At 46.7% G+C, this 71624-nt stretch overlaps 2 long non-coding RNA genes across 2 annotated transcripts; one reads left to right on the top strand and one right to left on the bottom strand.

The window, feature by feature from the left end:
- Nucleotides 1-21712: 21712 nt before the first annotated feature.
- Nucleotides 21713-26566, bottom strand: LOC123377049. The gene is made up of 3 exons (XR_006582053.1): nucleotides 26436-26566; nucleotides 25249-25289; nucleotides 21713-21908 (listed from the first exon to the last, which is right to left on the bottom strand). It is a non-coding gene; the product is annotated as an uncharacterized LOC123377049 (long non-coding RNA).
- On the top strand, nucleotides 23507-51987 carry LOC123377050. The gene is made up of 3 exons (XR_006582054.1): nucleotides 23507-23635; nucleotides 48830-48952; nucleotides 51578-51987. It is a non-coding gene; the product is annotated as an uncharacterized LOC123377050 (long non-coding RNA).
- The last annotated feature ends 19637 nt before the right edge of the window (nucleotides 51988-71624 follow it).

The raw sequence follows: 71624 nt of genomic DNA, 5'->3' as shown, positions 1-71624 counted from the left end.
TTATCTGTTTATCTCTGATTTCAAAAGGGCAGTCTTTGGGAAATTAAGGGAATTAGCTAAAAAATTCAGCTGGACTGAAGAGTGCAAGGACATAAATATAGAGGAGACTTGAAATTTCTTTGGTCAACTACACAAAAGATATCAAATGTGCACCCCAAGTCAAAAAGCCTGTAGGGAATGAAAAAAGGAGGTGATCAGCAAAGAAAGCTACATTGTGATGGGTAGAAAATGTGGGAATAACTGAGAATTTCTAAAAGTCAAGATGAATTTGCTCTTGTCAAGGAAATTAAAATAAATCTGAAGAGGTGTTTTAGTTAGATAACTGAAAAGAGATAAGGAAGGATGAGGTTGGATCACTGTGCAGTGTGGCTGGGAAGGAGATGAAAAATAATCAAAATATAATCCAAAAACTAAATGAATATTTTGCTTTGGTATTCAATTAGGATAATAATATGGAACATGTGCATGAAGGCAGTATGGCTGATGGAAATACATGTTTAGAAATGGAAATTACCACATCTAAGGTAGAAGAAAAACTTAAGGAGCTTAACATGCTCAAAAATCGGGGGGACTAGCTAACTTCCATTCCAGAATACTGAGAGAACGGGCAGATAAAATTGCTAGTTTGGTAGCAATAATTTGTAATAAATCTATCTATTTGGAGGTTGTACCATATGACTAGAGAATAGCTAATGTCGTACCTACATTTAAGAAAGCGGGGGAAAGTGATCCGGACAATTACAGATCTGTTAAACTAACCTCAGAAGTATGCAGGGCTATAGAATACAATGGCAATGACAGAGAAGGAGAGACCTGGGTGTGTGGGTTGATCACAGGATGACTATGAGTCACCGATGTGATGCAGCTGTGAAAAAGACAAATGTGATCCTAGGATATATGAGGTGAGGCATTCCAGTAGAGACAGAAGTTTTAATGCCACTGTACAAGACACTGGTAAGACCTCACTTGGAATTCTGTGTGCAGGTCTGGTCACTCATGTCCAAGGAAGATGAATTTAAACTGGAACAGGTGAGGAGATGAGCTACTAGGATGATCAGGAGAATGGAGGGCATATCTTATGAGAGGAGACTGGTAGAGCTTGGATTGTTTAGTCTAGCAAAAAGAAGGCAGAGAGGGGAAAGATTCCTCTGTATAAATTCATTAGGAGAGTAAATACTAGGGAGGGTGAAGAGCTATTTAAGCTAAAGGACAATGCTGGCACAAAAACAAACGGATATAAAATGACTGTGAACAAATTCAGGCTGGAAATTAGAAGAAAGTTTCTAACCATCAGAGGGGTTAAGTTTTGGAACAGCCTCCCATTAGTTGTTGTGGGGCCAAACAATTTAATTAGTTCAGAGAGTGAGCTGGACAAATTTGAGAGCAGTTGTATAACAGTGTTGTATGTGATGGTAGCGGGCAGGGATCAGCAGTCCTGGGGCTCTCTTTGGTTTATATATTGGTTGTTCCTAAAGCTTATGCTTCAGGGTTTAATCCAGCATTGGCAAGGGTCAGGAATGGACCCCTAATGTATTCTGGGAGGAGTTTTTAAATCTCCTTCATCTGAAGCCTCAGGGATAGTCACAGCTGGAGATGGGACATTGGAGGGAGGTCCAGGGCTCTGAGGTGGCATCGAGCATTCTCTCGCTTAGGTGTTTGGCTGACTGGTTCATGGCCATGTTCTCTAACTGATCGCCATAGGTGTGGGGTCAGGAAGGAATTTTTCCCTGAGTCAGATTGACGGTGATCTTGAGGGTTTTTAGCTTTCTTCTGCAGCATGTGGATGCAGGTCACTTGCCAGGATTATCTGTATATATCTCATTTAATCATTTCCCTGTCATTGTGGGGATTGGTTGCACCCTCTTAAAGGGTGTAGCAATGACTATGGTCCCTCTGCACCATGAGAATTTAGAGTCACATCAGACCTCCCTGAGGGTTGTTATAGCACCTACTTGTCTGTTGCTTACACACGGTGCAGTCCACCCCCAGCTTATTATTCAACATCTAACTGAAGCCACAAGGGACCAAATAAGGCAACAGAGGTCGCAGGGCCAGCAATTTGCAAACACTCAGGTCTACAATTCCTTCATGTCAACTGCGAACAGCACCCTCTGCCAGTAATCTCAGTGGTTAGTTAGCCAAATAAGCACCTGGATGAAAACCAGCAGGCTAAAGCTGAACATGGGCATGCCTGAGGTGATGCTGGTAGAAAGAGGGAAGTGCAGGTCACTTGCAGTGATTACATTGATCCCCTCATTACCGTGCATGTTGCTGATTTTTACTGTATGTTCCTACAGGGTCCTGCTGGTATTGTACCAAAACGTTACCTTCTAGTGCAGGTCTCCTTGGCAGGATGAGTTACAGAATGATGAGCCGGTGCCTGAGTATGTATACATTCCTTCCAGTATCGAAACATATCTAAAAATAGTATTAGTTGGACACTGAAATGTGCATCAATCTCTTTTGTCAGATTTTATACAGCTCTTATATCAAAAGTACCCCAATGTGCTTCATTGAGTAGTGGCACTGGGGGCTTGACTCTCAGCCATTCCATTCCTGCACTCAAGGCAGGAAGTATAGAATATTGGAGAAGGAGGTTCTAAGCCCTTTTTGCACCCCCTGTATTCTGCAGCCGCCAGGACCTGTCTGACCCTTGTGCAGGGCCCGCTCCAGACCCCAGCACACCAAGCGTGCGCTTGGGGCGGCATGCCACGGGGGGTGCTCTGCCTGTTGCTGGGAGGGCGGCAGGCGGCTCCGGTGGACCTCCCGCAGGCGTGCCTGCGGAGGGTCCACCGGAGCCGCGGGACCAGTGGACCTCCTGCAGGTGTGCCTGCGGAGGGTCCACCGGAGCCACGGGACCAGCGGACCCTCCGCAGGCACATCTGTGGGAGGTCCACCGGAGCCGCGGGACCGGCGACTGCCAGAGCGCCCCCCGCAGCGTGCCGCCGTGCTTGGGGCTGCGAAATTACTAGAGCCGCTCCTGCCCTTGTGTAATCTAGATCAGCCTCAGGGCTGCTCCAACTTATGCTCTGCTTCCCATGGCCCACAAGGCCATAGCAAGCCAAAAATAGCAGCAGTGCGGGGCAGTTTGGCCATGGTCCTTTTCAGTCCCAATAGTAGTAGTGTTGATGTGGTGGCACAGTCTTCAGCATGTACTAGCAACCTGAATATATACCTCAGCTTGTACTCAGGCAGCTAACCTGTGCCCCCATTTCTTTACTACCATTGTTACCCATGTTCACTAGTTTAAAGCTAGCACTGATATTTGTAGATTCTATGGCCAGAAGGGACCATTGCAATCATCTAGTCCAGGGGTTGGCAACCTTTCAGAAGTGGTATGCTGAGTCTTCATTTAGTCACTCTAATTTAAGGTTTCAAATGCCAGTAATACATTTTAACGTTTTTAGGATGTCTTTTTCTATAAGTCTATAATATATAACTAAACTACTGTTGTATGTAAAGTAAATAAGGTTTTAAAAATGTTTAAGAAGCTTCATTTAAAATTAAATTAAAAATGCAGAGCCCCCTGGACCGGTGGCCAGGACCTGGGCAGTGTGAGTGGCACTGAAAACCAGCTTGCATGCTGCCTTTGGCACACATGCCATAGGTTGCCTACCCCTGATCTAGTCTGACCTTCTATATAACACAGGCCAGAGAACTGCCCCAAAATAATTCCTAGAGCAGAGCTTTGAGAAAAACATCATCCAATTTTGATTTAAAAATTGCCACTCATGGAGAATCCACCACAACCATTGGTTGGTACATTGTTCCAACAGTTAAATTACCTCCCAGTTAAACATTTATACTGTATTTCCAATCTGAATTTGTCTAGCTTCAACTTCCAGCCACTGGACTGTGTTAGACCTTTCTCTGCTAGATTGAAGAGCCCATTATCAAATTTTTTTTCCAAGTACCTCCTTATAGATATGATCAAGTCCCCCCACCACAACCTCCTCTATAAGCTAACTATATTGAGCTCCTTGAGCCTATCACTATGAGGCATGATTTCTAATGCTTATCTGTACTATAATAGCACTCTCATATTGCAGTGCACAGATACCCAGAGCCCTTACTCCAGCTTTTCATTGGCTGTGGAGATCCTCGGCATGAAGAGTATCCTCAGGGACTCATTTCCACCCCATTTAAGGCCCCCTTACGCTGCCAGAACAGCACAAATTAGCCTACGTGTGAGTGGGAATCAGGATCTACTGGTGCAGCCTCTGTAGGCATTACATTCTCTGAACTAGCTCAAGCCCAGCCTTGGCACTCCACTCTGTTTTACTGAGCAGTAACATTCACCAGACTTACCTGGGTATGAAGAACATAAGAATGGCCACACTGGGTCAGACCAATGATCCATCTAGCCCAGTATCCTGTCTTCTGACAGCGGCCAATGAACCACTGGAATTGTAGGTGAATAATTACCACCACTTGCTTTGGGACCCCAAAATATGGCTCTCTCGGGGTACGTTTTGACCCAAGGCCAGCCCCGAGTGCCTGAGAAAAGTGCTGGGTGGAGAGTACTTGAGAGAGAAGTCCTCAGTTTGTTCAGCGAGGGCCTTATTCACTAGTGCTCTGTGATCTGCAAACTGGCCGCAAAGCAGCTGAGTCCTCTCCCCGCTATCCATTCTGGTAAGGGACCTCCCTGCCAGGCACAGAGGCAGCTTTATTAACTCTCCACTGACACTGGTGGAGCTCCCAGAAGAATGAGTGAGAGGAGAATTGGCTGCAGCATCCCTATGCCTTGCCTAGTCCCAGCTTGTAGCCAGGCCTATGGCAGACAGGGCACATGATAAATGAAGGGGGAGGGAGGTAGCTCTATTTTAAGGACACCCAGCCAGCCAGTTAACTATAAAATCCCTTTTAGTAGCTGTTCTCTACTTGCTTTACCTGTAAAGGGTTAAAAGTCTCACTGCTATGCATAGGTAAAAGGAAGTGAGTGGGCCCCTGACCAAAAGAGCCAATGGGAAGGCTAGACTTCTTTTAAATTGAGAAAAGACTCTCCTTTTGTCTGTCTGTTGTTGTTCTCCCAGAAAGAGGGGACAGGGCAGAGCTATGCTGTAAGAAGCTTGGGCCAGGTGTGAAAAAATTAGGATTATACCTAGAAACTACTCATTTAAAACCCCAGATATGTAAGTAGATCAGGCGATCGGGGGAGGTCTTGGATGACTGGAAAAAGGCTAATATAGTGCCCATCTTTAAAAAAGGGAAGGAGGAGGATCCGAGGAACTACAGGCCAGTCAGCCTCACCTCAGTCTCTAGAAAAATCGTGGAGCAGGTCCTCAAGGAATCAACTCTGAAGCACTTAGAGGAGAGGAAAGTGATCAGGAATAGTCAGCATGGATTCACCAAGGGCAAGTCATGCCTGACTAACCTAAATGCCTTCTATGATGAGATAATTAGCTCTGTGGATGAGGGGAAAAGAAGTGGATGTGTTATTCCTTGACTTTAGCAAAGCTTTTGATACGGTCTCCCACAGTATTCTTGCCAGCAAGTTAAAGAAGTATGGGCTGGATGAATGGACTATAAGGTGGATAGAAAGCTGGCTAGATCGTCGGGCTCAATGGGTAGTGATCAATGGCTCCATGTCTAGTTGGCAGCTGGTTTCAAGCGGAGTGCCCCAAGAGTCAGTCCTGGAGACGGTTTTGTTCAATATCTTCATTAATGATCTGGAGGATGGCGTGGACTGCATTCTCAGCAAGTTTGGAGATGACACTAAACTGGGAGGAGTGGTAGATATGCTGGAGGGTAGGGATAGGATACAGAGGGACCTAGACAAATGAGAGAATTGGGCCAAAAGAAACCTGATGAGGTTCAACAAGGACAAGAGCAGAGTCCTGCACTTAGGACGGAAGAATCCCATTCACTGTTACAGACTAAGGACCGAATGGCTAGGAAGCAGTTCTGCAGAAAAGGACCTAAGAGTTACAGTGGACGAGAAGCTGGATATGAGTCAACAGTGTGCCCTTGTCACCAAGAAGACTAACGGCATTTTGGGCTGTATAAGTAGGGGCATTGCCAGCAGATTGAGGGATGTGATCATTCCCCTCTATTCGACGTTGGTGAGGCCTCATCTGGAGTATTGTGTCCAGTTTTGGGCCCCACGCTACAAGCAAGATGTGGAAAAATTGGAAAGAGTCCAGCAGAGGGCAACAAGAATGATTAGGGGGCTGGAGCACATGACTTATGAGGAGAGGCTGAGGGAACTGGGATTGTTTAGTCTGCAGAAGAGAAGAATGAGGGGGGATTTGATAGCTGCTTTCAACTACCTGAAAGGGGGTTCCAAAGACGATGGATCTAGACTGTTCTCAGTGATACCTGATGACAGAACAAGGAGTAATGGTCTCAAGTTGCAGTGTGAGAGGTTTAGGTTGGATATTAGGAAACACTATTTCACTAGGAGGGTGGTGAAGCACTGGAATGGGTTACCTAGGGAGGTAGTGGAATCTCCTTCCTTAGAAGTTTTTAAGGTCAGGCTTGACAAAGCCCTGGCTGGGATGATTTAGTTGGAGATTGGTCCTGCTTTGAGCAGGAGGTTGGACTAGGTGACCTCCTGAGGTCCCTTCCAACCCTGATATTCTATGAAATGTCTAGGAAGATGCGATTAGGTTTATCCCTTTTATTTCTTTATGGGTTGTGGATTCATCTGTGGTAACCCCGGGTGCTTTGTTTTGTTTGTAACCTTTAAGCTGAACCTCAAGAAAGCTCTTATTGATGCTCAACCCTTGTAATCTAGCAATAGCCTGAGTTTCCAGAGGCATTTTCTTTTCTTTTTTTTTAATTAATAAAATTTACCTTTTTAAAGAACAGAACTGGATTTTTGTGTCCCTACAAGGTTTGTGTACATGATCTTTAATTAGCTGGTGGCAACAGCAGATTTCCTTTGTTTTTCTTTCTGAGCTCTTCCCTCAAGGGGGTGTGAAAGGGCTTGAAGGTACCCCACAGAAAGGAATTCCCAAATGCGCCTTCCTGGGCTCTCAAAGGCGTTCTGCACTTGAGTGGTGGCAGCATCTACCCATCCAAGGTCAGAGAAAAGCTGTAACCTTGGGAGTTTAATACAAGCCTCAAGTGGCCAGTATTAATTATTAGAGTCCTTGCAGGCCCCCACCTTCTGCACTCGCAGTGCCAGAGTGGGGAATCAGCCTTGATACCCCCTGCCCCATTTCCTATGATGTGATCTAATTCCCCCAGAGATGTACAACCTTGACAGGGCACAAGTTAGTGTATCCCTCAGAGCTGCTCTAAGCTACCCTGAGAGTTGAATTGGCCCCTTGGACATAGGAAATATCCTACCCTTGGTCTCAGGCTCTGCACCAGCACAGGGATGAATGAGGCCTACAATAAGCACCCTTGAAGACCTCTGTGGTGCATACCCCCAGGGGTACATGTACCTCTCTTGAGAACCATTGCAGTAAAGAGCTCCTATCTGCATGGGAGAAGGCCCAGATTGCATCATTAGGGAAGGGGGAGGTCAAAGCAAATCCTGCCCCCTAGAAAACCCTCTGAGGATCTCTACACTATGCAGAAGGGCTTTCTTTGTAAATGTAAAGGATTTGAGTTTTTGCCCATCATCTGCAACAGGCAACTATAGCTACAGACCTTTTGAAGTATAGTTTGGGGAAATCTCTTACAGAAGGACGTGTCTACCCTGGAGAATTGCACTGATGCAACTTGCACCAATGAGACTGACCCAGCACAGGCCATCTGTAACGGGTCGGACTCACCCCTGCGGCGCCTCCTGCTGGCGACTCCGGAAATTAGCTCTGTCCAGCACTGGAGCGCCCTCTGCAGGCCGGTGATCCGCCTGTCTTCAGGCCCCCGTGTCCCTCCCTGGACCCGGTGCCCTCTTACATGGGGTGCTGCCTCTGGCAGTAACCCCTTTCTCTCTGGGTCTCCCCTCCTTGGGGAACCCCCACCCTCTGTCCTCACCTTGCCTCAGTATTGGCTACTGCCAGTCATTGTCTAGCCCCACACTCTGGGGCAGACTGCAGTATCAGCCTACTCATCACAGGCAAAGGGGTTTGGACCTGCTGCCTTGGCCTACCCCTGGGCTGCCCTCTGCAACCCCCAGTACCTGTTAGCCCAATGCTAGGCCACAGCCTGGAGCTTTCCAGGCTGGAGCTCCCCAGCTCCTCTGCCTTTCCCCAGCCCTGCTCCACTCAGGTACCTTGTGTCTAGCTTCCCTTCTACATTTACAAAGAAAGCCCTTCTGCATAGTGTAGAGATCCTCAGAGGGTTTTCTAGGGGGCAGGATTTGCTTTGACCTCCCGCTTCCCTAATGATGCAATCTGGGCCTTCTCCCATGCAGATAGCAGCTCTTTACTGCAGTGGTTCTCAAGAGAGGTACATGTACCCCTGGGGGTACACACCACAGAGGTCTTCAAGGGTGTACATCAGCTCATCTAGTTATTTACCTAATTTTAGAACAGGCTACATAAAAAGGACTAGCAAAGTCAGTACAAACTAAAGTTTTATACAGACAATGACTTATTTATATTGCTCTATACACTGAAACGCAAGTACAATATTTATAGTCCAATTGATTTTATAATTGTATGATAAAAAACAGCTTACAAGAAGTGGAAGATTGGACAAATAACCAGGGAGGAGTATAAAAGTATTGCTCGGGCATGCAGGTGTGAAATTAGGAAGGCCAAATCACACTTGGAGTTGCAGCTAGCCGGAGATGTTAGGAGTAACAAGAAGGGTTTCTTTAGGTATGTTAGCAACAGGAAGAAAGTCAAGGAAAGTGTGGGCCCCTTGCTGAATGAGGGAGGGAACCTAGTGACAGAGGATGTGGAGAAAGCTAGTGTACTCAATGCTTTTTTTGCCTCTGTCTTCACAGACAAGGTCAGCTCCCAGACAGCTGCACTCTGCAGCATGGTATGGGGAGGAGGTGACCAGCTCTCTGTGGAGAAAGAAGTAGTTCGGGACTATTTAGGAAAGCTGGACGAGCACAAGTCCATGGGGCCGGATGCGCTGCATCCGAGGGTGCTAAAGGAGTTGGCCGATGAGATTGCAGAGCCATTGGCCATTATCTTTGAAAAATCATGGCGATCGGGGGAGGTCCCGGACGACTGGAAAAAAGCTAATGTAGTGCCCATCTTTAAAAAAGGGAAGAAGGAAGATCCAGGGAACTACAGGCCAGTCAGTCTCACCTCAGTCCCTGGAAAAATCATGGAACAGGTCCTCAAGGAATCAATCCTGAACCACTTAAAGGAGGGGAAAGTGATCAGGAACAGTCAGCATGGATTCACCAAGGGCAAGTCATGCCTGACTAACCTAATTGCCTTCTATGATGAGATAACCGGCTCTGTGGATGAGGGGAAAGCAGTGGATGTGCTATTTCTGGACTTTAGCAAAGCTTTTGATACAGTCTCCCACAGTATTCTTGCCAGCAAGTTAAAGAAGTATGGGCTGGATGAATGGACGGTAAGGTGGATAGAAAACTGGCTAGATGGTCGGGCTCAACGGGTAGTGATCAATGGTTCCATGTCTAGTTGGCAGCCGGTATCAAGTGGAGTGCCCCAAGGGTCGGTGCTGGGGCCGGTTTTATTCAATATCTTCATTAACGATCTGGAGGATGGTGTGGACTGCACCCTTAGCAAGTTTGCAGATGACACTAAACTGGGAGGAGTGGTTGATACGCTGGAGGGTAGGGCTAGGATACAGAGGGACCTAGACAAATTAGAGGATTGGGCCAAAAGAAATATGATGAGGTTCAACAAGGACAAGTGCAGAGTCCTGCACTTAGGACGGAAGAATCCCATGCACTGCTACAGACTAGGGACCGAATGGCTGGGCAGCAGTTCTGCAGAAAAGGACCTAGGGGTTACAGTGGACGAAAAGCTGAATATGAGTCAGTGTGCCCTTGTTGCCAAGAAGGCTAATGGCATTTTGGGTTGTATAAGTAGGGGCATTTCCAGCAGATCGAGGGATGTGATCATTCCCCTCTACTCAGCACTGGTGAGGCCTCATTTGGAGTACTGTGTCCAGTTTTGGGCCCCACACTACAAGAAGGATGTGGATAAATTGGAGAGAGTCCAGCGAAGGGCAACAAAAATGATTAGGGGGCTGGAGCACATGACTTATGAGGAGAGGCTGAGGGAACTGGGATTGTTTAGTCTGCAGAAGAGAAGAATGAGGGGGGATTTGATACCTGCTTTCAACTACCTGAAAGGGGGTTCCAAAGAGGATGGATCTAGACTGTTCTCAGTGGTAGAAGATGACAGAACAAGGAGTAATGGTCTCAAGTTGCAGAGGGGGAGGTTTAGGTTGGACATTAGGAAAAACTTTCACTAGTAGGGTGGTGAAGAACTGGAATGGGTTACCTAGGGAGGTAGTGGAATCTCCTTCCTTAGAGGTTTTTAAGGTCAGGCTTGACAAAGCCCTGGCTGGGATGATTTAGTTGGGTTTGGTCCTGCTTTGAGCAGGGGGTTGGACTAGATGACCTCCTGAGGTCCCTTCCAACCCTGAGATTCTATGATTCTATGATTCCTGCAGCCAGGCCCTTCTCCCTCTACAACAGAGAGAGACTGACTGTGCTTCTAGCTTCCCTGGCCTTCTTATAAGGCCCTTGGCTCAGTTTGGGGCATGGCCCCAGCTGCAGCCACTTCCGCAATCAGCCCAGCCTAAAGCAGCAGCTCTGAAGCCCTGCCAGGCCACTTTTAAACCTCTCACAGCAGGAGCAGGGTTCACCCTGCTACACCATCTCGTTTCAGGTGCCCACAGAGCACTGCACCCACTCACAGCACTCACTGCAGGTGCTGTGGATTATTGCACCTAAACCGCAAGGGCCAGCACTGCTTCCAGGAGAAGGTGTTTAATGTCTGTGGTTAACATGGTTAAAAATGCACCACTTCACTATAGTTTGTGTGTGCGCGCGCACTTTGTACAAAGGGTGCTTTAAAAAGTTCTATCCTGCCTGAGATTTTGGGCATGAGTGGGGAGGGCCAGGGCTTTGCCTTCACCACTCACATGCCAGGTTAGGGTGTTACTAGCCTTTCCCAAACCACTCCTGGCATGGCAAGCTCGAGTTTACCATGACGAGCACTGTTACTTTTGGGGGTGGTGCTCAGGCAGGGGAAAAGCTTGAGGTTCTCCTCCTGTTATAACAGGACTACAATTTTTGAGAAGTCGTCTGCTTCAGAGATAAAATGTGCTATTTATTGTGTATTTTGATGTGCTGAATTCAAATATGACAATTAAAACAACTGATTGGCTACTGTTTAAGTTATTTAAGTTTTTACATTTTATGTCTATGTATATTGTGTAGATAATAGAGTTTTAATCATAAATTGTAAACCTAGGTCTTTTCATGTGTTTATGGTTGCTTTACATGATAATATTTCACCTGTCCTGTTTATGTAACACTTTAAAAATCAGCAAAAGGGTTATATAACTAAAATTATTATGAAACAAAAGGCAAAAAACTATTATGTACATAGTTTAGTCCTATTCAGTGTCTACTCGGTGCTTCTTGGCTTGTCTCTTGTATTCATTAAATGGAGCATCTCTTGTCACTGTCCAGCAATAGTCTGCAAGCATTGATAGCATTTCTCCATTGTTGCAACATCCTGGTGAAATCGCTTGCCATGCTCGTCGCTCACTGCTCCGCAGTTCGGTGGAAAAAAATCTAGATGAGTGTGCAAAAAATGTATCTTTAGTGACATGTTGCAACCAAGTCTTTTGTATGCCTTGAGGAGATTTTCCACCAACAACCTGTAGTTGTCTGCCTTGTTGTTTCCAAGAAAATTTATTGCCACTAACTGGAAGGCTTTCCATGCCGTCTTTTCCTTGCCACGCAGTGCATGGACAAATCCATCATCTAGAAGAAGTTCACGAATCTGAGGACCAACAAAGACACCTTCCTTTATCTTAGCTTCACTTAACCTTGGAAATTTTCCATGGAGGTACTTGAAAGCTGCTTGTGTTTTGTCAATGGCCTTGACAAAGTTCTTCATCAGACCCAGCTTGATGTGTAAGAGTGGTAACAAAATCTTCCTTGATTCAACAAGTGGTGGATGCTGAACACTTTTCCTCCCAGGCTCCAATGACTGTTGGAGTGACCAATCTTTCTTGATGTAGTGGGAATCTCTTGCACGACTATCCCATTCGCAGAGAAAACAGCAGTATTTTGGGTATCCAGTCTGCAGACCAAGCAAGAGAGCAACAATCTTCAAATCGCCACAAAGCTGCCACTGATGTTGGTCATAGTTTATGCACCTCAAAAGTTGTTTCATGTTGTCATAGGTTTCCTTCATATGGACTGCATGACCAACTGGAATTGATGGCAAAACATTGCCATTATGCAGTAAAACAGCTTTAAGACTCGTCTTCGATGAATCAATGAACAGTCTCCACTCATCTGGATCGTGAACGATGCTGAGGGCTGCCATCACACCATCCATGTTGTTGCAGGCTACAAGATCACCTTCCATGAAGAAGAATGGGACAAGATCCTTTTGACGGTCACGGAACATGGAAACCCTAACATCACCTGCCAGGAGATTCCACTGCTGTAGTCTGGAGCCCAACAGCTCTGCCTTACTCTTGGGTAGTTCCAAATCCCTGACAAGATCATTCAGTTCACCTTGTGTTATGAGGTGTGGTTCAGAGGAGGAGGATGGGAGAAAATGTGGGTCCTGTGACATTGATGGTTCAGGACCAGAAGTTTCATCCTCTTCCTCTTCCTCATCTGACTCAAGTGAGAATGATTCTGGTGCATCAGGAACCGGCAGTCCTTCTCCATGGGGTACTGGGCGTATGGCTGATGGAATGTTTGGATAATGCACAGTCCACTTTTTCTTCTTTGACACACCTTTCCCAACTGGAGGCATCATGCAGAAGTAACAATTGCTGGTATGATCTGTTGGCTCTCTCCAAATCATTGGCACTGCAAAAGGCATAGTTTTCCTTTTCGTGTTCAACCACTGGCAAAGATTTGTTGCACAAGTGTTGCAGCATATGTGTGGGGCCCACCTTTTGTCCTGATCTCCAATTTTGCAGCCAAAATAAAGGTGATAGGCTTTCTTAACCATAGTGGTTATACTGCGCTTTTGTGATGCAAAAGTCACTTCACCACAAACATAGCAGAAGTTATCTGCACTGTTCACACAAGAACAAGGCATCTCTGCTCACTTTGGCTAAACAGAAATGTGTCCCTTTGCAAAATCAAACACTGACAAATAAGAGAGCACGACACTGTATGATTTCTAGAGCTGATATAGGGCAATTTGTTCAGCAGAGTGATGTAAGCTTCGTTATGATTGCATCATCCATGACTTCTAGGAATAACATGATGCAATTCATATCATGTATGACGCAGCTTCAGATTGCATCATTCATTGTTTTGCCTAAAAAGCAAGTACTGTCCAAAACCAGTCATAGATTTATTCATAGATCCAGTCAAAGATGTATTTTAGTCATTTCTGGTTTAAATTGAGATCCCTTCCCTTTATAACTCACTTATCCTCTGCCATTCCCAAGTCAAGGGTCGTATATACTGACCCAATAGCATAACTTGAAAACTAGAGCCAATCAACAATTTTAAGCATCATTTTCGTTCTCAGTGACCCAGAGTTAGTAAAGTTTGACTACATTTATTTCAGAAGCATTTTGGCTGTATTTGTTCCCTTTATTAATGGCATGGTTTTATATTAGGTTGGATAATTTTGCTTTGTTCTGAGGTTTTTTTGGGGTGGTTAACCAGTTTGACTCTTTTTTGGTCTCCCCTGATGAGACTGAGACAGGAGAGGTCCAGGCTTGATTTTGGAGGGAGTACTATATACTTCCTTACCCTGCTTCACCGGTGCAACTAAGCCCAGAAGAAAGGATGATGATAAAGTTTCAACAAAAGCTCAGCCGGGTCTGTCATGTAATGAACAATTTACAGCCAAACAAAGTGTAGCAAAGGCATAGATTGTATTGTGTTGTAGTGTATTTCTTAGAAATGGGAAAAGAGACCAAACCAAATAAGAATATATACTAATTAAAAGTGATCTGTATAGGAAAAGACATTAATTTATGCCCTTTGTTGCTTCTTTAAGATGCATGAAATATGTTGCTGGCTTTTTGGAGAGAGGGTTACACTCTTTTTCTTCAGTTTTTAACCGAGAAATATATATTCAATTCTCTGCCCCAAAACTTTCTTAATGCAGAGTTAAGGTTAGCTCTGCTTCAAAGGGGATTAATGTCTGGCAGTTCTGGGGTGGTTTGCATAGAGCGGGTGAAGTGGTTGAATATAGGGCAGGAGCAGACAGCTGGTGTTCACAAAGCCTGCCCTAAATGTGACTTTTGCCTTAATAAGGGCACAGTCTGACCATCTCTCTCACTATCCCCATGTGCTGGGTTGCCACAGTGCTCCGTATTTGGAAGGAAAAAGTGCTATGTCTGCCTGCCAGAGCCAAGTTGTGGCATTATTAAAAAGAGGGCAGAGATAAAAGGTGTTAACTGGCCCATTCATCTCCTACCGACATAGGTCCACAGCTCATTGTGAGTGGTTTAATTATGCCGGTGGGAAAACTCTCCCCCATCCACAGAAAGCATCTACATGGGAGACCTTACAGCTGTGGATCTGCAGAAGTACAGCTGTAAGCTTTCTAGTGTAGATATAGCCACAGAGAGAGAGAACAAAAACATAATGGAAATGGAAGCATTCTGAGAAGGAGCAAAAAAGCCCCAGAGAAACCCTGGCAGCATGACCCTGAGAACAAACTCAGAAAGCTTTTGGGCAGAGTGCTCGCTGAAAGAGGCTTGGAACCATGAGCAAAGAAACCATCCACTGTTTTATTCCTGCTGTGTTCAAGAAAACAGGACTTGGTACATTTTTTGTAAATAAAAAGGATTGCATCAAACAAACACCTGACTTTATCATCAATTTCTCTTCCTACCAGAAAAACCCTCAAGGCCCTGCAAATTGGCAAACCATTTGGGTCAAAAACAGGTAAAATGTATGTTATATTATATATGTTTAAGTTATAAAGTCTAAATGAAACATTTCAGCCTTATTAAAACTAGCCATTTTGACCTTCTAGAAATAAAGTGTTTTACTAATTGTCTATTGAAACCTGCAATAAAATCAATGCAGTCCTGCAAAATGTTTGTTTTGTTGATTCAGCATCTGATAGAAAAATATCAGATGGAACATTTTTGACTGTCTCTAATCAGTATATAATATATACAACAAAGCTTCTCCTCTACCTTGGTGGGTCCTACGCTTATAGGCGGATTTGCTCACCTCAGAGATCTTCCCTTCTGGTGGAACCCACAGTCTAGGTCAACTCCTCCTGTGTCTGATCAGGAGTTGGGAGGTTTGAGGGGAACCTGGGCCCGCCCTCTATTCCCAGGGCCCTGTGGATTGCAGCTATCTATAGTGCCTCCTGTAACAGCTGCATGACAGCTACAACTCCCTGGGCTACTTCCCCATGGCCTCCTCCAAACACCTTCTTAATCCTCACCTCAGGACCTTCCTCCTGGCATCAATAATGCTTGTACTCCTCAGTCCTCCAGCAGCTCTCACTCTCAGCTCCTTGCACCTCACACATGCACCACAAACTGAAGTGAGCTCCTTTTTAAACCCACGTGCTCTGATTAGCCTGCCTTGATTGGCTGCAGGTGTTCTAATCAGCCTGTCTGCCTTAATTGGTTCTAGCAGGTTCCTGATTACTCTAGTGCAGCCCCTGCTCTGGTCACTCAGGGAACAGAAACCTCTTTCTCCAGTGGCCAGAAGATCCCCCGTCTACTCCTCTGCTGTTGAGGGTAGGAGGGAGAGGGCTGCTGCTGCTGCTGTTGCTGCTGATCCGGCTGCTCCCCTGGCTGGGCTAGACACCACCACCCACCCACCCCCTTTCTCTGCTATCTGCTTGCTGGCTGGCTAGTAGATTTCCCCACCACCACCTCAATTGCTGCGGTTACTCCACCCACAGCCCCTTGAGGGGGGGGGCTGCCGGCCTGCTCCCCAGAGGAGGGACCCCAGCTCCAGCCCTTGTTGCTGAGGGCTCCACGACCACCATCTTCTGAGTGGGGTCCCTCCTGCCTGGCCACCAGACCACTGTCTGGAGCTGCTGTGTTTGCTACTGGGGAGCTGCTGGAGCCCCGAGGAGGAGGAGGAGAAGGAGAGGACCTCCTGCTGCTGGAGGACCTCATAGAGACTCTGAAGACCACCGTGGAGGAGGCACTTGAGGACTGAGTGTTTTTTGGACTGTGTTCTTGTGGTGGGGGTTTGGACTGTGTCTGTTGCCACACCGGGGGTGTGGCATGGAGCCTGCCCCCGGTCCATCTGTGTCCCCCTTCACCCCCACCACCATCGTTGCCCCCTCCACCACCTCCGCTGGCTGTTTTCCTTCTGCTTCGGCCTCCTGCCTCTGGGACTGAGCTGCTCACCTGCCTTGCCACGCCTACTTCCACCATTTGGGCCTGCAACAGCAGCAGCCACCACTGACTTTTTGCACAAGTGCCCGTGGGCGCACCCCCCACCCCCACCCCCTTGGCCTGGCCCCCTCTTCTTTGCCACATTTGTCTGCCCCACCCATTTCCCTCTGCGGCCCTGATTGTCCTGCCCCAGCCCTGCAGCTACCCCGTGGTCCCTCTGCCCCATTCATAGCTCAACTTCCCCCCCCCCCGTGATTCCCCGGCCCTGATTAGCCCCTCTCCTCGTGTGCCCATGCCCCCTCCCATGCGCTTGTGCCCTTCCCCCATTTGAGTTTGCCCTTGTTCACTGCACCCCCCTATGCTGTTAGCCCCCCTTATCCCCTAGTGCAGCTTGAGGGGCCGGAATTCCCCTCTGGGTCGGTGACCTGACACCCTCCCGCCCCTGGGTCCTCGATTGCTCCCCTCACCCCTTTAGCCTTCCCTTTCTGGCACCCTCCTCCCCTGCCTGCAGCCTAGCGGGGAGGGGTGGTTGCCTCCTTTCCCTCCCCTCCCCTCGCTGTTTGTCCCCCTCCCCGCTCTCATTATGGCGGGGGATCCCTCACGGATCCGGCGGAGATATGCGGGAGGGCCAGGGCCTTCTACGCGGCTCTTTTCTCCCCGGATCCGACCGATGCTGACGCTTGCAGAGTGCTCTGGGACGGACTCCCAACGGTCAGCGCGGGCGACCGGGACCGGCTAGAGCTGCCTCTCACTCTGGCCGAGTTCTCGGAAGCCCTCCGTCGCATGCCCACCAATAAATCTCCGGGCATGGACGGGCTGACCGTGGAGTTCTACCGCGTGTTCTGGGACGTCCTCGGCCCAGACCTAGTCACCGTCTGGGCCGAGTCTTTGCGGGGCGGGGTCCTCCCTCTCTCGTGCAGGCGAGCCGTGCTCGCCTTATTGCCGAAGAGGGGGGACCTCCGCGATTTACGGAATTGGCGTCCCATCTCGCTCCTCAGCACGGACTACAAAATCGTTGCGAAGGCCATCTCGATGCGGCTAGGGTCTGTGCTGGCGGACGTGGTCCACCCAGACCAGACCTACACCGTCCCGGGCCGCACGATCTTTGATAATCTGTATCTGGTCCGGGACCTTCTGGAATTAGGGTGTAGGGATGGTCTGTCGTTCGCCCTCTTGTCCCTGGATCAGGAGAAGGCGTTCGACAGGGTGGACCACGGGTATCTCCTGGGCACTCTGCAAGCGTTTGGCTTCTGACCCCAGTTTGTGGGTTTTCTCCAGGTGCTGTACGCTTCCGCGGAGTGTCTGGTCAGGCTCAACTGGACCCTGACCGAGCCGGTCAGCTTCGGGCGAGGAGTACGGCAGGGGTGTCCCCTCTCGGGTCAGCTGTATGCTCTGGCGATCGAGCCCTTCCTCTGTCTCCTCCGTCAGAGGATGACGGGGTTGGTGCTCCGGGAGCCGGAGCTGCAGCTGGTCCTGTCGGCATACGCCGACGATGTGCTCCTCGTGGTCCAGGACCCGGGCGACTTGGCACGGGTGGAGGCTTGCCAGGCCATTTATTCGGCGGCCTCTTCCGCCCGGGTCAACTGGGTCAAGAGCTCTGGCCTGATGGTAGGGGCCGGGTGGCAGGCGAGCTCCCTCCCACCCGCGCTTCAGGCCATCCGGTGGAGCGCGGGTCCGCTGCTCTATCTCGGCGTTTACCTTTCTGCCACACATCCGTCTCCGCCGGAGAACTGGCATGGTTTAGAGGGCGGGGTGAGGGCGCGGCTCCGGAAATGGACAGGACTACTCCGGTGCCTCTCTCTTCGAGGGAGGGCGCTGGTGCTGAATCAATTAGTCCTGTCCATGCTCTGGTACCGGCTCAACACCCTGGTCCCGGCCCCGGATTTCCTGGCCAACCTCCGGACGGCGGTTCTGGAGTTCTTCTGGCCAGGAACGCACTGGGTCTCTGCAGGGGTCCTTCACCTGCCCCTGGAGGAGGGGGGGGCAGGGCCTGAAGTACCTGCGCACTCAGGTCCACGTCTTCCGCCTCCAGGCCCTGCAGAGGCTCCTGTATGGTGCTGGTAGTCCGGCGTGGAGCGTATTGGCGCACGCCTTCCTCCGCCGTTTCCGAGGGCTCCGATACGACCGGCAGCTCTTTTATCTCCATCCGAGAGGTCTTCCGCGAGACCTCTCTGGGCTGCCGGTCTTCTACCAAGACCTCCTCCGGACCTGGAAGCTCTTTTCGACAACCAGGTCCGTGGCGGCCACCGTGGGGGTTGATCTCCTCGCGGAGCCCCTGCTACACAACCCCCAGCTCCGTGTGCAGGTGGCGGAGTCCCCCGCGGTGCGCCAGAGGCTGGTCTTGGCAGGAGTCACCAGGGTCGGAGACCTCCTGGACTACGATCGGGGAGACTGGCTGGATCCCCTGACGCTCGCTCAGCGCATGGGGCTCTCCAGCCCTCGTACCCCCCGGCGCGTAATTCAGGAGGTGAAGGCCGCTTTACTGCCCGCTGCTCGGGCCTACCTCGACCGGGTCCTGCGAGAGGGCACACCCCGCCCACCTTCCACCCCGGGCCCCGTGGACCTTTTTATCGGGCCCCTGCCCCGTGGACCCAATCGACCCCCTCGCCCTTTCACGGCAAGCCGGCTGCCTACTCTGCAGCCGGTTCGTTTCCAGACCGCGCCAAGAAAACATCTGTACACGCTCGTGCTCCACATGCTTCACTACCTCACCCTCGCATCTCGCCCCGATACGAAATGGCGGGACCTCCTGCCACCTCTCGAGGGTGAGGAGCCCCGGTGGGCCAGCCTGTATTCTGCCCTAGTCCCGAGGCCCGCCGGGGATGTCAGTTGGCGGCTTCTTCACGGGGCCGTGAGCACGGGTGTGTACTTGGCGCGGTTTACCCCTGTCCCCAACACCTGCCCCTTTTGCGGTGTGAAGGAGACCCTGGCGCACGTCTAATTAGAGTGCGCCAGGTTGCAGCTCCTGTTCTGGCTCCTCTTGGCTCTCCTCTTGCGTTTTTGGTTGCACTTTTCCCGTCACCTGTTTATCTATGCACTCCCCATCCATGGCCCCATGAAGTCGCGGGATCTCCTTGTCAACCTCCTCTTGGCTCTGGCCAAACTTGCCATCTATAAAACCAGGGAGAGGAGGTTGGCTGACGGGATCCTGCGACTGTGGAGCCTATTTCCACTCCTCCGTCCGTTCCCGCATCCGGGCAGAGTTCCTCTGGGCGGCGTCCACTGGCTCCCTTGACGCCTTCGAGGAGCAGTGGGCATTGTCTGGGGTTCTCTGCTCAGTGCCCCCATCAGGTTCCCTTCGTTTAGCCCTATGACCTCACTCTCGATCCTGTTTTTTTCATTGGTTGTCCCACGTACTTAGTTAATATCCCAGACCTGTGGATCCTCCCCTTAGGCTGGAGGGAGGTCCTTTAGCAGTGGGCAGGCTTTGCCCGCCCACTTCCTGGATACTAATAGGACCAGACTCCTATACCCCACTGGCCTGGGTCTGTCACAGTTCATAGTAACAGGGCTGGAAAAGACACACCACATCATCTACTCCATCCTACTGCCAAGGTAAGACATAATCCTCAGATATGTACATACAATTAGTGAACATTAAGGTCAGTTGGCATTGCAGATCCTCAGTATATCTGAAAATCAGGCACCAGGTGTCTCAGAAATGGAGGGACAAAAAAATAATCAATGAACACTTCTGAGAATCTGGCTGTGTGAAATAATCCTGTTTACAATTATATACATTGTGGACAGAGGTGGGCACTCTTCTTAAGCTTTCCAGAGCCATAAATTTATCTGAAGAGCTGGGCAAAGATCAGAATTTCTGCACCCCAGGAAATTTCAGTATTTCAAGATTGGGGCCACTTTAGGACAAAAACAATCTTGAAACATCAAAAGTTTGTGCAGGATGAAAAACTCGGAAAAATTTCAATTTAGAAACATTGAAATTTTCTGTTTTGACATTGACAATTGAAAGGAAATATTTCAAGATTCCCAAATTGAAACATTTAATTTTACTTTGCTCAAATGACTGAAACCAACACTTGGTCAGTTCCCCTATTGCAGCGCATTGCTTCATTGGAGCTGTAATTCAGGCTGCACAATGCCTCCAACCTCCTTGATGGGCCAGACTCCCTGGTTGGACTCCATCTCCATGATATAACTGCAGCCATGTGACTCCCATGATGCACTACAGCATTCAGTGACTGGGAAGACTGTTGCCTCATGGGAGAGGTAGTGTGACCAGGGACCTCAGCCTATAGAAGAGAATGGGCACCCAAACTATGACTCCTATAACACAATGATCCACAACAGGGAAACACAGTTTTATTTTGAACTGACTCTAACCAAAATGTTTTGGGTAATTTCAACCCAAAATATTTCCATGTGGGTTGAACCGAAATGGAGGGTTCTGTTGCCACAATTTTCATGGATCCCTAAAGCTAGGTCTTTTGGTTGGAGAATGAACCATGGAGCGGCTGTGATGCCAGAAAAAATAAATAACAAATATTCATAACTAGCAATCAAGTTATATTGGTTTCATGTACCAAGGGTATCTTCACAATGAAAGGGAAAGAAACTTACTTAAATAAGAATCTAAAATTCTCTGCTACATTTCCAGGCTCCCAAATTAAGGGGAGCTCCTGGATATTAGCTTCCTGCTAAATGAAAAATGTAAACAGTTGCAAAAGGAAGATCCTTCCTTCCCCAGATAAGTAGCAATTCCACACCTCACTCACCCAATTCCTTTTATCTTCTCTCTGTGTTTTCAAAATTACTTTAGAATGAATAAAGAGCAGCTAATTCCAGGATTTTCAGAGCACACAGACCACAGCAGAGTCTAGAACAGTAAGTTTCTTATTCTGGAGACAACTTGGTGGCTCCAAATGTAACACATACTACATATTCTATGCACCCAGAGAGTTAGTGGAATGGGGCACACAGGATACCTGTCAGTGGAACACATATTAGTGCTTAAGATGTCCCACACGCTTTGGGGCTGGAACCATCTTTATGTTGTGTTTGTACTTTGCTTGGCACAATGGTATCCTGATCCCTGGCTCGGGCCTCCAGGCTCTACGATGGTACGAAGAGACAATAAAGATCATCTACAGGCTTCAGTGCCTCAAGCTGCACTTAAAACAGATGAGTCCTGAGTTCACAAAAACACTTTGGATTTAATCCATCATCTATTTACATGTGTAAAATACACTCTTCTGAAGAGTTGGGAAGTCTGGAAAAACCATCTAAACAATGCTAACATTTCTGTACTGTTCCCATTAAATAGGATAATTTGGTTATTTACAGCAGAGCTCCTGAACTGTGTGGCTCCCAGAGTAACTGCATATGCGGATCATGCCTAAAACCAGCGCTGCATGTTGGGGTTACAGCTGCTGTTAAGAGAAGCTTATAGAGGCGTATTCAGTCTGTGACTCTGATCTGTGCTGCCTCTGCCCAGCGTCTTCTCCAATCCTTGCATAAATTGTTGATACCGTCATTGGTAACGAACTTTCCATGTGAGAATCCTCATGATTTGGTACCTAGATAAAAACAAACACCCCCCCCCCGAGTTAAGAAACTTGTTCTTGTGGATCAGTCCTAATTAAAAAGAAATGTATTTGTATATTTATATATAGTACATATATTGATCTATTTATATTTCTTTATCATATAACACCAAGGAGCAACAATTGATTCAGCAGCTGTTCCTTCTCCATCCTCCTCCCTTAAGCTTAAAGTTGGGCTGGGAACTACTGACTGCAATTGAAAATAATAAAATAAGAGACAAATTAAGTTTATAGAGGCCAAGACTGACAATGCGACATACTGTAAAAGTACTGTGATCTGGGGCCCTGGACCAGTCAACGTATGGAAAGCAGGCTCAGCCAATCAGGGACATTGCTCAAATCACATGCTAGAAATAACATGATCTTTCTCCCATGTGCTTACCCCATGGACCTATCCCTAAAGACCTGACCCAAACTTGGGTCACGCCTTGCACAGCAGATCAGTGCAGAACACCAATATACAGAGAGAGGTAAACATTTGCAAAAAGCCTTTTATGGAGAGATCACAGAAGCGACCACAGTTAGAGCAGTGCTGATTGGCTGAGGCAGTCTGAGCTCAGGACTGAGGTTAAGCTCGTTTGAGACTCAAGTTAAGTCATTCACACAGCTCTAGTCACGGGCCTGTTTGTATGTGGGTCAGTGGGACAGTCTGAGCTTTTGTTTGTAGTGGGTGTCACAGGGAGCAAAGGGGTAGTAGTGGGAAGGATGAGAGTCAGCCATGCAGAGCTTGGTGGGAGGTAAGGAAGGGGGAGGGGGAAGGTCAGACAGAGAGCTGGGGGATGGAGGTGGTGACATATGGGGGACCCAGTATTTACACTGATCTCAGCTTTATACAAGTTTGTGTTTAGCACGTGCGTGGAGGTTCATGTAACTTTGGTTTTAAAGTGAGCTGGTTCCTCCATCCCCAGCAGCAGACAACTTAGTCTTGCAAAGACAGGTGTCACCAGTGTATGTAGTGGAAGCACAGAAAACCACACCTTGCAGAGCTATAGCAACCCTTGCCATTGCTGCAAGAAAATCATGAAACCACACTGACCCTCAGCAAGGGGAAATAACCACCCAGAACAACCAATGTCAGGGCTGTAAGAGCTTCCATGCTGAGGAATGTGATCAGAGTCAGAAAGACTGAGAAGGAGAACTCCTGTAATGCTGATGTGAGAACTACTGGGGAGTTTTTACACAGTGCCTGGCAAATGGGGCCCTGGCCTGGATAGTCGATAGGTGCTACCATGATATAAATACTAAATAATAATCAATGATCACCACCATTATCCAGCATCACAGAACAGATTTGACCTCCCTCTCAGATTAACAACCCTCCTTCCCTTTTACAAATGCTAATTCCCATTAGTATCTGTGTCCGTCTCTAGTGAATTCACTTTTGCTCACTCAGAGAAATGCTGCAACAAACCAGCTGATGATTTTGGAGCAGTGTCAGAGTTCAGCCTCTGTGGGCTGATGCTCGCTCTGGCAGCCAGCTGGGAGTGGAAAGCTGCAGGGTTGGCTGACGAGGCCTCCAGGGCCACAAAACCCACAGTTTCAGCAGCCAGGTTTTAATAGCCTGCACGAAAGTCAAGTGCTCCTCTTCTGCGAAGGCCCACCCTCCAGTATCTGCCACCATGTCTGGGGGAGGGAGGAGTGGTAACCGTTGATGTCAATCCTCCTACATCATACAAAACAGTATGAGGCATTCAGATGTTGTAAGTACTATTCAATGGGCCTGTCGAGACTAGGAAAACAGGTTATGGTTTAGAATGTGTTAACCAACATGTTAATGTAAACAGGGTTTAGCATATTTAAAAATGTGCTCTGTCTTCATGGTCAACCATCAGCTTCCCACTAATATTTTAAATGTGTTAAACCCAGTCTACACTAAGTGGTAAATGTTGTTTAAAATGCTTCAAACCACCTATTTCCCCATCTAGCCATTGTGCACAAGGGTTGCAGAATCATAGCCCAGTTAGTACTGTACAGAAAACAGGGATTACTAGTTAGGAGCAGCCTAACTAGTAATCCCTAGTCATTTGTCTCTGTATCTCTCCCAGATTAATTAAAAAAATAGCTCTATAATTTCCAGTAGCAACGAGTACAGCTCAGGAGTGATATATGTAATGATGTAAATTACTCAATAGATAGGAGAGAGAGGCAGAAGATAAGCGAAAGAGGCAGAGTGCAATTATCTAATTTGTGCTAATGAGATAATCTGTGGAGACGCAAAATGAAAATAGTTCCACTTGTGTGCAGAGTGGTCAGAGGTTTCTGTGTGTAGTAGGTGGGGGGGGGGGGTAGAACAACGAGAAAAGGGGATTTGAATGATCATAAAGGAGAACATCCAACTAAGCTGCTTCTGTAGTTGTTGAAACAGGCCAAGAATGATTCATACAAAGGGGCAAATCAAAGGCCACTGCTCCCTTTGCAGTCCACTGGGATAAGAGTCTAGTATCTTGCAGGGAATGATGCAGTTTTCATTTACTATGGTTAGTATATTTCAGCTGCATTTGCTCAGTTCTTGGTGTTTCAATCTCTGTAATGAGCTTTGCTGTCATAATGTTAGCTCAGAGTTCCAAAATGTTGTTATCAATACCATGGAGAGGAGGCTGCTGATCACATTCATTGCAAGGAAGAGCCTACAATCACGTAAAAGCAGCTGGCAACATGGAAGAGTCAGTCTAGTGGACTGTATTGGGGCTGATACTGCATTAGAAGGGCAGCAGAGCTGGAGCTGGGAGGAGTTATTGTACCCCATTCTGTCATCGTTTCAGAGTTTTGTTGTATTTGAATTTCATATTTACAGCTGTATGATTATGTATTTGCATACATAGCTGTTTTTGTTATTCCCCAAAATCTGAATAAAAATGTACAGCTGATCATTTAAGCATATAAAAAGTAGAAATATCTCACTAATGCAACCTATATTTATTACTAATCACCTTAGTTAGTTTTAGAGCATATATTTCAGCTTTAATCATTTTAGAAACTAGCTTTTTCTATTACGTCCTGTGAATGTTGTATATTGTGGGAACTAATTCTGGGTGTGCAGATTGTTTGCAAAGAGCTTGTTACAAGTATTCAAAATTCTTGATTGGATACATGGATCATGTCACTTATAGAACCAGGTTTCTGGTATAAATGCTTATAATTGTTTGTTCAAAATTTGCTTTTCTTAAATATTCTCCCAAACTTGCTTCCTGCTGTGAAGGCAGGGGACTGGACTTGGTGACCTTTCAAGGTCCCTTCCAGTTCTATAAGATAGGTATATCTCCATATTATGTGTGGAAACCAGATCCCTGTGTTTTATTATGTTTGACAGTACCTCTTCCTTTATGATTCTTGTCCTCCTCTGCTGAACTGCACCTGTGAAAGTTATTTGAATAGTTAATATTTTACAGGGACAGTGGACATTCTGTGCTTCAGTTAAATCACTTGCATCTATGAAGAGCTGTTAATTCTTGTAATCAATAGTTGCACTGTGCTTTTGAAACCAAAGACATCCTTCAGTGCCACAAAGAGAAATGGATTTTTTTCTTTGAGTTAGAATCATAGAACATCAGGGTTGGAAGGGATCTCAGGAGATCATCTAATCCACCCCCCTGCTCAAAGCAGGGCTAATCCCCAGACAGATTTTTGCCCCAGATTGCTAAATGGCCCCCTCAAAGATTGAACTCACAACCCTGGGTTTAGCAGGCCAATGCTCAAACCACTGAGCGATAATATCCCTCCCCCTCTCTGTGAGTGTGTTCTAGGAGCAAAAATTATTTGCAAATAATTAACCTCACATTCTTAAAAGATCCATTGCAAGGTGTCTAAAGAGTGTGGGGCTGAATCTCTCCTCACTAACACCAGTTTTGTATGTCCACAATGACTTCACTGGCATTACTCCTGATTTCCACTGATATAACTGAGAGGAGAATCAGGCCTTTAGGTTTAATAATTTGAACTAACTATAGTATTTTAGGTGCATATCCCTCCAAAATACCAGTGTCTCCCTGTGACATTTCCTTTTGGGGGAGGTCCTGAAGTGTTGCTCATAACTTTCCATCCCTCCAACGTCAAAGGCTACATTTTGCACTATTATTATTTGTGTTATGGGCAACATATTGTTGCAGTGCCCTGATATTGAACTACAAACATGCCAAAGTTTGCATCTTGAGTCACAACATGGAGACAATGTTGCATGGCACCAGCACAATGTCTTTATTTACAAATGCCATGGAGTCATGCTGTGAGTCTCTAATCTGACACTGTGTCAGAGAACCCTAATTAAGTCCATGACCCTTGAGTTGTCTTGTGACAACTTCCCCATGTTTTCATAATGGATGAGGAGTATCATACACATTTCAGGGCATGATGTCATGGGACGTCTTCACTCTGGCTGGGAGGGCAGCACATGGACTTCCCAGAAGCTAGTCAGGGTCATTTGGATTTGTTCATTAAAAAGTAATTTTGAAGAATCTGAAGCACCAACAGCAGCGAGTGAGGTGTATGAGGAAGACCACTCACCTTTATGGTCTCTGCAGCAGAAGAACAGCAACAGAAGGAGCAGGAGGAAACTGAAGCCTCCAGTGATCTGAAGTCCAAGAAGAAGGAGTGGAGATTGATTCGGTTCATTTCCTGTTTCTTTTCTTGTTCCTGACATATAAAAGAAAATAAGTTGTCAGAATATTTTATAAGGATATAACTATAATGGCTAATGCATATTTTTCAGAGAAGGTCTTGGTAGGTTACAGGATTGTGCTGAACTCAGGCAGCAGTGCTAGGACAGCATAAGGTTGAGAACCACTGACTTTCCAGACTACTGTACCCCTTTCAGGAGTCTGATTGGTCTTGTGTACCCCCAAGTCTTACCTCACTTAAAAACGACTTGCTTACAAAATCAGCCATATATATTGTACATATATTTCAGTGTAAAGTATAAGAGCAGTATAAACAAGTCATTGTCTGCATGAAATTTTAATTTGTACTGACTTCGCTAATGCTTTTTACGTAGCCTGTTGTAAAACTAGGCAAATCTCTAGATGAGTTGATGTACCCCCTGGAAGACCTCTGCGTACCCCCAGGGGTACATATTCATATCAAATTTGCAAATAGTTTTTGGTTGAAACAAATGTCGTTTTTGATTAATAAATGGATTTGTCCGAAGATGTTCACACAGCTCTAAATGGGAATTCAGAGCAGTGAGCACTTCACAACACATGCTCGGAGAATCAGACCCTAGCGCTCTGTGTCATTCCCTGAGCACAGTAGTGCATCCTTGCTTTATTCAGATGACTGCCAAACAGTGCTAAAAATCATGCTGTTCATTCTATGCATGCACAAAATGTAATTTCCAAAGGAACATAACTCCAATAAATTAAACTCAATGTTCACTGGCATGTTTAAAAGCATTTCTCCTCAATGAGCACTAGCTCCCTGCCAATGTCAGCTTTCTATCCCTAACTTTTTTTTGGCACCAGAGCTATTAAACATGGGCTGTAAGAATCTTTTAGTCATGAAGAAAGTATATTTTTCCATTTTCCAAAATTGCTAAACTATTTTTGCTCAGTCATTCTAAAACAAGTAACCTTTGGTCAGACACCACACCTTGAAAATTTCAACTTGATCAGTGAAAGTTTTGGAAAGTTTTGAGAACTAAGAATAGAACTCTGACCTTAGCTGGCACAAGCACTCCTGCTTAATGAACGGCACACAGCAATATGACACAGGAAGTGAGGAGGCGTTCTTAAGCATTATTGTGCCTCAGAGAAGATTATTATTACATATTGTCTGTGTTCCGTATATTTACTTCCCATTGTTGTGTAACAGCCACAGGCTATTTTTTATTTTTGCTTCTATGTTTTATTTTGGTTGTTACTTGTTACAACAACAAAACTGATGCCTGGTCAATTTCTACACTAGAGTTAGGTTAGGTCGACGTAAGGCAGCTTACGTTGCCGTAACTATTGAAGTGTCTACGCTCAAATTCCACTCTTGCTGACGTAACTGCCCACTTCACTGACTTAATAACTCCACCTCCAAGACAGGCATAGCGTCAAAGTGTCGGGGACTCGAACCCCAACAGCAAAGTTCGTTGTCTGACCGCAGAGAGACAGGCAACACCAGCAAGGTCCGATCAAAAGTTCTTTATTGACAAGTGCACGTGTCAGTAAAAGAACAGCTCGTATCCGAAGAGAACCAGCAGCCTCTTTACAGCTTAGTATTAGCTTATATAGACAGTTTTATTACATCATAGATCATTCACTAGAGCAACCCACCCCCTTTGTCTAACAACTAGAAATTAGACACCTTTTAATATATACGCATGCCTAGTCTCTACAATATTGAATTGTTAATATCTCAACAAGCGCCAAAGGTTAGGAATGCGAGGGAGTTAAAACACACCGAACACTAAACCAAGGAGTTAGAGTCAGAACTGTGAGATGCTTGTGTGTCTTATCAGTTCTTCAAACAGTGTTTCTCAACATAACATAGCTGGTCCCAGCCCCGTCACTGATCTTACTGTTTCCCAGGGCTTTGTGAGACAATGCTGCTTCTCAGTATTTTCCACTCTGGGATTACCCAGAAACCTCTAGATGCTTGACTTCAGTCAGGTTGGCACAACTGGTTTTGTGCTACATCTTTATTCAGGCCTAACAAAAGTCAACTTAATTAGGTCGATGCAGTGTCGACTGTTACTGGCTTTAAGGAGACATCCCTCAATGCCCCACACCAGCACTATCGATACAAGTGCATCTGGTGAGGATGCGCACTGCCAACACAAGAAGCAAAGTGTAGACATGCACAAGTGATGTAATTACTGTGAAAGTGAGGGATTGATCACATCTTCATCATCTGGACCCGTGGGAAGGAGACTCTGGAAAAATTCCAGCATGATTTCAACAGCTTCCACCCCATCATCAACCTCAGCCTGGACCAATCTACACGGGAGGTCCACTTCCTAGATACCACGGTGCAAATAAGTGACGGTCACGTTAACACCACCCTATACCGAAAACCCACCGACTGCTATGCCTACCTTCATGCCTCCAGCTTCCATCCCGGACACAACATACGATCCATTGTCTACAGCCAAGCACTGAGGTACAACTGCATCTGCTCCAACACCTCAGACAGAGACCAACACGTACAAAATCTTCACCAAGCATTCTCAAAACTATGATACCCACACGAGGAAATAAGGAAACAGATCAAAAGAGCCAGATGTGTACCCAGAAGCTTCCTACTGCAAGACAAGCCCCAGAAAAAAACCAACAGGACTCCACTGGCCATCACATACAGTCCCCAGTTAAAATCTCTCCAACGCATCATGAGGGATCTACAACCCATCCTGGACAATGATCCCTCACTTTCACAAGCCTTGGGTGGCAGGCCAGTCCTCACTCACAGACAACCTGCCAACCTGAAGCATATTCTCACCAGTAACTACACACCGCACCATAGTAACTCTCACTCAGGAACCAATCCATGCAACAACCCTTGATGCCAACTCTGCCCACATATCTACACCAGCGACGCCACCACAGGACCTAAGCAGATCAGCCACACCATCACATGCACACCATCAGTGCACATTCATTCATCTGCACGTCTACCAATGTAATATATGCCATCATATGCCAGCAATGCCCCTCTGCTATGTACATCGGCCAAACTGGACAGTCCCTATGGAAAAGGATAAATGGACACAATTCAGATATTAGGAATGGCAATATACAAAAACCTGTAGGAGAACACTTCAATCTCCCTGGACAAACAATAGCAGATTTAAAGGTAGCCATCCTGCAGCAAAAAAACTTCAGGCCCAGACTTCAAAGAGAAACTGCTGAGCTTCAGTTCATCTGCAAATCTGACACCACCAGCTCAGGATTAAACAAAGACTGTGACTGGCTAGCCAACTACAAAAGCAGTTTCTCCTCCCTTGGTTTTCACACCTCAACTGCTAGAAGAGGGCCTCATCCTACCTGACTGAACTAACCTCGTTATCTCTAGACTGATTCTTGCTTGCATATTTATACCTGCCTCTGGAAATTTCCACTACAAGCATCTGACGAAGTGGGTATTCACCCACGAAAGCTCATGCTACGTCTGTTAGTCTATAAGGTGCCACAGGACTCTTTGCTGTAATTACTGCAGTGGCTGTACACTGAAATAAGTTACCTTGACTTAATTTTGTAGCTTAGACATGGCCTGAGAAAGAGGACCATCCAGGAAGCCTTAGACTTGTTTCACTTTTATCTAGAGATGAGCCTGAAACTAAACCATACATATGAATACCCCCAAATGCTGGGTGCTCTCCAAATAGCAGGCCAAACCAAAAACCCAAATCCAAACAACCTCAAATATTGGGGAAGTTGGGATCCAGATTAAAATTCTGCAGGCTGGACCTACATCCAGTTTTGTCAAAAGAAGATTAATTCGTCTTTTAAAGTTAAAAAGCCTCTTGGAATCATACCGAGCAGAAAAAGATTTACATTCAGTACTAATCAGTTTGATTCAGTATTGGCACTGTGCAAAATGTTTGCAATGAAATTTGACACTGCATAAAACTCAGCTATTTTGGGGTTTTGTTACAACTTGGAAATTCAGACTTGGATCCTCAAAAGGTGCACATTCCTTTCTAGAAACCCTAGGCTGACTTTTGGCTTTGCACTGAAATCATGCATAATTCCACATGGCTCTGATGCGAAACCAAATTAAATATGATGATTTTGACTTGACGTTTCATTTCAACACAAAATTCAAGGTAAAAACTCCAGGCGTGAGAGACTGTCTAGGATATGTGCAGTTTTCCCTGCAAAATATGAGGGGACCTCCTCACAGCAGCAGATGCTCAGGTCTGTGGTAGGCACAAGGCAGTCTGGATTGACCATGGTCATTGTCTAGAACTGTTCTTTTGGCCAAAAGTTGCCAAGTGGTGTTGCTTTAGAGAAGAAAGATCCCTGTTTCCTTCCCAATCATGGTCTAGGATCGCATATTCCTTACACCATCATTGGTCAAATTCTGTGTGGATCTTCCACCACTGATGATCAAGCCTCCTGTTCTCACATTTCATTGGTCACTGTTTATCAGTAAGCCATGACACTCTGTGCGAGTAATGGAGAGGATAGAGACATTTAGGACCAATGTGTCAATGGATGTGGATAGAAGATAGTTTAGTGTTTGACCAGACCATTGACAGTCTGGGCTCATAGGGTATGTCTACACTGCAAGAGAAGGTGTGATGTAGCACAGGTAGGTGTACCCATGCTAGCTTTAACCTAGAAGCATATGTAACAATAATGGTGAGGACGTGGTGGGACAAACCCACTGAGGAGCCTGGGTCAATTTGCTAGCCTGTGCCGCCACATATACACTGTTGTTACACCTGTTGGATAGATTAAAGATATCACAGCTTTGTCTGCCCATGCTCCAATCACACCTTCACTTTGAGTGTAGACAGACCCACAGACAAACAGCTCTCCAACCAAAAGCAGTGGAAATCCTCTAGATCCATGAATTCTAAGAATGGGGGTTTGTGTGGCTGTTCCTTTCGTCTGATGGGATTGTGGTAAGATTCTGATCTCAGCCTGAAGAAAGAGAGAGTTGGAACAGGATAAGGGTGTGATTAGTCCCTTCCTGATGTTCACCTCTGCGGTGATAAGAGCTTGGGTGCGATTAGCTGTGTGAGTAGATTCAGCAGCTACCTTGCTTAATCCTATATTTAATATACCAAATTTCAGGCTACTTTGAAACAATGAAAAAAGACCTAGTAGTGTTCCCAGAAACACAGTGGATGACCACAAGCAAAGGGATACTGTAATACATGGGAATATACCATACAGGAAGAACATATTTGGTTATGAAGATGGGAGCAGTAGCCCTGTACCTAAAAGATTCCAGTAGATTCTAAAGAAATAGCATTTCTGAGAGGACAGAAGCATTTGGTAACACATGCATGGCTACAAATTCCAAATGACTGGATTATACTACTGGCCTTCCAACCACGTTAATGATAGCGATTGGCAGATCAACAAAGTTGATCAAAGAGGCCACAAAATCTATTGAAACAGTGACAGTGGATAATTTCAGCACACTGCATATCATCTAAGCAAATAACATGTTGAGACACAGTTTGCAGACGCAATTTCTCAATGCCACAAAATATTACTTCTTGGAATAGCTAGTTCTACAGCACTCAAGAGGAGAGGCTATTCTCGCTTGAGTCTCAATTGACTCACCGGAGCTAGTTTCAGAAGTAGTGATAGTTGAGCAACTGTGTAATATAATAATACTCAAAATATAATTGAATTCAGTATCCATGTGGGAGGGGGAAATATAAAAAACTAGCCCTGTCACACTAAGCTTTAGAAAGGGGGATTAAAAAAAAAGAAAGAGGATGCCACTCAGAAAGTAATTAAAGATAAATGTGAAGAATTTAAAATCCCTAGAATCAGCCCACAGGCTAATGAAACAGCATATCAAATAAGAGAGGCATCCATACCAATAAATAAAACAAGGAAAATGGAAGTCAAGAAAAAATGGGCAAGTGTCAGGGAATCAGTGAATATTCAAGCAGGAATGGTGTACTTCAAAAGCGAAACCAGTTGAAAGGACCAGGAGCTAAAGCTGATAAATTGTAAAGTAGAAATGAGGGGGAATTAAAAAGGAATATGATGAACAATTAGCCAAAGTCATAAAAAGAACCTGCACCAAATCATGTAAGTGTGTTTGGTGTACGAAGACTGAGAGACTCAGATGCTAGCCTAAGGATATTGTAGAAAAGCTCAGACCTAGGTTTTCAAAGTGTCCTCTGATTTTGGGCATTTCAGTTTTGGGCTCCCTATTTGTGAGACTTAAACATGATTACCAACCCCAAGAATGCAAAATTCATGACTCAGGCTAGAGAAAAAATAATGAAATTGGTTAAAAAATGATGAGATTTAAAAAACAATAGATTTGAAATCTTTATTTCCCTTCAGCATTTTAGCTTTTAGGATACATGTCTTCAAGTATTCTCCACAACTATGCGTTCCAGAAATTTTTTTTATGTAAATAGAGATTCTCACATGACTCCAGGAGCTGGAGCTTTCAGATAAGCACCAGATATCATGAGATTTGCAATAAAATTATGAGGGTTGACAACACTGCTTAAGACCTAATTCTCACAGGCACTTGAAATTGCAAATTGTGAGTACTCAGTACCCCTGGTAATCAGGCCCTAAGAATTCCCAGTTTGGGTATCCAAAATGAAGGTATCCAAAATTAGTGAAAACAGTCTTGAAAATTTTGGCCTAGATGACTACTTTGCATCAGTCTTCCCCACAGTGTATATTGGGGAGATACCTATCCTAGCCCCATTGAAGTCAGTGTGAACAGGATTTCACCTGCACTCATTTCAGGTAATAAAATAGAACCACTGTCAAAGACTGAGGTGTCAAAAGAGGTGCTGGAACACATTGGTAAAATAAAGAGGAAAAAAGTTACCAGGACTGGGTAGTGTTCATCCAAGAGTTCTAAAAGATCTTAAGCATGAAGTGGCTGAGCTGCTAAAATCATATGATTAAAGCCAGCTAATTGTATCATTACATGAGCTATTGAGAAATGGAAAGCTAAGTATTTATTAATGTAATTATTAATAAATGCTAAATATTGCTACTACTACCGAGGACCAATTTTGTACCTATTTTAAAAGATGCAATAAAAATGATCCTGTAAACTACAGTTAAATGAGCCTTACTTCAGTTTCAGGTAAACTGATGGAACTAATAACTATAGAATGTTGTAAGGCACCTAGATGAATGTCAGTGGGTGAGCTGGTCCTATAAAAGAGGTTCAATGTCCAACTTTAGCCCTGTTACAGTTCTGGTTCTCAATTCCTGGTCCCTGGTCCCTGTTCCTGATTCCAAGACTGAGGCATCCTGGGACTTCTAATCCAAAGGGACTGAGAATAGTAGACCATGCAGCAATGTATGCTGGGTAAAGGGGCAGGAATATAAAAGAACGTTTGCTCTAGTAAGAGAGAGACCAGGGAAGAGTCAGGCTCTAATGTGATTGTCTCTACCTGAAGGAAATAAGACCTGTTATTGGTTTCTCCAAGCAAAAGGCCCAATAAGGGTTTAGGAAAAACTTGGAGAGGGGGACTAGAGGGATTTGGTAAAGCAACTTGAGAAAGTTTTGTTTTGGGCTAGAAAACTAGAGACAGGAGGAAACCTGAAGAGATCAATAGCTGTTTATGGGTCTCCATCACAGGGTTCTGGAAGTAACTCAGTTTTGTTTGTTTGGACTCTTGCTTTTATCCCAGTCGGGAAGGATCTGTGGGATTTGGCCAAATGACTACAGTACCCTAATGAGTAAGGGGAAACTTAGGCAACAGCTGCTTTATGATGAAATTACCTTTGATACAATTAACATGATCTGATAGAAACCAGTCAGTTTGGCATCTGGGAAGGAACATTTGCCTCTTGACTCTGCTAGAACTCTCCCAGGGCCTCTGTAAAATAATATTTGGTATTATTTACTTGTACTTTCCAAATCCTTTGTAAAGTCCTTCACAAGAGGCTATTATGGCAATTAAGTAGTGAAGGGGTGAGAGGTAAAGTTCTGCCATATATTGGAAAAAGGTTAAAAAATAAAGCAAACAAAGTGCAAGCACAACTCTTCAATATGTAGTATAGATGGGTTAATATTATTAATGGAAGTGTCCAATATGTACTTGGCATGCTCCAAACATTCAAGAGAGATGGCATCTGCTTTGATAGTGCCTGAAGGATCCACACCAGGACCGATGTTTATGTATTAATGATCTAGAAAAGGGAGTGAACTGTGAAGTGAATGGCCAAATTAGCAGATGATATAAGCTATTTAGTTTAGTCATGATTAGAGAAGACTGAAGAACTGCAGAAAATTTAGCTACATTAGATGCTTGGGTAACGATATAGTAGAAGTGGTTTAATGTAAAATGGTGCACATTAGAGGGAACTGCTTTTCACTGTTACCAATGGAGGGACAGATTTCCTCAGTGCTGTGTGCATTGTAAGTTACATACATACCACCGTCTGCATTTCCACGGTTCAGGTGAGATTCAGATACAGTTAATGTGATGTGTCTGGTTTGCTGTGGTACTTTGAAGGTGACGCTGTAGACTCCGCTGTCGCTGAGCTGCAGGTTCTGAAGGAGCAGAGAAGCATTTTCAGGAAAAAATTCAGTCCGGCCTTGGTATGCGGGAAGTGTATAATTATATCCAGAGCAGCGGGTGGGAATCCCCTCGGCACTGACAGAGCAGTTAGTCAGTGTGTAGGTGGTGAGTAGATTAGAGGAGTTACTGAAATACCACTGAATGGACAGAGGAGAGGGAAATGGCTCCTGGAGCCTATAGGAGATGGGCAGAAGGACAGAATGACCGACAGTTCCATTAACTGAATCCGGAGGAATGTTAATGAGAAGAGCGTGAGACAAACCTGCAGAAAACACACCGACAGAGATCAGCAAATCACCTGCACCTGGCACCAGAGAAAACTTCCCCCTTATAATAATTCAAGTGTCTGTAGGAAAATAATAACCTAATGCTATTGGTAAAGACAAAATATGCAGTGTTACAAACTGCACCAAAACTGGGCACACTGAGGTAAACTCTAGCTTCATGTGTCATTTTTTATTATATTCCAATATATATGGTTACATCATCAATATTGTAGCTCCAAGAACAGTGCTTTCCAGCAGTACACTGGAGTGCAAATTTGAACACAATGAAACCTGCATGTGAGGAGAAGGCAGTAACCTTGGTTCATGCTGAACAACAAATCTCCAGGGGTATGCTTATATCCCGGAGACAACTGGTGCTGCTCCAACTAAAGTTGATGGAGACTGTGTATGTGCATGTGAGGAGATGGTTGGGCCCCATGAAATCTCTCAGAATAAAGTTGTTTCCAGGGTTTCAATGAATAAACCAACAATGGGCAGGGCATGACCGTAATAGCAAGAAATGTGGTTGCATCATTTTGGGAAATAGGCTTTTTTTAAATAACCCAAAGTGCTCTCAAGAATGTTTAGTTTTTACTCATTTAATAAAAAGAGTAAGGGCTGATGGGCTACTCTCTTGGCACCTGCACTGAGAGAAAGAGGGAGGGTGAAGTGCAGCTGAATCCTGCCTCTCAGAAGATCCTTTAAGGACTTGGAGATGTAATAGCTTGTATCAAGCTGGCCCCAAAGACTTTGCTTGGTGCAGAGACCCCTTTGTACACCCTGGAGATCCAACCGGGGAGATGGAGGAGGTTGCTTAGGACTAGGTTAGTGGGGGATGGGTCACTCCCTTCCAAAGACATCAAAAGGAAGAAACGAGGGACTTGAATAGGAGGTGCTGGGAAGAGGGAGAGAGGGTTTCTCCTTGGAAGTTCAAGTTAATAAGACTTCATCCTCTTAGTGAAGGTACATGTGACAGACCTCTACCTACTGCTGTGAACCTAGCCCACAGTGTGTGTGCTCCAAACCAACAGAAATCAGTGGGGTTCAAACAACATTCATACTAATCTACAGGGAAATAAGGTAACATATGTTGTAATAGTTAACAGCAAATGAACCCATTCACAAAAGATGCCTGTACAATAAAATCTTATCATATGCTGCACCTTGTAGACTCACGGTGCCCCCAAGGCTTAACGGATTAATACAATCAAATCTTTACAGGGTATTCGATTAAATCAAATACAAACAGAAAACCTTTTTGGGCTGTACCAACCAGTTCCCTTTTCCTCACATGATGTGAAACTATGTAAGTGCTGATTACAATTTAGAAACAATGCAGAGCCTATTCGTCAAGTTTAAGTTAGGACATTTCCAATGAGGCATTTTCAGATCTCTCCCTGTTCCATACTTACCGAGGAACAGTAGGATAGACCAGCAGCTCCTGCGTGACTTCATGTCTCTTCAGAATCAGTATATGTGGCTGCAGCAGAGAGAGTGCAGGAGGAGAGCCCCTCGTTACTGACCTCATAGTCCAAGTGAACGTCTCTGAAATATCATCTCAGCCAGGAAGGAAGTTACTGACGCTCTCAGGGTCTCTACAATAGGCAGAGGGCTTTATTTATAAATGGACAAGGTTCAGGTTTTTGCCCCCATCACTTGAAACAGGTATAAAAAATTGTAGAAGTTTTGAAATAGAATCTAGTTGACCTCTTCTTAAAGTTAGTACTTACTAAAATAAGGTCTCAATTTCATTGTGAGCCAAATTCTGTACTCAGATGCACTGGTGTAAATCCACAGTAACTCCACTGAAGTCAATGGATTTACATTGGGGTAACAGAGCAGAATATCGCCCTTTGCTCATAATTCCACACCCACTGAGCTCAAACGCTGTATTGCATAGCTATCTCTGAGAGGAGATCAACCATAACACTTTTCAAATCTTCTCTGAAGAGGCAGTGTTCTCTAACAAAGAGACTCTTTCTTAAGCTGTGGCAGGGCATTTGCATTTAATATATGCAAGAGTAAAACAAAGTTTTAAATAGTCTGGAATAAAAATCACTTTCTCTCTCTACCTGGTTACACTTCATAGGTACCCATGATGTCATAATTCTATTTCCAGTTTTCATAGATTCTTGGAGGAAAAACAAATCAGATAAGAATTTCTACAAGTCCTGCTTCCAATAAATACAGTAAGAATGTACAAATGTGAGAGCACTTTTGGGAGAAGGTCATGAATATTCTGTCCATCCATGCACATGGAGCTGAAACCCTGTTTGTAATTTTCCTTGGCCATTGGTGTCTAGAATTAGTAATATCAGATGACATGAAACTGAGATGAAAGAGAAGGAGACATCATTTCTAAATGGAACTGACCAGGTTCAATTAGAGGAGCAAATTCTGCTGTCAGTTAACGAATGCTGCCCTACAGGTTTCAACAAGCTTGCAAGTTCTAACTGACAGTGGAATTTGGCCTAGTTACTTCAAGACTCAAGCAAAAATTCTTAGTTGCATGGGGTGAATGAATGATGCAACATCAACCCATGCACAGAGCCTTCTTACTGTCCCAAGGGGAACCTCCATATCACCAGAAAGGACATAGGGAACACAACAATTTAAATATAATTCATGGTACTGCATATTAAACACAGTAAATATTTCCTGTGGAATTCTGTATATATGAGACAACCCTCTGTCGACAACAGGTTTGCCCCCTCACTCAGACACACAGCCCTTCAAGAGCTCATGCTAACCACAATGATAACCCTGCTTTAGCTAAAGCAACTCCAGCTTCCTGCTTCACTGGTCTTGAGACTGAGACAAGATGGGGCTTTCTCTTTTTGTGTTTTCACTGAACTGTGACCACCAGGTGTTTGAAACAGAGAGAGAGTCCTCTTATCACCTAACCCAATCTTTGTCACTGCCATGGCCAGTGGACATAGCTACATGACAAGACTGTTCTTTTACACAATGCACTTGTATTACATCGTGCTGGGGCCCACAGAGACGTATTCTATTATCCAACACACAAACCTACATTATTATTGCAGTAACAGATTCAGGTCCAGTTCTGTTCTTACATACTCTGGAGTAATTCCATTTACTTCCATGGCATTCCTCCAGAGTTCTGAGAGCAGAATATAAACTTAAACCTCCAAATATCCCACCAGGCATAGCAAAGCCCAAGGCTAGTAGTGGTGGAAGAATTGGTTTTATCCCCCCACTAGTTCACATCAAGGTTGTGTCTGCATTTGAGTTTTTGTCTTACCCATAATTATTCCCAACAGATGCAGACTGACTGGTGGTGGCAATAGCCGAGGAGTGGATGGTTTGGAGATGGCACATGCATTTTTTCCCAATTATGTTATCTAGACCTGCTCAGAGAATGTGGTAAAAATGCCAGCATATCGTTGACGCTGTAGCGTCCATTGTTGCTACCACTGGTGGGGCTGCACTCACTGAGCATTACAAGTAATGTACTGTAGACAAGGCTGTGATGAAGAGGCACGTGAAGGGAGGATAATGGATATTCTCTCCCTCTGAACATATTACATTTGTAATATTGCAATAAATAGCACTGAGGACAACAAAAGGATTAACTCCAAGCTATCATAGTTAAGAGTTTCAGAACTCATGTTCTGTCACATTTTCCTGTCTTATCCCATGCCGAGGCCAGCTAGTTGGATGTCAGTTTGGGCTGTGTGGAAAATGCACCCAACAATCTGTGACACTTCATGAAAATAATCACAATTTCATTCTGGGCCATATTGTCTCATACTTCAGATTGCTACCTGGCTGAGCCTTCTTTCCCAGCAAGGGACTAGGCCAGTGAAATAGGGCTGCTTTCAGTGAGCAAAGGGGAGAATGAAAATGAGACTTCCATTTCTCTGTCAATTCCTCTCATTCTGATCTAATCATTTTGTGTAGAGTTAACATCCACCATGCGCCCCTGAAATGTACCTTTAGAACCCCCTCACATTTCTGTATGTAATAACAGTTGTACAAAGCAGTAAATTCAGCTACACAGATACAAGTTCTGGGGCAGCAGCCTGAAGGTGACTAACATGCAGAGAGCAGTTCAAAGCAGCAGCAGCAAATATGTTCTGGTAATAAAAGATGCCACAAATTCAGCCCACACACAAGTAGCAGCTAGTAGACAGAGCAAATGTGGTAATGGGTCGGCTCTCCAGAATAGAATACGGGTATATGTGTATGAAATCAGCTCAAGCAGAGAGTTTACAATGACTTTTTTGCTCTTATTTTTTTATTCTCTCTTTTAAAGTAAAGAAACATATTTGTTGACTAAACTTAATATTTTCTGAAGCAAACATTCTCTCCAGTTTCAAGTGTCTACTGAGTGCACTAGGTGCAAACTTGGTCAAATTCTTAAACCGAAAGACATAAAAAACAAACACACTGATTAGCAAATTGCTTTGCCTAGTTCAGTTCATTGTGATTTGTGAGATCCTGTTATCCACCACTTGCAACTATTTAGTTAAGTTGACTGCTGGGAATTTCCGACAATGCTTGCAGGTGCCAGGAGTTTCCCAAAATTTAGTCCCCATGATTATTCATCCAAAAACCTGTTGCAGAAGTTAATTTTAAAACCTTTCAATCAAGTCAGAGAAAAGCAACAATACCATGCAACTTAGGCAACCACTCATACAACACCCATGCTGAATGCCAGATATACTAATTGAACAATTTGAAGTAATCAATAGGCTGAAAATTTTTCACAGAAACTATTTGGTGAATACTTACAAATAATGAATATGCAGAAATCAGGAACCGTTCACATATGATTTGCTAACCAAAATGGAGGTCATATTCTTAACTAATGTTCTTTGTAGCAAACAGATGAACCAGCTCTGCTCTGCACACCGGGGTTTAATAGTTTAGGGTCTCTTGAAATGACCAGGACCCTTGCAGCATATTCAGCTATAATTGTTAGACAGCTGAGGATGGATAGCCATGGTGACTGAGCTATATAGGAAGAAATATAGCGCTTTTGCTGTTTTTTGGGTGGGGAACTATTTTAGGAAGTAAGTATAGTTCTCTCTGTTACCACACTGTTAGAAGCTTAGTTACTGTTTGAGAATTTAATCTAGATGTTCAGTGATTATGACAGGAGTGTGTTGAACTAAATCACTGAAAAGTTGTGTAGTGCAATGGTGGTGGGGTTGCCAGGTATCCGGATTTTGACCAGAATGACAGGTCAATAAGGGACCCTGGAGGCTCCAGTCAGCACCACTGAACAGGCCATTAAGAGTCCCTGCCTGCCATGGCTCTGTGCAGCTCCCAGGAGCAGCAGCATGTCCCCTGTCTGCCTCCTACCAGTAGGGGCAGCCAGGAGGCTCCACACCCTGCCCCCACCCCAAGTGCCGGCTCTGTGGTTCCTGGCCAATGGGAGCTGCGGGGGCAGCACCTGAAGATGAGGCAGCGTGCAGAGCTGCCTGGCCACACTTCTGCGTAAGAGCCAGAGGGGAAACATGCCTCTGCTTTTGGGAGTTCACCCCCTCCTACGCCCAATCCCCTGGCCCAGCCCTGCTCCACCTCCCACCCTCTGAACCCCTCAGCCCCATTGCAGATCCCCTTCCTGCACCCCAACCCCCTCAGCCCCATCCCCAACCTGCACCCCCAACTGGAGCCCTCATACACCCCTACACTCCAACCCTCTACACCAGCCCAGAGCCCCTTCCTGCACTCTGAACCCCTCAGCCTCAGCCTGGAGCCTCGTCCTATACCCCAAATCCCTTATCCCCATCTCCACACTGGAGCCTGCACTCCCAGTAGGAGCCCTCACCCACCCCACACCCCAAGCCTCTACCGCAGTCCGAACCCCCTCCCATAACCTGAACCCCTCATTTATGCCCCCCCTGGAACCTGTACCCCCAGCCCAGAGCCTGTACACCCTCCCCCTGCCTCATCCCAGAGCCCCCTCCCATACTCTGAACCCTTCAGCTCCACCTCCCAGCCTGGAGCCCTCACCTACAGCCCAAACCCCTTATAATCGGCCCCACCCCAGAGTCCGCACCCCCAGCTGGAACCTTCATCCCCTCTCACATCCCAACCCACTGCCTCAGGCCAGAGCCCCCTCCCTCACCCAGAACTCCTCATTTCTGGCCCCATCCCGGAGCCCGCATTCCTCACCCCTTCCTGCACCCCAACCTCCTGAGCCAGTCTGGTGAAAATGAGTGAGTGAGTGAGGCTGGGGAGATCAACTGATGGGGGGTGAGATGGAGTGAGCAGGGGTGGAGCCTCAGAGAAGGGGTGGGACTGGGGCGGGGCCTCGGAAAAGGGGCAAAGCAAGGCAGGGCAGGGTTGTTTGGTTCTGTGCAAGTAGAAAGTTGGCAACCCTAAACGGTAGTAATTCATGTTGTTGCCGCACATGAGAAGGGAATTGTATGTATGTTTAAAGTTTTGTGCTGCGAAGTTGCATTGTATTCGATTACTGTGCAACTGAAATGTTATCTGACCCATGGTCACTTTATAGTTGTGTTCTTTAACAATGGAATGTTGATACGTTGTTTTATGTATAGAAAGCATCAGCCTCCTGGGCAATTTGTCCTTTTCCTTCCTTCAATATTACGTCCACAATTTAGAAGTGAAAATAAAATTATGCTTCCTCTAAAGTACTGAGCATCTGGTTTAGATCTGTGTTTAGATCTGTATTTTGGATTACAGTAACATGTAGATCTCTGACCATGGATAAGGGCCCCATTGTCCTAGGCCTTGTACAAAGAGACAGTCCCTGCCTTGAAAAACTTACGATCTAAGTATAAAAACACTTGAGTATTAGTTGTTCTATCTGTGCAATTTATACCCAATGTTAACAAGTGCACTAAACCTGGCAGTGGAATTTTGGATCAAAAGTGTTTGATTCACCTTTGGAACATGCATTATCTGTTTATCTCTGATTTCAAAATGGCAGACTTTGGGAAGTTAAGGGAATTAGCTAAAATATTCTGCTGGATTGAAGAGTGCAAGGACTTAAATATAGAGGCAGTTTGAAATTTCTTCAACTCAGCTACAAAAAGGCTATTAAATGTGCATCCCAAGTCAGAAAGCCTGTAGGGAATGAAAAAAAGGAGGTGATCAGCAAAGAAAGCTACATTGTGAAGGTTAGAAAATGTAGGAATAACTGAGAATTGCTAAAAGTCAAGATGAATTTGCCCTAGTCAAAGAAACTAAAATAAATATGAAGAGGTTTTTTAGTTATATAAATGAAAATAGATAAGGAAGGATGAAGTTTGGCCACTGTGCAGTGTGGCTGGGAAGGAGATGAAAAATAATCTAAATATAATCCAAAAACTAAATGAATATTTTGCCTTGGTATTCAATTAGGATAATAATATGGAACATGTGCATGAAGACAGTATGGCTGATGGGAATACATGTTTAGAAATGGAAATTACCACATCTGAGGTAGAAGAAAAACTTAAAGAGGAGAGACCTGAGTGTGTGGGTTGATCACAGGATGACTATGAGTCACCAGTGTGATGCAGCTCTGAAAAAGACAAATGTGATCCTAGAATGCATGAGGTGAGGCATTCCAGTAGAGACAGAAGTTTAAATGCCTGGTAAGACCTTACCTGGAATTCTGTGTGCAGTTCTACTCATTCATGTCCATGGAAGATTAATTTAAACTGGGACAGGTGCAGAGATGAGCTACTAGGATGATCAGGAGCATGGAGGGCATATTTTATGAGAGGAGACTGGAAGAGCTTGGATTGTTTAGTCTAGCAATAAGAAGGCAGAGGGGGATAACATTCCTCTGTATGAATTCATTAGGAGGGTAAATACTAAGGGAGTGGAGTGAAGAGATATTTAAGCTAAAGGACAATGCTGGCACAAGAACAAATTGATATAAAATGGCTGTGAACAAATTCAGTCTGGAAATTAGAAGAAGGTTTTTAACCATCAGGGGTGAAGTTCTGGAACAGCCTTCCACTAGGAGTTGTGGGACCAGACAATTTAATTAGTTTGGAGAGAGAGCTGGACAAATTTTTGTGTGCAGTTGTATAACAGAGTTGTATGTGATGATAGGGGACAGGGCTTGGCAGTCCTGGGGTTCTCTTTGGTTTATATATTGTTGTAGCTAAAGCTCATGCTTCAGGGTTTGAGCCAGCATTGGCAAGGGTCAGGAAGGGACCCCCTAATATATTTTGGGAGGATTTTTTAAACTCCTTCACTGAAGCCTTAGGGATGGTCACAGCTGGAGATGAGACATTGAAGTGGCACCAAGCATTCTCTTTCTTAGGTGTTTGGCTGACTGGTTCATGTCCATGTGCTCTAACTCAGGGGTCCCCAACCTTTTTAGGTCCAGGGACCGGTTTCGTTTGCCGGACCCTCCGCAGGCATGCCTGCGGGAGGTCCAGCTGAGCCGCGGGACGAGCGCTCCCTCCGCAGTCGTGCCTGCGGGAGGTCCGCTGCTCCCGGGGCTCAGCTGGAGCTTCCGCAGGCAGGCCTGCGGGAGGTCCACCGGCTCCAGTGGAGCTTCCGCAGGCGGGCCTGCGGAAGCTCCAGCTGAGTCCCGGGAGCAGCGGACCTCCCGCAGGCACGACTGCGGAGGGAGCGCTCGTCCCGCGGCTCAGCTGGACCTCCCGCAGGCATGGCTGCGGAAGCTCCACTGGGTCGGTTCGCGGCCCGGTTTCTAAGAGGCCGCGGACCGGGGGTTGGGGACCCCTGCTCTAACTGATCGCCGTAGGTGTGGCTCTGGAAAGAATTCTTCCCTGGGTAGGATTGGCAGTGAGCTTGAGGGGTTTTAGCTTTCTTCTGCAGCATGTGGGTGCAGGTCACTTGCCAGGATTATCTGAATATACCTCACAATCATTTCCCTGTCATTGTGGGGGCCTTAGGTACTGGTGCAACTCTGTCCTTTCTATTCTCTGCCTGTGGCACATAAAAGTCTAGTCTCCTGTGGGCTGTAATACTTTGGTCTCCTTTCAGTTGTTGGTGTTAGTGTAGGTTCTGGGTGGTGTTGGTGCCTAATGGCTGTCCACCGCTTATCTTCAATCACCTTCTCCAGCCTTTCTTCCTAGCCCCCCTAGGCTAGAATCATATCAGTGATTTGATCATCTTTCAGGAACACAGTACAGACTCTGGAAACAAGTAACAAAGTCAGCAAGTTGGGTTTGCTAGTTTGTTTAAGAAACTAAATGTTCTTTTTTAGATCCCTCCACTGACTGAGTGATGGGTTCATTAGAGCGACAAGGAGGATGAGGTCGTATCTTTTATTGGACCAACTCTATTGGTGAGAGAGAAGCTTTTGAGCTACAGAGAGCTCTTTCTCAGGTCTAGGAGAGGTACTCAGAGTATCACAGCTAAATACAAAATCAAAGAAATAATACATATTCTAAAGGACCATTCAAGGTGAAGTGACCAGTTAACACACCTTCAGTCACAGGACAAAACAAAAAAGGCGGGGGGGGGGAGGTTAGTGGATTACAGATTGTTGTAATAAACCTTCAACCCAGTGTCCATTAAGACCGTGATTTTTAATGTCTAGCAAAGTTATGAAGTTAAGCTCTCAGGCTCATCTTTTAAGAGTGTTGTGCTGGTTTCCTTTGAGGATCAGGACTGATAGGTCAGATATAGTAGGATCACTTTATAACAAGTGTGATAGGGTGTTTTTGTCTTTTATCATTTTCCTTTGTGAATTAATTTGAGAGTATAGCGATTGCCTCATTTCACCCACATAGTAGCTAGCGGGGCATTTAGTGCACTGAATGAGGCACACCACATCTTGTGATAGGTATGTGTAGGATCCATAGATCTTGAAAGGTGTTATGGAGGATGTTGATCATTGTAGTAGTGGATACATGTCTGCAAGTTTTGCATCTGTTGTTGTGACAGGGTCTGGTGCCGCTTTGAGTTGGTGTTGTTGATGGATTCATTGGCACTTTGGGAACAACCAAGCCATTTTTAACATCGATTTATCTAAAAATTGTAACCCAGAGCACTTCATTATTAAAAGCATTAAGCTATGAACAAACTATAAAAGCTGGAGGTGGCCACCCATGAAGTAACCGTCAAAGACCTAGTGGCCAGACAGACAAACAAGCTAATCTAATACAAAACTGCTTCCCCAGCCCAGATTAATGCTTCAGGGCCAGATGTGGTTGTTCCCTGCAGAACGTCCCACCTCTCACACATGAAGTTCAGGATACTGCAGGCCCTACGCTCTCCTGTGTACAAGGACTATTTTCTACTAGTGCCCCTGGGAGGATATGGAGCTATAGCTCCCTATTTTGTGCAGGAGAATTATTTGCCAAGGGCAAGGAGGGCAGTTGCCTCCACCCAGAATTTTCATGAGTCTACATGCTCTCACCCCCAGACCTTGCAGGATGTAAAATAATCTCACATAATATTCGATATGCTGACACAATTTTACTTCCCTCCACTGAATTTTTCTGAAATGACATTCCTGATTCTGTGCTACCCAGTAAAACTAGCCAGTTGCACCCTCTTAAATGGTGCAGCAATGACTATGGTCCCACTGCACCATGAGAACCAGGGCCGGCTCCAGACCCCAGCACGCCAAGCGCGCGCTTGGGGCGGCATTTTGCCGGCAGGGCAGCAGGCGGCTCTGGCGGACCTTCCGCAGGCATGCCTGCGGAAGGTCCGCCGGAGCCGCGGGACCAGCGGACCTCCCGCAGGCATGACTGCGGAGGGTCTGCTGGTCCTGCGGCTTGGGTGGACCTCCCGCAGGCATGCCTGCGGAAGCTCCACCGGAGCCGCGGGACCAGCGGACCCCCCGCAGGCATGTCTGCAAGAGGTCCCCCGGAGCCGCGGGACCAGCGACCGGCAGCGCGCCCCCTGCGGCATGCCGCCGTGCTTGGGGCGGCCGGATTCCTAGAGCCGCCCCTGATGAGAACTCAGGGTCGCATCAGACCTCCCCAAGGGTTGTTATGGCACCTACTTGTCCCTTGCCTACACAAGGTGCACTCCATCCTCTCCTTATTATTCAACATATAAGGGACCAAATAATGCAACACAGGCTGCAGGGTCAGCAATTTGCAAACACCCAGGTCTATAATTGCTTCATATCAAATGCAAACAGGACCCTCTGCCAGTAATCTCAATGCTTAGTTAGCCAAATAAGCACCTGGATGAAAACCAGCAGGCAAGTACTGAAGACCAGCATGTCTGAGGTGATGCTGGTAGAAAGAAGGAAGTGCTCTGAATAGCTTCCTTCCTTCATAACTATCCCTGATGTTGAGAGTATGTGCCCCCAGAATGTTAAGGCAGTCCATAGCCTCGGGATCCTCTTGGACTCAGTGCTGTTGAACACCCAAATACCCACAGCAACAAAGACACCATTTCTATCTGCACCTGGCTAGAAGGCTGTGCCCTGTTCTAGCAGACTGCCACCCATCTGACAGGTTTTGTTGGAAGCAGCAAGAGTCAGGTTCAGCTAGCTGGTAGTTCCTTTAGCAATTATCAGACACCACCAGCTCAAGCCCCCTCTCCATGAAAACCTGGGAAAACTAAATACATCCCCTGGGGCAATAATTCCCCACTCACAAGCACTGAGTCTGTGCATGAAGCAAGGAACATTGTATTAGAAGTGGAAAAAGAGACACAGAATCACCCTGGGGGAAACTAGCAAAATAAACCACAAATGTTTCTCTATATAACTACTAAATAAAACTCCCACCCACTCACCCCCCAGCACAACAGTGTCTTTGGTAATAGTCTTCAGAGTCAGTTTCACTTGTGATCTAAACACCCAAACAGGCAATGCTCCTTCAATAGCCAGTCCACCCCCTCTCTTCCACTGCACCCCCGCTCACTGTTTGTTGTCTAGAGTTAGTGAAGGCCAGAGTTTATCCATCTCCAGCCCCTAAATGAAATGCTGGCAGGTCTGCTCTGGGGCCCCCAAGATATAATGTAGCTGTGGTGATTTCAGCTCTAATAATTCTCGGTAGACATCACTCAGTTTTCCCCCTTATGCTGCTGCTGTCCTTTACAGCTTCACCAAAAACCACCTCCGTGCTACTTCAGGTCACAATGTAGCAGCTGCACAGCAAAGTCGCCTCTCCACAAACTCTTCAGAGAGGGATCAGTGGCATATAAGACCCTGAACAGATTTCCTACCACCTGGAGTGCACTCATACCAGAAAATAAAAACCTCTTTCTTTGACTTTTTCTAGGCTCTGCTACTCAACTGTGCCAGATTGCTGTATTGGTCAGGGTGACCTGTCACCCCAGGGACATTTGGTGCTGTTCTCTTGCCCTTTCGTTACCCAACAACTTTTTATTATTCTCCCCCACAAAAAATAATAAAAAATTACTGAATTTTGAATAACATTGCCTAAACCTTCACATACCAAAAATGTAAATGAGGCCTGAACTATTCAGTCATTTTCCACAGCTTACCAACAGATGTCAGCGGAGAGCTCTCTCCCCTATGGATCCTCAGACCACCTGGCATTCTCAAGCAGCTCTGGACTGCTCTTTCCCCTGTTCAGCAATAGACAGTAGAAGTGAGTTCCCGTCTCTTCAGAGCTTCAGGCCACAGGACTTCCAAGACAGAGACCTGGTCACAGAGATCCATGCATTCATGATCTCCAGGCTTAATTATTGCAAATCATTATATCTAGGAAAGAAACCAAACTCTCCAAAAAAGTTCTAGCTCGTACAAAATGTAGCAACCCATCTGCATAGGACACAGGTGAGTGCAAACATGACTACTTAGCGCTCCGGGTCTGCACTGGCTCCTAACTGAACACAGAGCTCTTTTCAAAAGGAGGCTACTCCAAGCCCTAGCATTGGCCCTAGGTACCTAAGGGATCTCCCTCTGTGCTCCCACGACAGATATCTTCCAGTGGAACACATGACATTGTCAAACAATAGGGGAAGTTCTTGAGTAATTCTTTTGTCAACTGGGGCCTCTCTGACCCTTCCATACTACCTCACCCACTTGGCATCCCCATTCCCTCAACCTGAACTGTGGTCATGCCACACAATTAATAACAAGGAACTTTGGTTCCAGTGCTCCCTCATTAGCTTTAACATGTTTTTATAGATAGTGTTTTTTACCCCCACTTTTTTCTCTTTTGGCATCCCTGCTGGGTGCAATTAAGGTTGTTTGGGTGCCATAACTGTACATTTCCATGTCTTATCATATTTGGATATTTTACATCTAGCTAAGTAGGAATCTCTTGGGTCTATAATGCTTTTGAGGATGGGATGTTTATTATTGATACATTTTCTCATCCTTAACTCCAGTTTAACATGTTTTGGCTGGCAGTTATTAAACCACAATGAAACAGAATTATCCAAAAGAGCCCTTTTGTCATTGTAACTAAGACCCAATCCTGCTGCTTACTCCATCTTGGCAGACCTCCAAGGAGACTCCTTGTGGTTGCAGGGGTCTGCCCAGGCAGAGTGATTTGCAGGAGCAGAGCCTAATTATAGGTACAGCCATTCTAATTTCATTCCCCATTTCTCCACAGGTTTCTCCACAGCCCTTGTATTGTATATGATCTTCCTCATGTTGGTGATCATGGTAACACTTCTCATAAGTGTGGTCTTGGCAATTTGTCCCCAACACCTTGGGATGTTTAAAAAGAAAACAAGTAAGTAATAGGTTACTTATGTATGTACCTATATATCTGTGACATTTAAGAAAAAGTTAGACAAACATCCATCCGGGATGGCCGAGGTGTAATTACTCCTGCCTCAGTGCGGGCAGATGGACAAGAGGATCTCAAGACCTCTTCCAGCCCTACACGTCTATGAGTCTCAGAGTGAGTGGTGTAGTTGTAATGTATTGTAGCAATTATCATTGGTTATATGATACATTTCTTGAAATGCTGGGCTTTGTTGGCACATTTGGTCTGAAGCGTGACAACCAGACTCCCCCCAGTTAGTGGCCTTAGGCCTGTTTTTTTCCCAATACCAATTGTCCTCATATGAGCTTAACACTGTGCCCTACTTGTTGAAGGTAATAGACTTCCACGTGCCCATCAGAGATGGTAGGTAAGTACTCAGGCCGACTTGCCTCTGCCATGGCTACACTGCTATTTCTAGCATGGTAGCGCGATGAGAGCTCGTGCAGGTCTGTCTCCTCGAGCTGGGAATCACACCTCCAGCTCAGAGTGCAAATGTATCCCATATGTTGAGGACTGTCCATGAGCTAGAGGGAGAAGAAGGTACAAGGACATTTTTCTCCCGCCCTCACCTAGCACATCTTACAAGGAGCCAGACACAAAACTGACCCAGCAATAAGCGGTGCAGCTGGCTAGCGTGCCTGCAGAATTCCATAGCCAGCAGGACTGTGATGTGGGCAAGGCCCCCACGCCTCCTGAGCAGCTGCTAGTATTTGGCAGCACATGAAGTGCACTTTGTACCTTTCCCCCTTCCTGGCTGCTGTTTAGTAACGTTTTCCCATTTCTGCATTGCCTTAAAACATTAAACAAATAAAGCATGTGTACAGAGAGCTTAACATTGCATAACATGTTACAAAACTCAATAAACCATTGCAGATTGGTTGACTCCTGTTGCTACTGGCTTTACTGAAGTCTCAAGAGCTGAGACTCACCTCAAGAATCAGGTTTCAAAGGCTTTTGCAATTGTACAGGAAGCAGGAATGATCCTACGTACAAAGAGAAGAAAAAAAACTATCTCCATCGACATTCAGTTGTGTCAATCGAATATGGCAGCATTTTATTATTTCTTTTCTCTCTCCAAGTGCACTGGGTCATTCTGGATACTGCAGTTCCTGGGGGAGTGATTCTACTTGTGTTGTTTGCCATCTTCCTTATATAGCATGTCCAGCATCTCCAAAGTAAGCCCCCATCCTGCACGGATTAAAATTTATACTGTGTAGTTTCCTGCAAAGATGCCCCCCCCCTTTTTTAAAAAGGGTACGTAGTTATATACAGACTCAGTGCTAGTTTTTGTACAGTTGAATTTCATATCTGGTGCAAAATAGAGATTTCAAGTTCCTCCCACAGCCCACAGCAACTGAGAATCTCCATAGCACTCAATGTTATAGGGACCCTACAGCACATTCTTTCCCATCTCCAGCCCTGTCCCTTTCCAGCCTTCTACAACAGGGCTTGCAAAGAGGCCTGCATAGGATTGCTTATGACAGCCATATGCAGTGATGTGTCAGGACAATTCTCCCCTACCACCTGAAGGCAGGGCCATCCCTAGCAGGGTGCGGGGCCCAGGGCAAATGAGCCTGTATGGGGCCTCCCTTAACATTTTTAATACAGGTGAAACCTGTTTACAGTGAACTTCAAGGGCAGCTGCTGGCTGCAGGTTAAATATTGATAGTGCCCAGCTGTATAATTATAATGTTGTTATATTATTCTTTTTTATAATTATAATTAAGTTCATATAATTAAAAAAACCTCACCAATCACGATAAGTATCGCACTGCTTACATTCTGAAATCCACCTTCCTGGACTTCCTTGCAGCAAACTCACTTCCCAGGTGCATATGGTGTTGCTACCCTCAGTGGATTTTTAACAAAATGTAATTACACATTCGGAACACTGAGAACCTATATCTCGGGAACTGGGTGGCTCTTGAAGGATCTATATGTGCCCTGGTGCTGGCGGACCCCAGCATCCTCCAGTATGGAGGAGGGGCTCTGAGATCTGTTTTCTCTGGTGGCTGGGGTGGAGGGGAGGCAGAAAAGCAGATGGATGGAGGAAAAAAGAGATTGGTAACAATTACATGGTGCGCCGATGCTGTTGGTTATCATTTCCTTTTGGAGGGACTAGGAGAGATTGACGATGATCCTGTTGTGATGGGAGAGGTTGGACCCCTTCCAGCACAAAATAATCTTATTGCCAGAGCTGCTGATACATGTGTGTATGATAATATAAATCCTTTAACTTCAAAGCATATAGATTTCATTTTACTGGAACAGGGAAATAATAAGGGAGACACAGGCAGGTATGATTTTGATTACACCAAAATGCCAAAAACTAATCACTTCAGCCATACTTCTTCTTTACAAAAATATTTTGCAGATCTTCCTATTTTCTCTAGTATTGCGGCAAGACAATAGTCTCCTGGAATTTGGATCAGAGAACCACTCTCAGATCCCGTTTTTATGAAGGGTTCTAGTTTCACTCTCACACCACAGAGTCTCCAGTGACTTTCTCTGTGTAACATTTTTTCCTTCCACTGGGTTTGATGCTTATATAAAGCACTACGCAGGAGTTAATCTGTCTATGCTTTCCAGATCACAGGAAGAAAAGAAAGCAAGAAAAGGATCAGCAAGAAAGAGAACCTGCAGAAGTAAGGATGCATTGCCCCAGAAAACCTTGTCATTGGACTTTGAAAATATTCTCATTGGTTCTCCACAGTACAACAAAAACTGAGAAATCCCCTTAATTCAGCCAGAACTTTTTTGAGCTTCCAGTACTTCAAAGCACTTTAGAACTGCTTGTGTAAATATATAGAGTTACACACACAGAGAGAGGACTATTTAACATTTCCCAGTAAAACACCACATATCTTTAGGCCAGGAAGGGAAGAATTTCACATGCAATTGAAAAGCTGAGAATTTCTGGAAGCAAAATGTAATGAAAGAAGATGGGCTGTAGCCAGGATGGAGGGATCATCTCTGCTGCTTTTCTAGTGGCACTCATTACTTTTTTCATGACTTGGCAGAGAGGAGTTCTGAATTTTACATCTGCTCTAGATGACTATGCATCCAGCAACACAATGCCCCCAACGCCAGGCCTGGCCATCAGTGCAGTTCTGACATCAGGCTAGGCTGTAGAGAGTGGCAATATTCAATTTCTTGCCCAATCCCCTGCAATTGAGCAATAGTCTCTTGCTCTTGGAAGGAATTGCATGCCATACAGAAACACCAATGCTAGCTCTGGCAGCACCTGTTTTCTTCCTGGAGCTGCTCTCATCAAGAGCGCTCGTTCCCTCTGCAGTTCACAGAAGTGTCATGCATAGGCTTCTGGAAGATGTCCCTTTGTTGTCCAGGCCTGGAGGCAGTGGTGAGCTGGAGCCAGTTCCCACCGGTTCGTGGGAATTGGTTGTTAAATTTAGAAGCCCTTTTAGAACCGGTTGTCCCACAAGGGACACCTGGTTCGAAAAGGGCTTTTAAATTTAATAAAAGCTCCAGCAGCTCCTTGTCCTTCCCCCGGCCCCAGCTCACCTCACTCCGCCTCTGCCTCCTACCCTGAACGCTCCCCCGGCTTCTCCTCCCCCTCCCTGGCTTCCCGCAAATCAGCTGTTTGCGCGGGAAGCCTGGGAGGGCTGAGAAGGAAGCAGTGGCTTCCTGCAGGTGAGCTGGGGCAGGGGGGGTGGGGGTGAGAGCGGGAGGAGGGCTCCAGGTACCACACAGCTCTGGCCTGGCCCCCGACCCTGACCCCAATCCCGGCTGGCGCGTGTCCAGCCCCAGCTCTGATTGCAGCCCGGGCCCGGCTGGCATGGCTCTGGCCTGCCCCTGAGCCCAGCCGGCATGGCTCCGGCCCGGCCCTGGTCCCGGCCAGCCAGGCGGCGCGGCTCCGGCCAGGCCCCGATCTCAGCTGGGCGGCGGAGCTCCGGCCTGGCCCCTGGGCCCGTCCCCGACCTCCAGGCAGCGCGGTAAGGGGGCAGGGAAGAGGTGTTGGATAGCAGGCAGGGGAGTTGGGGGGGTGGATTAGTGTAGGGGTGGTCAGAGGGCAGGGAACAGGAGGATTGAATGGGGGCAAGGGTCCCGGGGGGGCAGTCAGAAAGGACCAGGGGTTGGATGGGGCAGTGGGAGGCAGTCAGGGGTAGGGATTCCAAGGACAGTCAGGGGACAGAGGGAAGGGGTGTTTGGATGGGGCAGGGGTCTCGGGGTGCCATCAGGAATGAGAGGAGGGGTTGGATGGGGCAGCAGGGGGCAGTCAGGAGACAGGGAAGGGGGGTGGATGGGGCAGGGGTCCTGGGGGGGGCTGTCAAGGAACATGGGGGGTTGGACGGGGCAGGAGTCCTGGGGTGGGGGGGTGGGGCACGACCTCCTCGTGGGGTGAAGAGGAGGGAACCGGTTGTTAATATTTTGGCAGCTCATCACAGCCTGGAGGTAAGGTGAGAAGAAATCAAAGGTGCAGCACAGGAGAGCAATTAACACAGAAAAAATTATATTGCATAATCAGAAAGAGATTAATTTGATTTGCCACCAAACTATGCTGTTGCCCTTCCTGTGATATTGTTAGTGACAAAATTAAGCTAAAGGGTTTTAAAACCATGAATTGAAAGGTATCAGTATTTTAAAAAAAATATGAACTCAGTTTAAAAGATAAAACTACTTCTAAAACAGCAATATAAATACAATCAAATGCAAAGACTGAACAAATTATTGAATTAAGAAATAATGCTTATGGTGTCAGCATTTGCAATTGATTAAATGTTAAAGGATAGCCGAGGCATCAGATAAGCTGCAAGTTCTATTTACCTAGACATTTATAGCTTCAGATTGCTTCCTGTTGGAGAGGTATTAACTGAATCCTGGCTTGGGCTAAGTACATTTCAAAGTTGACTATTAACAAGTCAACAGGTAGCAATCTCAAATTATTACAATATATTATACTGAGCTATACTCTCCTCTCAGACTAGAGCTCAGCATGGTTATTGTGAATCCTTCTGCTCTGAACTCTCTGCGCATGAACTTCTACAGCCATGGGACACCCCCTAATCCCAAACTTCCTGATATGTTACCCAACTCTTTCCAATCAGAATGCAGAGCACTGCACCACTGAGAGATGACTATAGCTGTGGCTCAGTCCTAGAGTTCCCTAAATTGCTGGAATAATTCTAGCTCATCATAAAGACTCATTCAAACCGCATCAGCATTCTTACATAAATAAATGAGAAAGGTGTATTGAAAATGGTACATATTGTATTAGAGAATAATAACGCTGAAGTGTTAGAATCATTCAGAAAGAAGTTGGTCCATAGAGCTGTTCTGTGAAATACGTTTTGTTGAGTTAGTTTGTTCCCAGCACTCACTGGAGAGCAGTGATGTTAGTTAACATGAAGACAGTCTTTTGAGATTTCCTCTACCTTTCACTTTTTAGGAATTTGTTCCTATTACCACATCCCCATATAACCTTAGGGACAGATCCCCGGCAGTGGCTAAATTCTGCTCAGAATAACTGAGGGGAGTAGGGCAGGAAAAGTGGCTCTAATCCTCCTTTCAACTCCCTTGATCCTGCAGGATGTTGAGGGATGTTTTGGTCTCTGGCATAATTTAGACTAGCATAAGGATGGCTTTAAGTTACACCAGTGCCACTACAAGTGCAGGTTAAGATACAGGCACAATACGTACATGCCTAGGGGCCCAGTTCCTGAAGACACCTGATAACATCAGAATCTTAGCAGTTTTTTAAAAACAGGTGTCTATCTCTCATGGTTGTGAAGAAGACCTTGAAACAAGAGCCTAGTGTAACTGATACAGTGATGCCTGCCTGAGTTTGCAGAGAGCCTATAACAATAGCCCTTTGGACTTGTCTAGATGAATAATCAGTTAGTGGCAAGTTAGGGCATGAATCTATCCCACACTAGCCTGCTGGCCACCAAGTGTCTGTGCGGACCATGCTACTGCACACTAATATTTCCCTGGTGCACATTGACCTACTCATGTTCCAAAGCACGGTACACCAAAGCTCTCCAGGGCTTTACTGTGAGCAGGCGCAGGGTTCATAGGGACAGCGTTTGCCCAGCTAGCACGAGGTAGGTTTACACTCCAGCTTGCCATACACTGCTTGTCTAGATAAACCCGGACAGCCATAAACTGCCCCGTTCCTCTCGCCACAGGGTTTCACCCCTAACATCCTGGCGTGGCAGATGAGACCATAATGGGCGAGCTGATGGCAAACATGCAGCTCATGATTTAAAAAGGTCATTGTGTAGCAGCAGGCTTGGGTTGGCGTGTACTTTCTCCAGTACCTTATCAGTGGCAACCTCTCATCTGATATGAGGAGGAGCAATATTGCTCAGAACTGGAAGCCATGGGAGTGGAGTCGGATGCAGGGTGCCCGAGATTATAAGCATGTTGGCATGTTACTGTGTGTCCACCAGTTCAGTCTGTGATGATCAACTCCAAACTGGTGTGCAGTACTCTGTCACCGATTACGAGGAGCTGATGTCCACAAAGTTGGAGCATGAGCACCCCATAACGAACCTGCCAATTTGCTAAGAAGATTGTTGCGCTTCTTAATTTTAGCTGCTGTCTTCTTCAGGTGGGCCTGGTAACTTAGTGTGTGGTCTAAGGTCACACCTAGATAGACTGGTTCTACTTCATGGTTCACCTTCTGACCATTCAGGCCTTGTCTACACTACAAGACTATTTCGAATCAACTTAGTTCGAATTTGTGGATTCGACCTTATGAAGTCGAATTTGTGTATCCATACTAAATACACTAATTCGAATTTCTGAGTCCACATTCACGGGGCCAGCGTCGACTTTGGAAGCGGTGCACTGTGGGAAGCTATCCCACAGTTCCCGCAGTCCCCGCTGCCCATTGGAATGCTGGGTAGAGCTCACAATGCCTGCTGGGGGAAAAATGTGTCGAGGGTGGTTTTGGGTAACTGTCATCATTCAACCGTCACTCACAAACGCCCTCCCTCCCTGAAAGCGCCGGCGGGAAATCTGTTCGCGCACTTTTCTGGTCAGTGACAGCGCGGACGCCACAGCACTGCGAGCATGGAGCCCGCTGCGATCATCGCTGCACTTATGGCCGTTGTCAACTCCTCGCACCTTATCGTCCACCTCTGCAACAGTCAGCTGCTGAGAAATCGGGCGAGGAGGCTCCGGCAGCGCGGTGAGGAGAGTGGCGCAGACCTCTCAGAAAGCAGGGTACGCCGGGCAGTGGAGATCATGGTGGCAATGGGTCACGTTCATGGTGTGGAACGGAGATTCTGGGCCCGGGAAACAAGCACGGACTGGTGGGACCGCATAGTGCTGCAGGTCTGGGATGACACAGAGTGGCTGCGAAACTTCAGGATGCGTAAGGGCACTTTCCTTGAACTGTGTGACTTGCTGTCCCCTGCCCTGAAGCGCCAGGACACCCGGATGCGAGCAGCCCTGAGTGTGCAGAAGCGAGTGGCCATAGCCCTCTGGAAACTTGCCACGCCAGACAGCTACCGGTCAGTAGCGAACCACTTTGGCGTGGGCAAATCTACCGTGGGGGTTGCTGTGATGCAAGTAGCCCATGCAATCGTTGAGCAACTGCTCTCAAAGGTGGTGACCCTGGGAAACGTCCAGGTTGTCATAGACGGCTTCGCCGCGATGGGATTCCCAAACTGCGGTGGGGCTATAGATGGGACTCACATCCCTATCCTGGCACCGGCCCACCAGGCCAGCGATTACATTAACCGAAAGGGCTACTTTTCCATGGTGCTGCAAGGACTGGTGGACCATAGGGGACGTTTTACCAACATCAACGTCGGGTGGGCGGGCAAGGTTCATGACGCGCGTGTGTTCAGGAGCTCTGGTCTCTTTAGACTCCTCCAGGCAGGTACTTTCTTCCCGGACCACAAAATAACGGTTGGGGATGTGCAGATGCCTACAGTGATCCTCGGGGACCCAGCCTACCCGCTAATGCCCTGGCTAATGAAGCCCTATACAGGCGCCCTGGACAGAGAGAAGGAACTCTTCAACTACCGGCTGAGCAAGTGCAGAATGGTGGTGGAGTGTGCTTTCGGACGTCTCAAGGGGAGATGGCGGAGCTTACTCACTCGCTCGGACATCAGCGAAAAGAATATCCCCGTAGTTATTGCTGCATGCTGTGTGCTGCACAATCTGTGTGAGAGCAAGGGCGAGGCCTTTTTGTCCGGATGGGAGGTTGAGGCAAATCGCCTGGCTGCAGTTTATGCTCAGCCAGACACCCGTGCCGAGAGAATATCCCAGCGGGAAGCGCTCTGTATCCGGGAGGCTTTGAAAGCAAGTTTCCTCGGAGATCAGGGTAACCTATGACTCTCCACTTGCTTTCAAGAGAAACTGACCCTGGGCCTGTGTCAGTTTGTGTCGATTTGGATCTGCGGCTACATGCCGCGTTCTCCAAGTTTCCCCCACTTCCAAAGCACGTTTTTAAGCAAATTAATTGTTACACTCATTATTAATAAATCTTTCTTTTACTTTGCATTTCTGTTCTGGTGTTGAGACATGGACGCATACTGTGCTGGGCACGGTGTGCACTGACGTACAGACCGCTTCCTCCATAGAGGACTAACATCCTCCTGCTCCTACATAGGTCCCTGGGGTGGGGGACGGATGACAGTGGTTCTGCATGAAGGGGAGGGTTTGCAGGAAGGGGCGAGTGGTGCCTTCTTTGCATAGGGGTTTGGATGACGGCAGTGGGCTGCGGGTTTCTGCGTGGGAAGGGGTGATGGGTGTGGGAGAAGGGTGACTATCTGTCCGTGGATGAGGGCTCTTGTTGGGGCTCAGGGCAGCGGATAGGCTCGTGGATCCGTTGCAAGTGCATCGTAAGGGCAGCCTGCCTTCACAGTAATGGCGTGGCAGGCGCTAGGACCCTGGACAAGCATACACATTACGAAATGATCAGGGGCAGCATACACAACACAGAATGACCCTGGTGCCTACTGACTGCAGTGTGTGTGTGCCCCGCAGTTGATCCTTTCCCCAAGTCTGTACCCTGGTACTGTAGGCTATACCGTGCAAGTATGAAACCCCTGTCCACCCCATACACCGAAAAATCCTCTGACAGGAAAGACATGACGGAAACAGTGATTAACAGCAAACATCTTTTATTAATCTAATAAACAGTGGGGGGATGAACCTTGGATTTGGGACTGGCTGAGCCTATAAGGGAAGCACTTCTACAAATTTCTAACGTGAGAAGTGCGGGGTACACGGCCGCTCTGCTCTGGTTCAGTGACAGTTCTCACGGCCTCTACCACCCCTCCGTCTTGTACTTTTGGGTGAGGGGGGGCCAGGACTTCTTGGCTGGGGAGGGCGATTGCAGAGACACTGCAGGGGGGCCCTGTCCTCCAGCCTGCGGTCCTGCAGGACATCAACAAGGCGACGAAGCGTGTCCGTTTGTTCCTTCATGAGACCAAGCAGCGTTTGGGTGGTCTGCTGGTCTTCCTGCCGCCACCTATCCTCACGTTCCATGAGTGTGCGATGCTGCTCACATAGGGTCTCCCTCCAGTGTTTCTGCTCTGCAGCCTCTGCTCGGGAGCAGGCCATCAGTTCAGCGAACATGTCGTCCCTAGTCTTCTTCTTTCGCCGTCTAATCATTGCCAGTCTCTGCGAGGGGGATGCCGGGGCAGTCCGGGAAGGAGCCGAAGCTGTGTGATGGGGAAAGTTAGTGATTTCCTTGTACAGATACATTTTGGCGAACAGTGAACACCGTCTAGTCAATTTCTATGAAGAAGACCGTACCGGACAACAAGTGTCACGTGGTCTCCAGAGAAGCACAACATTTTGGCCTACGCTCTGATTGGCTGCGCCATTGCACAGGAGAGCGGAGAAGTCGGGAGAGATAGCAGAATCCCTCTAGCAGAGAGTCCTGGTAAGCCTTACAGTACATTATGCTTATCAGTTAACGGATAGCTGTGCCGTCGTGCTAAAGGCAATCTGGAAATCAGATACTATGACCCTTTTGCAGCCACTCCCGACACTGCAGGGGAAAGATCAATGTATGCTTTTCCTGTGTGGCCTACAGCACGTGGCTGCTAAGCGCGGGGCTTTGTTATGCAAACTATAAGTAAACCATTAAGAACAGTAACTATTCGCTAATTGCCCTAATTAGATGCAGCACTTCAGTAACGAGATTACCCTGAGGCGTGTCTCTCGAGTGCAGAAAGAAAGGATGTTAAGGGAAGCACTTCACCGACCGGGACCCTACGAGGCCATGCTGGTAGAGGCGATGGTTCCCCTGTATCTGAGGATGTCGTGGCGTGGAAGAGTGAGCTTCACCGGAGGACCAAATAAGGCACCTCTTCCTCGAAACCTCCTGCGGAGGGTATTTGAGGAACTGTTTGAAGCATTTGTGGAATTGTCCATGGAGGACTATTGTTCCATCCCAATCTGTGTAGACCTACTGTTCGTTTAGTTTCCCTTTAAAAACTTTTAGATATAGTATTTATAGATAGAATTTATATTTTTGGTATACATGTTTTCGAGCAAATAAATATTTTCTTGTTTATACGACTTACCGCCTGATCCTTCCCCTGACTCTGAGTCCGGGTTCACGGCCGGTGAGGGTTGGTAGGGGATCTCTGTGAGGGTGATGAAGAGATCCTGGCTGTCAGGGAAAGCGGCATTGTGTTCGCTGTCGCCTGCGCCTTCCTCCACGGACCCTTCGTCGTCTTGCCCATCGGCGAACATCGAGTAGGAACTGTCCTGGCTCACTATGCCATCCACTGAGTCCACGGTCACTGGTGGGACAGTGGTGGCAGACCCACCGAGAATGGCATGCAGTGCCTCGTAGAAGCGGCATGTCTGGGGCTGTGCTCCGGAGCGTCCGTTTGCCGCTCTGACTTTTTGATAGCCTTGCCTCAGGTCCTTGACTTTCACGCGGCACTGCATCGCATCCCGGCTGTATCCTTTCTGTGTCATGGCTTGGGAGACCTTCTCGAAGGTCTTTGCATTACGCTTGTTGGAGCGCAGCTCCGACAGCACAGACTCCTCGCCCCACACAGCGATCAGATCCTGGACTTCCCGGTCTGTCCATGCTGGGGATCTCTTTCTATTCTTGCATTGGGCTGACTCCTCTGCTGGAGAGCTCTGCATCGTTGCAGGTGCCGCGGAGCTCGCCCCGATGTCAAAGCAAGAAATGAGATTCTAACTGTCCAGACAGGAAAAGGATTTCAAATTTTCCCGGGTCATTTCCTGTGTGGCTGCTCAGAACATCCAAGCTCGGACTGCTGTCCAGAGCGTCAACAGAGTGGTGCAGTGTGGGATAGCTCCCGGAGCTACTAAGTTCGATTTGCATCCACACCTAGCCTAATTCGAGCTAGCAAGTGCGAATTTAGCGTTACTCCACCTGTCGGGGTGGAGTACCAAATTCGAACTAAGGAGTCCCCTAGTTCGAATTAAATGGCTTCCTGGTGTGGACGGTTGAGCGATTAGTTCGAATTAACGCTGCTAAATTCGATTTAAGATCCTAGTGTAGACCAGGCCTCAGATAAACATTCAGTTCTCATGTTGCACTGGCATGATGAAGATGGAACAAACTGGAGACTGTTTTTATGACGCTTGGCTGGAGGTGTCAAGTCCTACAGTAGTCAGATAAATTTGACATGTCCTGGTTTAAGGTGGCATCAAGCTCGTGGAACGTCTGGGCCTGGGTACCATGGCAGATGTCATCTGCATAAATGAACTTTTGTGACTGTTGTTGGCAGGTCATTGATTTAAAGGTTTAACAGGGTTGGAGAAAGCACAGAGCCCTGGGGTAACTCATAGCTATGTTGTCTCCAAGCACTTGTCTTCTTCCCCTTATGGACTCTGAATTGCCTACCACAGAGGAACAGTTCAACGACGCCTGTGACCTAAGGTAGGAGGACCCATGATACCTTCATGAGCAGGCCAGTGTGCCATACCATATTGTACACTACTGTTAGATCAATGAAAACAGTGCCTGTTTTTGCCTGTTTTCAGCTTTCTCTGGAAGCCATTTTCAATAGATGTGGTCAGCGCAAGTACTTGGTGGCATGTGCTATAGCCTCGGCGAAAGCCGGTTTGGTCAGGGCTCAAAAATTCTCTCCACGTTGGGTAGTATGTGCTGTAGGACCAAACGCTCCAGTGCCTTGAAACACACTGACAATAATGATATGGGATGATAGCTTTATGCTTGACTGGGGTCCTTTCCAGGCATTACAAGGCCAATGACTTTTGAGATGAGCCATATCTTTGGTAGCAGGGGGGGCAATGGATCAGCATTCCCATTGCGCCATCCCCCAGTATCTGTCAGGGAAGCTAATGATCCAAGCAATGAGCCCAATTCCACGAGCACCAGATCAGATCAACGAATCCTGGCACCGTCATCATGGACAGCCCCAAGGTACAGCCCGGTGACTTCTATGTCATTGGTCCAGCTCTATGCATGTTACAACTCGATGTGGAGGGTTTGTTGGCTTCCAAGCTTGATTTACTCTGTGTTCTTGCTTATCAACATACTATCGACATCATTTGCTTGCAAGAGACACACGTGGCAACTGCTGAAGCCAGGCATTACAGTATCAATGGCTTCGACCTGTCGTGCCACGTGACACACCTGAAGCACAGCTGAACCATATACATTTGGTCCGATATTGCAGATGCCATTCAGCTGATGTATACTGAATTCTGTGACACCATGCAGGTTGGCAGTTTCTGGCTGGAAAATGTTTACAAGCCTCCAAGCTAGAGCCAACGGGTTCCACCAAGCCTGCCACACCCAGCTGTCTACGTCAGAGACTTCAACAGCCATCACACAGACTGGGGGTGTCAGGGTTCCACCACACTCTGAACTCTAGGATACAGAGGTGGGAACCCACATGAAAGACCCCCTAAGCTTATTTCTACCAGCTTAGGTTAAAAACTTCCCCAAGGCACAAATTCTTCCTTGTCCTTGGACAGTATCACTGCCACCACCAAGTGAGTTAGACAAAGATTCAAGGGAAAGAACCACATGGAGTTCCTGTTCCCCAAAATATCCACCCAAGCCCTTTCACCCCCTTTCCTGGGGAGGCTTGAGAATAATAGCCAACCAAATAGGTTAACAAGGTGAGCACAGACCAGCCCCTTGAGTTTTTCGGACACTAAAAAACCAATCAGGTTCTTAAAAGCAGAACTTTATTATAAAGAAAGAGTAAAAGAAGCACCTCTGTAAAATCAGGACCGAAGGTAATTTTACAGGGTAATCAGATTCAAAACACAGAGCATTCCCCTCTAGACAAAAAAAAAAGAATAAAAAACCAAACAAACCCTCTACTCATAGGGAAAATTCACAAGCTAAAACAAAAGATAATCTAATGCATTTCCTTCCAATTACTTACAATTTGTAATCTTAGATACTTAGTTCAGGTATGGCATTAGGAGATGTATTTTCCTTACCCTTGTCCCTTGCTGTTCCAGAGAGAACACACAAAGAGCACAAAACAAAAATCTTCCCCTACAGATCTGAAAGTATCTTGTCCCCTTATTTGTCCTTTTGGTAAGATGCCAACCTGGTTATTTGAGCTTCTTAACCCTTTACAGTAATGATGCATATTGGGCTACAGGTCCCAGTTGTCAACAGTTCCAAAAAGAAGCAATGGAACATTCAAAAAGTCCGACTGGGAAAAATACCAGGAAGCGCTGGAGAAGAGTGTGGTGTCAATACCAGCCCGGCATACTTCAGTAAATGAGACCTACTGTCGCTTCTGTGGTGCTATCTGCAAAGCAGGATGCAGAGCCATCCCACACAGTTGTTGCCGAGTCTACATCCCCTGTCTCGATGAGGAGAGCACTGCCTTGCTCAAGCAGTATGAGGCATCTGGTGACCCAGATGTCACGGACCATCTGATCGAATCATTGGACATTGCTCACCGAGCCAGATGGGAGGAGATGACCCAGAGGATGAGCTTTACCCCTCCAGCCACAAGTGTTGGAGTCTGCTCCGAAGCCTTGGAGGAGCACAGCAGCCACCTGCACTCTGCCAACTCTCAGTGACACCCAACCAGGTAGCTGGACACCTACTTAAAGTGGTCAGAGCACCTTTGGAGAAATAGGTGGGAAGACAAGTGAGGAACGAATGGTATATGTTTGAATGTGTACATCATATCAGAAGCTGCCCAGAACCATTCACTGTAACAGAGCTGGAACAGACACCAGGTAGCATCAAGTGTGGAACAGCTGTGTTCCAAAGTTTCTTTGGAACAGAAACTTCCAAACAATCTAGGAAGTTTCTGGATAGTGTAGGGGACAATTTCCTGGTGCAAGTGCTGGAGGAACCAACTAGGGGAAAAGCTCTTCTTGACCTGCTGCTCACAAACAGGGAAGAAATAGTAGAGGAAGCAATAGTGGATGGGAACCTGGGAGGCAGTGACCATGAGATGGTCAAGTTCAGGATCCTGACACAAGGAAAAAAGGAAAGCAGTAGAACAGAGACCCTGGAATTCAGAAAAGCAGACTTCGACTCCCTCAGGGAACTGATGGGCAAGGTCCCCTGGGAGAATAAAATGATGGGGAAAGGAGTCGAGGAAAGCTGGCTGTATTTTAAAGAAACCTTATTGAAGTTGCAGGAACAAACCATCCCAATGTGTAGGAAGAAAAGTAAATATGGCAGGCGACCAGCTTGGCTTAACAGTGAAATCCTTGCTCGTCTTAAACACAAAAAAACAGCTTACAAGAACTGGAAGATTGGACAAATAACCAGGGAGGAGTATAAAAGTATTGCTCAGGCATGCAGGAGTGAAATTAGGAAGGCCAAATCACACTTGGAGTTGCAGGTAGCCGGAGATGTTAGGAGTAACAAGAAGGGTTTCTTTAGGTATGTTAGCAACAGGAAGAAAGTCAAGGAAAGTGTGGGCCCCTTGCTGAATGAGGGAGGGAACCTAGTGACAGAGGATGTGGAGAAAGCTAGTGTACTCAATGCTTTTTTTGCCTCTGTCTTCACAGACAAGGTCAGCTCCCAGACAGCTGCACTCTGCAGCACGGTATGGGGAGGAGGTGACCAGCTCTCTGTGGAGAAGGAAGTAGTTCGGGGCTATTTAGGAAAGCTGGACGAGCACAAGTCCATGGGGCCGGATGTCCTGCATCCGAGGGTGCTAAAGGAGTTGGCCGATGAGATTGCAGAGCCATTGGCCATTATCTTTGAAAAATCATGGCGATCGGGGGAGGTCCCGGATGACTGGAAAAAGGCTAATGTAGTGCCCATCTTTAAAAAAGGGAAGAAGAAAGATCCAGGGAACTACAGGCCAGTCAGTCTCACCTCATTCCCTGGAAAAATCATGGAACAGGTCCTCAAGGAATCAATCCTGAACCACTTAAAGGAGGGGAAAGTGATCAGGAACAGTCAGCATGGATTCACTAAGGGCAAGTCATGCCTGACTAACCTAATTGCCTTCTATGATGAGATAACCGGCTCTGTGGATGAGGAGAAAGCAGTGGATGTACTATTTCTGGACTTTAGCAAAGCTTTTGATACAGTCTCCCACAGTATTCTTGCCAGCAAGTTAAAGAAGTCTGGGCTGGATGAATGGACAGTAAGGTGGATAGAAAACTGGCTAGATGGTCGGGCTCAACGGGTAGTGATCAATGGTTCCATGTCTAGTTGGCAGCTGGTATCAAGTGGAGTGCCCCAAGGGTCGGTGCTGGGGCCAGTTTTATTCAATATCTTCATTAACGATCTGGAGGATGGTGTGGACTGCACCCTTAGCAAGTTTGCAGATGACACTAAACTGGGAGGAATGGTTGATACGCTTGAGGGTAGGGCTAGGATACAGAGGGACCTAGACAAATTAGAGGATTGGGCCAAAAGAAATATGATGAGGTTCAACAAGGACAAGTGCAGAGTCCTGCATTTAGGACGGAAGAATCCCATGCACTGCTACAGACTAGGGACCGAATGGCTGGGCAGCAGTTCTGCAGAAAAGGACCTAGGGGTTACGGTGGACGAAAAGCTGAATATGAGTCAACAGTGTGCCCTTGTTGCCAAGAAGGCTAATGGCATTTTGGGTTGTATAAGTAAGGGCATTTCCAGCAGATCGAGGGATGTGATCATTCCCCTCTACTCAGCACTGGTGAGGCCTCATTTGGAGTACTGTGTCCAGTTTTGGGCCCCACACTACAAGAAGGATGTGGACAAATTGGAGAGAGTCCAGCGGAGGGCAACAAACATGATTAGGGGGCTGGAGCACATGACTTATGAGGAGAGGCTGAGGGAACTGGGATTGTTTAGTCTGCAGAAGAGAAGAATGAGGGGGGATTTGATAGCTGCTTTCAACTACCTGAAAGGGGGTTCCAAAGAGGATGGATCTAGACTGTTCTCAGTGGTAGAAGATGACAGAACAAGGAGTAATGGTCTCAAGTTGCAGAGGGGGAGGTTTAGGTTGGACATTAGGAAAAGCTTTTTCACTAGTAGGGTGGTGAAGAACTGGAATGGGTTACCTAGGGAGGTAGTGGAATCTCCTTCCTTAGAGGTTTTTAAGGTCAGGCTTGACAAAGCCCTGGCTGGGATGATTTAGTTGGGTTTGGTCCTGCTTTGAGCAGGGGGTTGGACTAGATGACCTCCTGAGGTCCCTTCCAACCCTGAGATTCTATGATTCTATGATTCTATGGGATTTCAATAAAGACAGGCTGGGAGAAACCTGCAATAAACAGAGACAGAGATCAAATCACCTGCACCTGTTATCAGAGAAAACATTTTAATTAAATACTGCTTTTCTATAGGGAAAATTGTAATCTCTTGGTATTTTAAAGAGTTTATTTCATTGCACCCAGGTTTTGCTATATGAAACACTACAAATGTTGTGGCAAAGTCTAGCACCATATTCTATATATTTTATTATTTTCCAGTAACTTAATGGTTATCATAGGGCTCAAGTAGGTTCTAGAACAATGCTTCTGAAGGAGTCTGTTGTCTGGGAATTCTGATAAAAATTAAGTCTGCATGTTAGGGTAGGGCAGCAGCACTGATTAATGCTCAGAAAGATGATCATATCATATGGGAAATGGTCTTTTAAAAATACTTTGACCGGGGCGGCGAGTTATATGGGCCCGTGGGGCCCATACTCCAGCAATATTCAGGGTCTGGGGGCCCAGCTCCAACAAATGTTCCTGGCCCCACGTCTCCCCCCGGAGCATCCCTGCCTGCGCCCTGGGCAGCAGGCAGCTGACCTGCCACTCCATGCTGCACTCCCTTGCCAGCTGCCGTTGCTGCTGGCTACAAAAGGGAGTGGTGCTGGTGGCAGGCTGGGAGGGAGGAGGGGAGGAGGCACAGATGTGACAGTAGCCCCCACTCCAGCACCCACCACAGGGGAAGTGAGTGGGCTTCCTGGACCTGAGATGGGCCCTAGAAGCACGTGTAGTGACAGTGGTGCGGGATGAGTGTGCTGCTGGGGGAAAAAGGGGGCTCCTCTCCCCTTCTCTCCCCCCTCCTGGAGCTTGCTATTGCTGGTAGGGAGAGGTCTGGGGGGTGTCCTCCTCTGGCCCCAGCCCCAGGGAAGCCTGCCTGCTCCCCAAACTCCTCATCCCCTGCCCCACCCCAGAGCCCACACCCCCAGCCAGAGCCCTCACTCCCTACCTGTTATAAAAAGGCAGTCAGCTGCGAACCAGCTGAGCAGCGAACAGCAGAGAGGCAAACAGAAGGAGTTTGCCTGGAGAGAGCTCTTAGAAGGAAGAGACCATGGATGCTGAGCAATCTGCCGTTGTGACCTGCACAGGATGCACCATGTTCGTCTTCCTTCCACAGGATAGGAGCGACTTTGTCTGTACAAAGTGCAAGCTGATCTCCATCTTGGAAGAGAAGATTCAAGGTCTGGAGAAACGAATAACAACCCTGTGTTCCATAAAAGAAAATGAGGATTTCCTGGATAGACGTCAGGATCAGCTGCAGCGGGCACAATGTTCTGAAGATTCAGAGCAGGCTACGCAGCGGGGACAGAAGGCCAGCAAGGATAAGTGGCGGCATGTGACTTCCAGAAGGGGAAAGAGTACCAGAAACGTCCACGTCCCAGAAACACAGATACAGGTGAGCAACCGTTTTCATTTTTTCTCCACAGGTACTAGTGCAGAGAGTGGAGTGGATGATACACCTGAGGGAACAGAGCAGAAGGAGACTCCACTGATTGGAAGGCATGAGATGCACCGTCCTAGGGATGGGGGTTCCACGACCACCACTCCCAAGAGGAGGAGGAGGAGGGTTGTGGTGGTCGGGGACTCTCTCCTCAGGGGGACTGAGTCATCTATCTGCCGCCCTGACTGGGAAAACCGAGAGGTGTGCTGCTTGCCAGGGGCTAGAATTCACGATGTGACGGAGAGACTGCCGAGACTCATCAAGCCCTCGGATCGCTACCCCTTCCTGCTTCTCCACGTGGGCACCAATGATACTGCCAAGAATGACCTTGAGCGTATCACTGCAGACTACGTGGCTCTGGGAAGAAGGATAAAGGAGTTTGAGGCGCAAGTGGTGTTCTCGTCTATCCTCCCTGTGGCAGGAAAAGGCCAGGGTAGAGACCGTCGAATCGTGGAGATCAACGAATGGCTACGCAGATGGTGTCGGAGAGAAGGGTTTGGATTCTTTGACAATGGGATGGTCTTCCAAGAAGAAGGATTGCTAGGCAGAGATGGGCTCCACCTCACGAAGAGAGGGAAGAGCATCTTTGCAAGCAGGCTGGCTAACCTAGTGAGGAGGGCTTTAAACTAGGTTCACCGGGGGAAGGAGACCAAAGCCCCGAGGTAAGTGGGGAAGTGGGATACCAGGAGGAAGCACAAGCAGGAGACTGCAAGAGGGGAGGACTCCTGTCTCAGACCGAGAAAGCGGGACAATCAGTGGGTTATCTTAAGTGCCTATACACAAATGCAAGAAGCCTGGGGAACAAGCAGGGAGAACTAGAAGTCCTGGCACAGTCAGGGAATTATGATGTAATTGGAATAACAGAGACTTGGTGGGATAACTCACATGATTGGAGTACTGTCATGGATGGATATAAACTGTTCAGGAAGGACAGGCAGGGCAGAAAAGGTGGGGGAGTTGCGTTGTACATAAGAGAGCAGTATGACTGCAAGAGCTCCAGTATGAAACTGCAGAAAAACCTGAGTGTCTCTGGATTAAATTTAGAAGTATGAACAACAAGGGTAATGTCGTGGTGGGAGTCTGCTACAGACCACCGGACCAGGGGGATGAGGTGGACGAGGCTTTCTTCCAGCAACTAACAGAAGTTGCTAGATCACAGGCCCTGGTTCTCATGGGTGATTTTAATCACCCCGATATCTGCTGGGAGAGCAATACAGCAGTGCACAGACAATCTAGGAAGTTTCTGGAAAGTGTAGGGGACAATTTTCTGGTGCAAGTGCTGGAGGAACCAACTAGGGGAAACGCTCTTCTTGACCTGCTGCTCACAAACAGGGAAGAAATAGTAGAGGAAGCAATAGTGGATGGGAACCTGGGAGGCAGTGACCATGAGATGGTAGATTTCAGGTTCCTGACACAAGGAAAAAGGGAAAGCAGTAGAAAAGAGACCCTGGACTTCAGAAAAGCAGATTTCGACTCCCTCAGGGAACTGATGGGCAAGGTCCCCTGGGAGAATAACATGAAGGGGAAAGGAGTCGAGGAAAGCTGGCTGTATTTCAAAGAAACCTTATTGAAGTTGCAGGAACAAACCATCCCGATGTGTAGGAAGAAAAGTAAATATGGCAGGCGACCAGCTTGGCTTAACAGTGAAATCCTTGCTCGTCTTAAACACAAAAAAACAGCTTACAAGAACTGGAAGATTGGACAAATAACCAGGGAGGAGTATAAAAGTATTGTTCAGGCATGCAGGTGTGAAATCAGGAAGGCCAAATCACACTTGGAGTTGCAGCTAGCCGGAGATGTTAGGAGTAACAAGAAGGGTTTCTTTAGGTATGTTAGCAACAGGAAGAAAGTCAAGGAAAGTGTGGGCCCCTTGCTGAATGAGGGAGGGAACCTAGTGACAGAGGATGTGGAGAAAGCTAGTGTACTCAATGCTTTTTTTGCCTCTGTCTTCACAGACAAGGTCAGCTCCCAGACAGCTGCACTCTGCAGCACGGTATGGGGAGGAGGTGACCAGCTCTCTGTGGAGAAAGAAGTAGTTCGGGGCTATTTAGGAAAGCTGGACGAGCACAAGTCCATGGGGCCGGATGTGCTGCATCCGAGGGTGCTAAAGGAGTTGGCCGATGAGATTGCAGAGCCATTGGCCATTATCTTTGAAAAATCATGGCGATCGGGGGAGGTCCCGGATGACTGGAAAAAAGCTAATGTAGTGCCCATCTTTAAAAAAGGGAAGAAGGAAGATCCAGGGAACTACAGGCCAGTCAGTCTCATCTCAGTCCCTGGAAAAATCATGGAACAGGTCCTCAAGGAATCAATCCTGAACCACTTAAAGGAGGGGAAAGTGATCAGGAACAGTCAGCATGGATTCACTAAGGGCAAGTCATGCCTGACTAACCTAATTGCCTTCTATGACGAGATAACCGGCTCTGTGGATGAGGGGAAAGCAGTGGATGTACTATTTCTGGACTTTAGCAAAGCTTTTGATACAGTCTCCCACAGCATTCTTGCCAGCAAGTTAAAGAAGTATGGGCTGGATGAATGGACGGTAAGGTGGATAGAAAACTGGTTAGATGGTCGGGCTCAACGGGTAGTGATCAATGGTTCCATGTCTAGTTGGCAGCCGGTATCAAGTGGAGTGCCCCAAGGGTCGGTGCTGGGGCCGGTTTTATTCAATATCTTCATTAACGATCTGCAGGATGGTGTGGACTGCACCCTTAGCAAGTTTGCAGATGACACTAAACTGGGAGGAGTGGTTGATACGCTGGAGGGTAGGGCTAGGATACAGAGGGACCTAGACAAATTAGAGGATTGGGCCAAAAGAAATATGGTGAGGTTCAACAAGGACAAGTGCAGAGTCCTGCACTTAGGACGGAAGAATCCCATGCACTGCTACAGACTAGGGACCGAATGGCTGGGCAGCAGTTCTGCAGAAAAGGACCTAGGGGTTACGGTGGACGAAAAGCTGAATATGAGTCAACAGTGTGCCCTTGTTGCCAAGAAGGCTAATGGCATTTTGGGTTGTATAAGTAGGGGCATTTCCAGCAGATCGAGGGATGTGATCATTCCCCTCTACTCAGCACTGGTGAGGCCTCATTTGGAGTACTGTGTCCAGTTTTGGGCCCCACACTACAAGAAGGATGTGGATAAATTGGAGAGAGTCCAGCAGAGGGCAACAAAAATGATTAGGGGGCTGGAGCACATGACTTATGGGGAGAGGCTGAGGGAACTGGGATTGTTTAGTTTGCAGAAGAGAAGAATGAGGGGGGATTTAATAGCTGCTTTCAACTACCTGAAAGGGGGTTCCAAAGAGGATGGATCTAGACTGTTCTCAGTGGTAGAAGATGACAGAACAAGGAGTAATGGTCTCAAGTTGCAGAGGGGGAGGTTTAGGTTGGACATTAGGAAAAGCTTTTTCACTAGTAGGGTGGTGAAGAACTGGAATGGGTTACCTAGGGAGGTAGTGGAATCTCCTTCCTTAGAGGTTTTTAAGGTCAGGCTTGACAAAGCCCTGGCTGGGATGACTTAGTTGGGTTTGGTCCTGCTTTGAGCAGGGGGTTGGACTAGATGACCTCCTGAGGTCCCTTCCAACCCTGAGATTCTATGATTCTATGATTCTATACCTGTATCCCAACCCTCTGCCCCTGACCTGAGCCCCCTCCTGCACCCTGACCCCTCATCCCTGGCCCCATTCCACAGCCCTCACCCTGCACCCTCTGCCCTACTCCACACCCCAAACCCCTCATCCCCAGCGCCAGCCTGAGCCCTCACCTTCCCACTCACATCTAGCACAGTGTGCAATATAGGAAAACTGTTAAATACTTACTGTTTCCAGTCCACTTTTACATTATTTTAAATATATATATATCAGCTTACAAGGCAGGTGTGTGTATGGGAGGGACGTGGACCTGTTCTGGGCACCACCAAAAATTGTACAAACCTGCTGCCTTACCCTTGACGACTTCAATAACTATACAAACATAAGCCATAATAACATAAGAATGGCCTTACTGGGTCAGACCAAAGGTCCATCTAGCCCAGTATCCTGTCTTCTAACAGTGGCCAGTGCCAGGTGCCCCAAGAGGGGATGAACCATCAAGTGATCCATCCCCATCAGATATCCATCCCCATCAGATAACCATGAAGTGATCCATCCCCATCGCTCATTCCCAGCTTCTGGCAAACAGAGGTTAGGGACACCATTCCTGCCCATCCTGGCTAATTGCCATTGATGGACCTATCCTTCATGAATTTATCTAGTTCTTTTTTGAATCCTATTATGGTCTTGGCCTTCACAACATCCTCTGGCAAGGAGTTCCACAGGTTGACTGTGTGTTGTGTGAAGAAATACTTCCTTGTGTTTGTTTTAAACCTGCTGCCTATTAATTTCATTTGGTGACCCCTAGTTCTCGTGTTATGAGAAGTAGTAAGCAACACTTCCTTATCTACTTTCTCTACACTAGTCATGATTTTATAGACCTCAATCATATCTCCCCTTAGATGTCTCTTTTCCAAGCTGAAAAGTCCCAGTCTTATTAATCTCTCCTCATACGGAAGCTGTTCCATATCCTTTTCTGAACCTTTTCC

This window comes from Mauremys mutica, chromosome 9 (genome assembly GCF_020497125.1).
Source record: "Mauremys mutica isolate MM-2020 ecotype Southern chromosome 9, ASM2049712v1, whole genome shotgun sequence".
Classification (NCBI taxonomy): Eukaryota; Metazoa; Chordata; order Testudines; family Geoemydidae; genus Mauremys; species Mauremys mutica.
Note: the sequence above shows the minus strand (reverse complement) of the source record. Positions and strands in the feature narration are given on the sequence as shown.